At 46.7% G+C, this 71,208-nt stretch overlaps 2 protein-coding genes and 1 pseudogene across 3 annotated transcripts; 1 reads left to right on the forward strand and 2 right to left on the reverse strand.

The window, feature by feature from the left end:
- The first annotated feature begins 3,286 nt into the window (after positions 1-3,286).
- Positions 3,287-36,226, forward strand: TGM6 (transglutaminase 6). The gene is made up of 13 exons (XM_036244759.1): positions 3,287-3,293; positions 13,506-13,679; positions 14,224-14,466; positions 15,182-15,300; positions 16,812-16,940; positions 18,271-18,448; positions 19,012-19,150; positions 21,737-21,840; positions 21,917-22,159; positions 27,546-27,887; positions 34,201-34,355; positions 34,650-34,783; positions 35,990-36,226. Exons 1-13 carry the CDS (start codon positions 3,287-3,289, stop codon positions 36,141-36,143), a joined length of 2,121 nt encoding a protein of 706 aa, XP_036100652.1. The 3' UTR covers positions 36,144-36,226.
- Positions 36,227-40,311: 4,085 nt separating this feature from the next.
- Positions 40,312-42,357, reverse strand: LOC118618496 (annotated as a pseudogene).
- A 13,554-nt stretch (positions 42,358-55,911) lies between these two features.
- Positions 55,912-64,002, reverse strand: SNRPB (small nuclear ribonucleoprotein polypeptides B and B1). 2 transcript variants are annotated; one of them, XM_036245660.1, is made up of 7 exons: positions 63,871-64,002; positions 61,330-61,481; positions 59,460-59,571; positions 58,023-58,175; positions 57,348-57,486; positions 56,907-57,032; positions 55,912-56,210 (listed from the first exon to the last, which is right to left on the reverse strand). In XM_036245660.1, exons 1-7 carry the CDS (start codon positions 63,871-63,873, stop codon positions 56,200-56,202), a joined length of 696 nt encoding a protein of 231 aa, XP_036101553.1. In that variant the 5' UTR covers positions 63,874-64,002; the 3' UTR covers positions 55,912-56,199. The 2 variants fall into 2 exon arrangements, with proteins under 2 accessions (XP_036101553.1, XP_036101552.1); XM_036245659.1 differs by having other exon boundaries at positions 55,912-56,063; positions 63,871-63,987.
- Between the last annotated feature and the right edge of the window lie 7,206 nt (positions 64,003-71,208).

A 71,208-nucleotide genomic window follows, 5' to 3' on the forward strand; every position in this document is an offset into this window, starting at 1 on the left:
TTCAGCCAAGGAGCCTGAAATGGAAATACACAAAAATACCTGTAAAAATAGCATTACATTTCTTTCTTTCTTTTTTTTAGAGTGAGAGGAAAGGAGAGGGAGGGAAAGAAACATTGTCCACATTTGTGAGAGAAACATCAATCAGCTGCCTCCTGCACGCCCCCTACTGGGGATCAAGCCTGAAATCCTGGGCACAGGCCCTGACCCAGAATGGAACCAGCAACCTCTAGGTGCCCCGGAGGACACCCCACCAAGTGAGCCACACCTGCCAGGGCACGTTACCTTTCTTTCTAAGGACAAAAAGCTGGAAACAACCTAAAGTCCCATTGATTTGGGAAGGATGAGTAAATCATAAATTCACACAAAATGCCACCAGAGATGACAGTGCGTGTCTATGCCCTGTGATTTGAAATAGAGCACAATATAAGCACAGCATGTGGTTAAGAAAAAGGTCAAGTTATAAATCCTCTTCTCCATGCAACGGGATTTATTATGTAAGCTGATTTACATATGCATGTATGCTTTATCTGTTGTTGCCTAGATTTCCTCGAGTATGTATTATCTTTACAGTCAGAGAAACAATTAAACTATCTTTAAAGTATCTGCTTGTTTATTCCACAGGCATGCATTTTATTTATTTATTTTTATCCTCACTGGAGGACATTTTTGCATTTATCTTCAGATAGAGTGGGAGGGAGAGAGGTGTGAAGAAAGAGAGAGAAACATCAATGTGAGAGAGACACATTGACTGGTTGCCACCCACACGACCCCAACCAGGGCCAGGGACAAACTGCAACCGAGGTACATGCCCTTAGCGGAAACTGAACCCAGGCCTCTCTGGTCCGCAAGCCAACGCTCTAACGGCTGAACCAAACTGGCCAGGGCCACAGGCATGCATTTTAATCTGTGAAGCACCCACTGTATGCTGGGCTTTGGTACAGGTGACGTTGGGGTACACTGAGTTGCCCCAGTCTTTGGACCCTATCTACCATTCCTAGCCTGATCATTTTAGAATCAGAGAATGTTGAAACTGGTAAGACTCAACCCGCACCCGTATTTCACAGATGAGAGCTCCAAGGCCCAGAGAAGGCCACTGACTTTCGGAGGGTCACACAGCCAGTTTGGCCCGGAGATAACAAAGCCCACTCTCCTGGCCCTCAGTCCAGGCCTCACAGCCGGCTACACTGCTCTCCCCCAATGCTAAGTATTTGGGTTGTTGAAGTGGGGGGAGGTGCTTTTGAATAGCCCATGTTCTGGGAGCCCCAGTCCGGGCAAACCCAAAATGAAAGATAAAAGATCCTTGAATAAGCCGTCATTAGTGGGGAGGAGCCTGAGCCTGCACAAGCAGAAGAGCAGCTTTGGTGGAGCCCCGGTCTGCCCATTAAAGACGTCTGCCCTGCACACCACCAGCAAGCACGACTCAGCCTCTTCACCATTTTCCATAAGAAATCCAGCCGCATCAAACCCCTTGGGGTTTGTACACTCGTTCCCCAATGCTTGGGTACTCGCGCAGAGCAATAACGCCCAGCACACAGAGGGCAGCCCTCCCCTCCTGCCGTCTCAGGAGTTCACACCCCCACTTCCCCTTTCCTGTCTGGCCCAGCCCCACCCAGCTTCTGATGGCTCAAGTCATCCCCCTCTAGGCCCTTTCCAACAAAGAGAAACTTCCCTTCCAGCTTTCTTGAAAATGAAATTCTATTTCATTGCTCATAAGACTTTAGAAGCTTTGAAGTCCAGCGTCTTTGAACTCTGGAATCTTTGACATTGAGCTAGAATGGCCCTTAAGAATACTTTAGTTCAGTCTCCAGACTCCGAGTGAAGAAGCCAGGTTCTGAGACGGGAGAGGTCTTGCCCAAGGTCACAGGGGACCTGTGGCTGCTAAATTCCAAGCTGGAGCCCACTCACAAATCAGGGTAAATTAGCCTCATCCTTGAACCTGAGAACCACTCCCCTTTTTCTTACCCACCTCCTCCCGAGAGCTTAGGTTGACGTCACTGCTGCCAGCTGGGTGGTTGCAGGAAGGCCCTGCAGGAAATTCAAAAGAGAGAAGAGCCCTGTCCGGTTTGGCTCAGCGGTTAGAGCATCAGCCCACGGACCAAGGAGACCCGGGTTCGATTCCAGCCAAGGGCCTGTACCTCAATTATGGTTCATCCCCAGCCCTGGTTGGGGTTATGCCAGTGGCAACCAGTCGATGTGTCTCTCTCGCATTGATGCCCCCCCACCCCCCCCCGCCCTTCCACTCTGTCTCAAGATAAATGCAAAACTATCCTCGGTTGGGGATTTAAAAAAGAGAGAGAGAGAGAAGATACTGCAAAAACTCAGGCTGAGGATCTCCTCCCAATTTCCAGGATAGATCTGACCCAGGCAGAGGGACAAGCTCAGGAGTGGCCCAACACCCAAAGTACAGAGGGGAGGGACAGGCAAGCCAGGTACCCTAAGCGTCCTGGAGTTATCCCAATTACGCACTTTATGCTCCATAAAGAGAGGTACTGTTACCATTTCACTAAGGCCCAGGGACGACCACAGACTTAGCCGGAGTCACAGGGTGACCAGGAGCAGGAGCCGGTCTTCAAATCCAAGTCTGAATGGGTCTAAAGTGTGTTCCTCTGAAACTCGGGTCTCCCCCATGAAGGCTGAGCCTGCTGGTGGGTGTGCGCAGGTGCGTGGCAGGGTGTGACATTGAGGGAGCATGTCCCTGGGAGAGGAGCGTGGGCCTTTGCCCCTCATGCCCTGGGAGCCCACACAGAAGACAGGACAGTGGTAGTCTCCGAACCGGCTCATCCCTCCCAGCAGGGGAGAAGATGGCCCCAGGCTGAATGCCACGGGACGGGCCCTAATCCCAGCTCTGCGTCTTATGACCATGTACCTTCAGGGTCCCTTCCCTGAGCCTCCATTTTCTCGTCTGAGGGTTGCTGTGAGGGGCGGAAAAGGCTGACGGCAAACCTAGCTCCCTCCTGCTTCCCTCTCCTTCCTCCTCTGCTCCTTGCCAGGCCTCAGTTTCTCCCACAGAGAATTCGGAAGGCCTCTCGCCTGAAGCCACGCCCACACTGGACACCTTCGAGGTACAAACCTGGACAATTATAGGTTGACTAGGTGTCTCGTAGGTGTCGCTGCTGGGGTGGAAAGGACCACGCCTCCTCTTGTATTCTGCCCGTCCGCTCAGGAGGGTTCTTGTTAACAAGGCAGAGTGATCTGCCTCGTTAACCTGGGCCTGGCTGGCTGCTCCGACCCGCCGTCCTGACCGTCCACCCAGCGCTGTGCAGAGGACGCGGGAGCTGGCCCCGGCATGGCAGGTGAGTGGGCAGGGCCTGGGGCCTTGGGGCACAAGGGCCCCTGAGAGGAGCTTCAGGAAAGGGGGTGTCTGTGGAAAAAAACTTTGATCATTGATTCTTGGGATTTTTGATCTGCATGATCCCTGAGCTGTTCCCTCAAGTTCATGAGAACATGGAGGCCAGAGACAGAGTCGGCCCCAAGCTACCCAGCAGAGCCCTTCCTGGGCTGGGCCAGGCCTTCCTCACCCACCTTGCTGGGCCAGAGGCAGGGGGAGAAGAAAGGGGAGAGTAGAAGAAGCGAAATCTTCTCACACCCCGTGTGACATGGATCCAGAAACATTTCTGGGCAGAGTTGGGGACTGTGGGCTGTCTGCAGAGAAAAGAGGGGCCCCCTGAGCTCCATCCTCTTCCAATTCCCACCCGAGGACTCCAGCACGAGAGCAGTTCTGTGTGGCGTGGAAGAGAGCTGTGACCTTGAACTCTCAGGAGAATTTGCCCTTGGTGCCTCACTGTAAAATGGAGATTATAATACAAATCACCTCGCAAGCCTGCTGTAAGGAAGTGAGACCAAGTGTGGGCCCTCAATGTAGACAGTACACTTAGAAAATGTACCTCCCGCCCTGGCAGGTTTTGGCTTAGCAGTTAGCGTGTCAGCCCTCGGACCAGAGAGTCGAGGGTTCGATTCCAGTCAAGGGCACGTACCTCGGTTGCAGTTTGTCCCCGGCCCTGGCCTGGGTTGTTAGGCAGGCAGCCCGTTGATGTGTCTCTCTCACATAGATGTTCCTCTCTCTCTCTCTCTCTCGCTCTCTCTCTCTCTCCCCCTCCACTCTATCTGAAGATATTTGAAAAAAATATCCTCGGGTAAGGGTTTTAAAAAAAGAAGAAAGAAAATGTGCCCCGCCCTGTGCCCCCCCTCCCACCATGGGAACTTGTCTGTTAGTTAACAATTATTATTTTATACCAACTCTGTGGTAGCAGCTGGGTCCAGTGATGAGCAGGTGGCAGAAGCAGGGGTCCTACTCTCACAGGTTTTAAAGGATTTTCTAATTCTATGCCTCCTGTTTTCAAACGTTCAGCATCATGACAATTATATGAGTCAACTCTTGTTTATTTTTTGACTTTCAAAGGCAGGTGTTTTAATTTCCTTGCCGTATTTGAATTTCCTCTTCTAACTCTCCCCTGGCAGTTACAAACATCGCTGCATCCTGGGCCCTTCTGGCTCTTGGGACGGGTCTGCTGCCTGAGCACCAGGCCCCCCACCCCCGCCCACTCCCCGTGCTACAGTCTCCAGAGCTGGGGTGGGTTCTCGCTGTTAGCCCTGCTTTCCTGGGGACTACCTTTGCTTCTTTCAGGATTTGCTTTTCAGGGCTCACCTAGAAGTCCTTTTCCTGAGCAGCCTTAAATGTGACCAAGTTTAATAGCTGAAAAAGGATCCTTCTAGGAGAAAATTCAGCAATGAGGGTTCCAGGGTCAGGTCTGTTACTAATTTGCTGGGTGACCATTCTTCTCTCTGAACTTCGATTTCTCCATCTGTAAAGCATCAGGGTTAGCTCCTTCACATCCGATTACTCGTTAGGCTGAATCCAATCCCCCAGTCTTCTGGGACTTCCTGGCTTCTTGGGGACCCCCTCTCAGAGCAGTAGACCAAGTCTGCTCTGCAGTCTGTGCGTGGACGACAGACGGGATCCTGGATGGACAGTGTGTGGCCTGCATGCCGCTCCCCCCTCCCCTCCCTCCCGCTGTCCACGCAGACATCACCAGTTGACTCCAGAGCTCTTCCCTGTGGAGCCTGATGTGGCCCTGGCATTCTCCCCAACATAATGCAAGTCGTCCCTACCACTTATTCAGTGCTAGTCATTGAAATGAGACACTTTAGCCACTGTTGAATTATACCGATCTTTTGGCTCAGAAAGTCTGACTCAAGAATACTCTCTGCAGGGTTGGTTCTGACTGGAACATTGGGTTGGAGGGGATGTGCCACTGCTTACTGGCGAGAGAGGCCAGGAGCTTCCAACAAGACCAGGAAGAAAAGGGAGCTTGGGCAGTGGCCCCGGGTGACTCCCCAGTTAATCGTTTAGCTATGGAGATCAGGTGCCCATGATGCACATTAAGGATAGGATCATAATGGGACCCATTAAAAACCAATTACGTGGAGTCCAGAGTCTGGGAGGTGTTGCTGGCTTCAGCAAAGCCTCCTGGGCTCAGGCCCACTGGGTGAGCCCAGCCTGGGCTCGGGCTGGGACCGGGATCTGGGGAGAAGAGCATCATCAGCTCCTTGGTGTCACTCAAGGGCAGGAGGAAGACCAGAGCTAGGGCTGGGGGTGGGAGGTCACCTTCTGCACACAGACCCTTACTGCCAGCTAGGACTCTTTCTTAGGCTGATCTCTGGGGGACCTGTTGAGCAGGTGAGCTAGAGAGAGGATGAGGTTGGTAGGGATTGGGGCGTGGGAAGAAGCGGGAGGGAGGGTCAGACTGTGAGGGACCTTGAATGCCAGACTGATGGTTGTGGGTTTGCTGACTCTTGAGCAGGGAAAAGGACATGCCGAGTGCCGCACAGTGAGAAAAGTCTCTTCCCTTGGCTGAGTCTCACTCCGTGTCTCCATAGTAATGTGATAGGAAGGATTGAAATGGAGGAGCTGAAGATGTTCTGAGGCTACTGGGGCCAATCAGTAATTTAAGCAAGAGGTGGAGAGGGGAGAGTAAAAAGAAAAACAATGTGTGTAGGAATTGGGCGGGGAGAACCAAAGAGATGGGAGGAGATTAGGGGCGACGAGGAGGCGATAGTGGGAAAACCCCACTATGGACCTCATCACTGCAGACCAGCACTGTGCTAAGTATCTTGTAGGTAAGGAGCCCACTCACCCTGCTTGACGCTTGCCGTGCTAGGTTCATTCATGGCTTCTCCTTTTGCTCTCAGAATTTCCAGATTTAGGTGACACCTTTTCTTATTACCTTATTTACAGTCATTACCTCATCCTCCCCAAAACTCTATGAGGGAGGTATTATTATTTCCACTTTTCAGGGAAGGAAATCTGGACCTCAGAGAGGTCCATTAACTTATTCAGAGCCACACAGCCGGTAAGTGGGAGATTCAGGATGGCAGTGATTGGCAGAACACTGGGATGGCAGCCAGGAGTTCTTATGCAAATACTGATGATACTACGATTAATAACACGTTCATAATAGGTGCCAGTATTGTTCTAACTACTGTGTATTAAGTATTTCGTTTAATCTTCACAACTCAAGGAGGCAGCTACTATCATCCCCATTTTCACCAAAAGACTAAGGTTCAGAGAGGTTTGGTCACATGCCTCAGGTCACACAGCCCACAAGAGGCAAAGTCTGCATTTGAACGCAAATGTGCGCCTCTGAAACTGGCCTCCTAATTGCCGTGCAGAGGAAGGAAGGCCAAGAGAAGAAGGAGGGAGAGAGACAGGTCAGAGGGCAGCGAAGCTGGGGGGGCCGGGAGGCTTGGGGTGACAGGGTAGGTGGAGCGAATGCTCCACAGCATCCTTCTCTCTGTCTGGTGGGCACAGCCCCAGGCCTGGGGTCCTTGAGCTCAAGGCTGGGAGCTCACCCCGCATATCCCAGGGTGGCGGCCTGGGGACTGACAACATGTCATCTACCCTGTCCTCAGGGCCTCAGGTGCACTGTCAACCGGGGGGTCCCAGATGGATGCTGGGACCCCTCTCCTGGCCCACCGAGGTGCTGAGTGACGACAGAGTCAGCACAGTCTGCAGGCAAGGCAGGTGTGGAGAGGCGTCCTGGGGGTATCGCAGCCACTCCATTCGGCAAGTCACCGACTATCCAAACCCTAAGGCTCCTGGGTCACCTCATAGATTAGAAAACTGAGGATCAGAGAGAAGCCAGTCAGCCTGAGCCCCACAGGGAGCCCGTGGCAGGTTGGCCTGCCTGGACACACTGCCACCTGCTGGACCGTGATTGTGGGAGGGAGGAAGTCCAAAGGAAGGGCAGGTTGCGGAATGTGACAGTCTGAGTGTGAGGGATTATGGGTGGGTGGAGTGGCTGCAGCGTGAGTGCTGATCCTTGAGGACGTGCCCAGAAACTGGTAGGCATGAGCTCCCCTTTTCACGCCCTCATCCTGCCAAGGGACAGGGAGGGACGTTCACCCATTCATCCAATCAATGTTCTCTGAGCGTCTACTGTGCCCTGGGTCCTGAGCCTCCTGAGCCAGGCTCTAACAACCCAGAAAGAGCGAGACCCAGGCCTCGCCTTCAGGAGGCTGCCGGTCCAGTGGGGAAGAGAGACATGTAAGCAGTGAACTAGAACCTGGCTCCCTTGGTGTTGACTGGGGACAACCAGATAGCCTCAGAGAGCAGAGCCTGAGCTGAGCACATGGAGGGGGCGATATCGAGTTGATTATGGTAGGGGGTCTGGACCCTGGCCTTGAGCTGCCCTACATGTGGGCTCCCCTCCCCGGTGCCCATGAGTCCCCATGAGGCTGAGAGGACGCTGGCTAGGGCAGAGTTGGCTGTCATCACCAGAATAGTTGCTTTTCCCCTGCAGGATCCTGGTCTGAGTATCAGCCCACAAATGCCAGGTTCTAGGGGGTGTGATGCTGAGGAGCACCGATGACTTAGAACCAAAGGAACAGCTCTGGGGACAGGTCACATGGAGACCAGCGCAGCTGCCTCCTGGGATAAGACGGGGGTAGTGTTGGTGGGGTGGCTGGCCGGGGTTTCTCAGTAATAGCTCTGCAAAATTATTAAGGGGCAAAGAAACAGGTGCGTTTCTTCTGTGGCAATAACAGAAGGGCAGAGTGGGGACATATGGAGACAAATAGAACAAGAAAAAAAGACCTTGGTTTAGCAGAAAGAAGGACTTTTGAATATCTGGGTGGGAGGAGCTGCCTCTCAGAGCCATGCAAGCTAGAACCATGATCAAGTATCCACTGAGAACCTGACCCCAGGCAGGAAGTTACAAGGGAGGTGATCTTTGAGAAGCAGGGTTAATGATGATAATGGCGGTTCTGACTCATCCTGCCCCTCTTACCCCCTGTGACGAGGCTTCAGATGCCCAGAGCGCCGTGGGGGCTGGTTTGGACTGTGAGGGGGGAGGGGAAAGCCGAGGCAGAATTCTCGGGGCGTGAACCCATGGCACAGGGTCCAGGAACCCTCCTCACCTCCTAAACCCCTTGCCCCCTTGTAAGCCCCCTGGGGCATGCCAAGGTTGAGTTAATTACAACTTAATAACCTCACCCTGTGCTCCTGACTCATCCCCCAAAAAGAAAAGAAATTGCATCTTGTTCTGGCCTGCCCAACATAAGTTGTGGCCTGTCTTCGTAGGCTTCAGCTTCAATGTGCAATCAGACAAAAAGTCCCTTCCTTCCCATCTCTGGGTCTTAGTTTCTGCCAATAAAATGGAGACCTCGGCTTCTAATGGTCCTTCCAGCTCTGCGCTATTATTAGATTAGCCAATCCTACATACAAGGTAAGTGGGGTTCTTGCCTATGTTTTCAGACTAAACGGAGGCCACCTGAGATCAAAGTTCTGTGACTTGAAAGGTCTCTTCTCGCCCAAGAACTTGGTGAGAATTGGCAAGCCAATGGGAAAGTCCCCTGCCATTGTTGTTCCAGCTCTTGCCACACAGAGGCACTGTTGAACAGGGGTACGGCACAGTCCTTGCTCACCCACCACAGTGGTGCTTCTAGGAGTCCCCAAGCTTGGGACACATGGGTCAGCTGTGTAAATTTCTATTTGTGTGTTCAGTCATTATCCCCAAATCATGATGCCAGGCTAAGTCTTCCAGCCCAAGCTAAGCCAGAACTAGCCTTTTACGAGAATCTCAGGCCTGAGTAATGAGACTAGCACCTGCCCTGGCCAGTTTGGCTCAGCGGTTAGAGCGTCGGCCTGCAGTCCAGAGAGACCCGGGTTTGGTTCCCGCTAAGGGCATGTACCTCGGTTACAGTTTGCCCCCGGCCCTGGTTGGGTTGTGCGGGTGGCAGCCACTCGATGTGTCCCTTTCACGTCAATGTTTCTCTTCCTCTCTCTCCCTCCCACTCTATCTGCACAAAAAATGGAAAAATGTCCTCGGGTGAGGATAAAAAAAAAAAAAGAATCTAGCACCAGCCCACTCCTCAAGAGTAGAGACCAGTTAGAAGGCTTTCACAGTCTAGACAAGAGAGACGTCAGTAGCTTGGCCTAGGGTGGCAATGGAAACAGACAGGAGGATGGGTTCGAGCAGGTTTTGGAGGTGGTGTTATGTCAACTTGATGATGGACTGGAGGAATATGAGAGAAAAGGGGAATCAAAGAAGATCGCTTGGTTTGTCCCTGAGCCCCAGAACAGATGGGATGCCATCCACCAAGATGGGAGAGCAGAAGCTCAGGGGTGGGGCAGAGAAGAAATCAAGAGTTCAGCATGTTAGGCTGGATTTGCCTGGAAGACCACCAAATGGAGACTTCAGGTAGATGGCTGAATATATTGTTTGGATTTCAAAGAGAAAGTCAGAGTGGAGGTATCAACTTGGGTGGTAACAGCAGCACACCTCTATCAAGACAACTTTATTTTATCAAAAAATTTCCAGCAATAATGAAGCTCCAAAGGCAAGAGTTGAAGGGGCCCCATTCTTTTCTCCCTAAGATGCTTCTTATACCCACATCAGAGGATATTGCCTGACTTGTAGTAAGTATTACATGTGTTAGCTATTCATCTTATTATTCCTATTATCATGGTTGGGGGCAGGGTGGCTTTCACATTACATGGGACAGCCTTACCCAGCCTCCAAGGTTGAGTTAAATATTGGAAAGAAGAGCTGAATGTTATTATTGAGGAAGGGTCCTGAAGAATTATGTAGACACCAGAGTTTCATGTTGAAAAGTTCAATCTACATGAATCAACAACCCAAACTTGGATACAAAAGACATTTCACATTGACTGATACTACTTAAATCAAATTAAATCTAACTTTGAGTTCTGATTTGCAAATTTCATCCCAGTTATTATTAGGGCTCCCTCCATGTGTCAGTTATCTATTGCGGTGTAACAAACCACCCCAACACTTAGAGGCCTACAACAGCAATCATTCTCTCTCACATGAACCTGCCATTCGAGTGGAGCTCAGTGGAGACAGCTTGTCTCTGCTTCATTTGGTGTCCAGTGGGGCTGGAGGATTTGCTTGCAAGATGACTCATTCCTCTTGCTTCCAAGTTGGTGCCAGCTACTGCCGGGAGCTCAGCAGGCTGTGGGTTGGAGGCCTTGGTCCCTCTCCATGTGGACTTCTCCACAGGCCATTTGGCTTTTTCATGGCATGGCACTGGGTTCCAAGATCATGCAATTCCAGGGAACCAAACAGAAGCTATATTAGGTTTAATGACTTAGACTTGGAAGTCACAAAGTGTCATTCTGTTCTAGCCACAATTCCTCCCAGAGTCAGCAGGAAGAGAATGAACGTCATAGTGTAAGAAAAGTATGTGGATGCAGATATTACTGCAACCATCTTTAAAAAACACAATCTGTCACTCTCCTAACCAAAAATTTATACGGAGGTTCTAGAGTCTTTAAAAAGCCAAACACTTTGGCCAGCTCTCTCCAAACACTTGCCAGATAAGCCATTGCTCTGATATGCACGGACCAGGTCCGTGTTGTGTTTTTAGAGCCTTGGTTTTCTGGGGTTTTGACTCCTGCGGGGTCAAAGGTAATGGCAGCATAGCCTCGAGGTTCCAAACAAGCGCAGACTCAGGAGCCAGATTCCCAGCTGCATCATTTACAGGCTGTGTGACTCGGCGCCTCGGTTTCTCCATTTGTGAAGTTGGAATAAGAATAGTATTCCATTCCATGGTTTATGAAGATTAAATGAGCTGATATTTATAAAATATTTAGGAAAATGGTTGGTTCGTAGGCAGTTTCATTAAATAGTCCAGTCAAGAATCACTGGGCACTTACTGTATACTGGGCACCAAATATAACAGAGCCAAGAGCCCCAGGGCAGGTACCCTTGGGCAGGGAATACTTGGTATCAGTGGTTCTCAAGCAGATTGTATTTCACATCAAAATATATCTCACCCTGGCCAGTTTGGCTTGGCAGTTAGAGCACTGGCCCACGAACCAAAGAGTCTTGCGTTTGCTTCTGGCTAAGGGCACATATCTCGGTTGCGGTTCATCCCCGGCCGCCGTCCCAGTTGGGGTTGTGCAGGAGGCCACCAACTGATGTGTCTCTCTCACATCAATGTTTCTCTCTCTCTCTTTCTTCCTCCCATTCTATCTGAAGATAAATGGAAAAAATATCCTCAGGTGAGGATTAAAAAATATATATATAAATATATATATAAGTATACATATATATACACATATATAAATATATATATGTATTTTTTTACATATATATAATCTAACCCAGCCAGTGTGACTCAGTGGCTAAGCATCGACCCATGCACCAAGAGGTCGTCAGTTTGATTCCAGGTCAGGGCACATGCCCAGGTTGTGGATCAAATCCCCAGTGGGGGGAGCATACAGGAGGCGGCCAATCGATGTTCTCTCTCATTGATGTTTCTATCTCTCCTTCCCTCTCCCCTCCTCTCTCTAAAATCAATAAAAAAAATTTTTTTTTAAATATATCTCATCTCACATGTTCTTCTTACACTGTGACACTGACCCATTGTCATCGGGGTCGGGGGGTGGGAGTTGCTTCTCCTTAAAAGTGCCAGAACTCTAACTCCCTGACCGACAGCATGCAGCAGAAGTGACGGAGTGTACACCTGCGGTAGGTCATGAAAGGGACTGCAGCTTTCGCCTTGGTCTCTTGATCACTTGATCGGGGGAACCAGGTGCCATGCTGGGAGGATACTTTCCAAGGCTTGCCCTTGATGTCTTAGATCTACCTGCTCTTTTGCTGGCCTGGCAACCTCCTGGCGGGGGGGCTAATGTATACGTCACAGCAGCTGAGCCTGCAGCACCCTGCACAAGGCCTGACACCTGAATGAATGAACACTGAAGTAGATGGAAGAGGATGCTTGGGTTGAGGCTGGATATGCCACCCACCTCTCCCCTGGAGACACCCCATCCAGTTCAAGACAGTCAAAACGCCACCTCCTCAAGCAAGCCTTGCTTGTCACCCTGCAGACCAGGCCAGGCCCCTCTTTCACATCTTCTTTCAGCTCCTGTGCTTTGCCTTGACAGTGTGTATCAGAAGACTAGTTAATATTTGTGGACTCGCCTATTTAGGCGTCACCCTGGCTCGTCTGGAATATAAAACTCTTGTTCTCGGGGCTCCAGATGACAAGGAATCATCCCCCACATTCCCTCCAGGAGGTGTTATTATTCCCACTCTACAGCAGGGTAAATGGAGCACAGAGAGATTGAGCAGAAGGTAGTTTAACCAGTAGATGACAAAGTCAGGACGTGAACGATCCCAAAGGCTGTGCTCACAAGCACTGAGCCCCACCGTGTGTCCCTCCAGAGCAAACCCACATCTGTCGTGTTCACCAGTATCTCCAGGGCCCGTCTGGCACAGACAATGCACAGCCAGGCCCCATACTTGCAGACTCCGCATTTGCAAGGTGGCCGCCTCGCTGAAATTTATTTCAGCTCCGTGTCAGTACTCCTGTGGCTTTCCTGTCCCTCACAGCCACGTGCAGCCGGCTGGAACACGGCGTCGCCTGTTCGCCTGTCCCCCACTGAAGTGGGGAAAGGTGACGCTCCATCATCTTACTTCTGCTCTCGCACTAAAAGCCAGTGTTCCTTTGCAGTCTATTTAATGCCATGTTTTATGATTTCTGCATTTTTGTCTTTTTTGTTTGTTTGTTTTTTTGTTGTTTGACTGTTTAAAATGGCCCCAGCGTGGTGCTGAAGTGCCACCTAGTGCTCCTGCGCACAGGAGGCCGCGACGTGCCTTACGGAGAAAACGTGTCAGACGCGCTTCGTTCAGGCGTGAGATAGAATGCTGTCGTCCATGAGTTTAATGTTAATGAATCAGCAGTATGTTAAATCAGGAACACACAAAACAAGGGGATGTATTGATCCGTTGATGAAAAAATTGTGATCAGAGGCTCACAGGAACCTAGCCCTGGACTTTCCCTAGAAGCCATGGTCCAGACTCAGCAATGCGGTGTTTGCAGAGCCTTTCTGAACGTAACTACCACCAATAACCAGGATCCACTGTATGGGATAAATAGCGGCTGCATGAGCACGTGACTGACAGGTTGCAGCAGACGGAGGGCATGGATGAGAGACGTGCCGGGGCTTGGCCTCACCTCCCTGTCCTCTCCTTGCTCAGGGGTCAGAGTCACCGAGGTGGACTGGCAGTGGCCAAGGAATGGTGCGGCCCACCACACCCAGGAGTACCCCTGCCCAGAGCTGGTGGTTCGCAGGGGCCAGATGTTCACCTTCACACTAGAGCTGAACTGTCCGCTGGACAGCAAGGACACCCTCGTCTTCACGGTGGAGACAGGTACCTGGCTCACCAGCAACCTCCATGGGGCCGCCATCGGAAACGCTTATCTTGTGACCAGTGACCTGAGACCCTGTAAGCCCAGATTTGGAGGGAATCCAATCCCTGTAGCTGGGCCGAATCCTGGAAGTTTTTGGTGACAGCTTTGAGGGGGTGGCTGCCAGAGGCGGTGGGACAGACAGGACTACCACGCAGGAATCCTGGGGCTACCAAGGAATCCGGGGCTCTGGAGGGTACGGGAGATCAGCAGGTGCTTTTCAGTCCACGCTTTTCAAGTCTGGCCAGACAAACGGCAGATTTGGTCTCAAAGGCTCCTGTCACTTTCTCTCCGATCCAGGAGGTGGGTGGGGGCGGGACAGCTGAGTTCCCACCCGCCGCTGGCCCACTCGTGTCTTGGGCAGGTCCTTCCCCGCGGCAGGTCCTTCCCCGCGGCATGTCCGGGCAGCTGGGAGCGAAGACCCACTTGCGGGCCAGCAGCTTCTCTGCTTCCCTGGAACGGGGTGTCCCGGGGAAGACTAGGTCTCCCGACCCCGCTCTCCTCCAGGCCCCCAGGCTTCCGAGGCTCTCCGCACCAAAGCTGTGTTCCAGACGTCGACGCCGGAGGTGCGAGACGCCTGGACAGCAGTGAAGGAGGCTCAGAAGGAGAACACGGTGACCATCAGTGTTGTCAGCCCTCCTGATGCCGTCATTGGCCGCTACCGGCTGAGCACCAGGCTGGCCTCTCGCCGCAAACACAGTGACCGGAAGCTGGGCGAGTTTGTTCTCCTTTTCAATCCATGGTGCCCAGGTAGGAGCTGCCAAGTCCAAGGCAGAGGTTTCCCTGGAAGCTGTCCTAGAGGAGGGCCTGCCCTCGGGGGAGGGCTGGGAGGCAGGTTAGTGGACAGGGAGGTGAATGCCAAGAGCTTGGTGAGAGCCAGGCCTGGCAGAGGGGCACCAGGCAGAGGCACCTGGTAGCAGGTGCTCCATGGGAGCCTGTGCGGCGGGGCCAGAATGGTGGCTTCTGGTGTGCAGAGGCCAGTGGGCAGGGCTGGGCCTGATGGCGGGAGAGGCCCAGGTCTGGGTCAGAGCTGGGCCTTAGCCATCAGATAGCCTTGGTTCAATGCCAGCTCTGCTGTTGCTTCCTTCTAGGAGTCTGTTTTCTCATCCGTAAAATGGGAATAACAGTGCCTACCTCTTAGGGCCACGGTGAGAATTCATAGCACTAATGCTTGCAATGTACAAAGCACATCATAGTGGGTACTGGGGTCGGTATTCTTATTATTATTTAAGAAATACAAGGCTGCTGTTGGCACCAGCAGGGTCAGCCAAAGGCATCAGGACTCAAAATCCCTCAGTCGTGGGCTGTGATGGGGTTGGTCACTGCCTGGGGACAGACCAGCCAGGGGGAACGGAGCTTGGCCTACAGGCAGCCTGGGAGCCCGTGGCCTCCCCTGCCACGGTCAGTCCCCCAGCACCGTCCTGCAGCTGATCCCTGAGGTGGCCCCTTGACTACTGCTTTTCAGAGGACGACGTGTTTCTGGCCTCAGAGGAGGAGAGACAGGAATACGTGCTCAATGACAGCGGGATCATCTTCCGAGGCGTGGAGAAGCGCATCCGAGCCCAAGGCTGGAACTTCGGGCAGGTCTCCAGGGGCACAGGCCAGAAGGGGGACGAGGGCTGGGCATGCGGAAACTCAGCCCAGGAGCCCTTTTGTCTGCTCACAAGCTGTCTGCTCTGGAGCAAATTCATTCATTCAGTCATCTGCTATTAGTTGGATCCGGGCCTGCTCTGGGTCCTTGGGAAGGCAAAATGCTTTGGCTATGATTTGGGTCAGTTCTGCTACAGAAAGGTAAATAGCTTAGATCAACAGTTCTCAGTCTCAAGACTGCATCAGCACCACAGGGAGGGCTCCTGAAAACACGCAGGTGGCTGGGCGCCACCCCCAGACTGGCTGATTCATAGGGTGGGGGCTGAGAATCTGCTTTTTTTTTTAAATCCTCACCCGAGGATATTTTTTTATTTATCTTCAGATAGAGTGGGAAGGAGAGCGAGAGAGAGAGAGAGAGAGAGAGAGAGAGAGAGAGAGAGAGAGAAATATCGATGTGAGAGAGACACATAGATTAGTTGCCTCCTGCATGACCCTGACCAGGGCCAGGGACCAAACCACAACCAAGGTACATGCCCTTGACCGGAATCGAACCCACGACTCTTTGGTCCACGGGCTGACGCTCCAACGGCTGAGCCAAACCAGCCAGGGCGAGAATTTGCATTTCTAGCAAGTTCCCCCACGGTAACTTTGCTGCTGATCTGGGGCCACACTTGCGAGCCGCAGGCTCAGATAGAGACAATACAAGGGGCGACGGGCAGAGGAAAGTCAGGGTAGCAGAGATGGGAGCAGAGGAGGTTCAGAAGAGCATGAAAGAAAATGGCACCTCAGGGACTGTGGAAGGCTTCATGGTGTTGGGCCGGGTATCCAAAGTTGGGCGGGATCCGGACAGCCAGAGAGGAGCAGCGAGCAGCAGGGAGGGAGTCTGAGGGTAGCCGAGGTTCTGCTAGAGCTCTGGCTCGGGCGCCCAACCAGAAGAAGGTTGGCCTTGACTGTGCGGCTGAGAAGGGGGTGGGAGGCACTGGGGCAGGGCTGGGTGGGGACGATGCACTGGGGAGCTCAGGACCCGCCGGAAGGGTGACCACTCCTCAGCATCCACCTCTCAGAGTCATGTGAGGAAGTGAGGGTCCCCAGACCTCCCAAATTTTCAGAAACTAGAAATTTTCATTTGTATCTAAAAATCTCCCGCTTTCTAAATGAATCCCCCAGTTTGTCAATCAATTCGAATGTAGTTGAAAAAACCATGGAAGCCAAACGCGTCTGCCAGCGGGACCAACGCTAGGACAGGTCCGAGTTCACCCTGTCGGCTGTGGGTGCTGGGGAGCCATGGGGCTGCTGGACAGGAGGGGACACGATGACGGCTGAGCTTCTGGTTCCAGGATGACTCTTGGAGGAGGGTTTCTGAGACAGGGATGCTCTGTGGTGTCTCTGGGAGTTAGGGGGAGGTAAACGTCCCTGCACACAAATGACTGACTGGGTGAAGGTGGTGGGAGGGTCTGGGATATGGCTGAGGCTCTGGCCTCTAAGTGCAGCCTCTCTGGGGACAGTTTGAGGAGGACATCCTCCACATTTGCCTCTCCATCCTGGACCGAAGCCCCAGTCACCAAAACGACCCGGCCACCGATGTGTCCTGCCGCCACGACCCCATCTACGTCACCAGAGTCATCAGCGCCATGGTAAGGAGCCCCGCCATCCCTGCATACACGCTCCCTCGTGGATCCCAGCCAACCCCAGGGCCACACCTGTCACCTCTTAATTTAATTCTCTACTGCTTCCCAGCAAACCATCCAAAACTCAGTGGTCTACAACAACCATTTAAACCTACAATTTTGCAGATCAGGGACTCGGGTAGGGCACCGTGAGGATGGCTTGTCTCTGCTCCAAGACACGTCGGCTGGGGTGTCTGCATGGCTGCAGATGTCTGGGATGGTTAGACGGGACCATAGATCTGGGGCCTGGTTCAGACAGCCTGTGTGTCCTTGGTTCTCTTCCTGCCATGTCTGCTGGAGCTGGGACGTGAGCGTGGGGCTGGCCAGCCGTTGCTCTGTCTCTCCATGCAGCCTCTCCACACGGCGAAGTTGGGCTTCCTCAGAGCATGGCCGTTGCAGGGTAATCAGGCATGGCACCTGGCTTTTCCCCAAGTCATTGTTCCAGAAAGAGGAAGTAGGAGCTGCCAGTTGCATAAGAGCCGAGCCTGGAACCTGGCACAGCATCACTTCCACCATCGTCACTGGCAAAGCAGTCACAGGCCAGCCCAGATTCGGGGGAGGGTACACAGACCCACCTTCCTGGGGAGGGCTGTCATTCTATGACACGCCACAGTCCTTCCTCCTCAGAAGGTAGCCAGGGGCCCTTTTAGCCCTCTCTAAGAAAGCAAGTGTTAAGGGCAGTGGGCGGGGATCGTGATTCCAAAAATGGACAAAGCTGTTTTTCTCTTATTTGATACTCCCAATGCCCCAAGCCCTCAGCGAGAAGCTGGGGCACAAAGACTCAAAAGCAGTGACCAGTTCTGAGAGTAGAGCGCTACGGCCCTGGGGGACAACTTGCTGTGTGGTCTGGGACAGTCCCTTAACCTCTCTGAATCTCTCTCTCTTTCTTCATCTGAAAACAAAAGGAAATTAATAGAACCTACTTTAAGCATTTTAATATAGTGTGCCCACATTCCTAGAGCAGTGCCTGGCGCACGCTGAGCATTTAGTGAGTGTTAGCTGTCTCTCTAATTATTACAGAACCAACAGTCCCCCAAAACACGCCATTTAAAACAGGAAATGCTCTAAAACTGAAGATGATTTTCAACAACAAAAATAGAATATCCCAATGAAAGTAATAGATGGTGGCAAAAAGTAGATATTTTAAGACAGTAGATGACCCGAATTTTCAGACAATTTAAAAGCAAGGAGTGACCGCAAATGACTGGGTGGTCCAAAGTCGGAGGTAATTTTATGAAGGCGAGGTTGAGGGGAGGCGAGCCCTGCCTGGTGGTGGACCCAACCCTCCTCTGCCCAGGTGAACAGCAACAATGACCGGGGTGTGGTTCAAGGCCAGTGGCAGGGCAAGTACGGCGGCGGCACCAGCCCACTGCACTGGCGTGGCAGTGTGGCCATTCTGCACAAGTGGTTCAAGAGCAGGTTCAAGCCCGTCAAATACGGCCAGTGTTGGGTCTTCGCTGGAGTCATGTGCACAGGTACCCAGGGAAAGAGGGTCCCCAACCCTAGCCAGTTCTCTCATTTGCATAATTTGCATAGATCCTCTTCTCCCTCCCCCTCCAAAAAAACCCCAGCCTTTCTTTATTGGTGAGGGGGGAATAAAAGTCTGGTTAGTGAAGAAAAAAACCAAATAGTTCATTTATGTGACTGTTGATCTTTTATTTTGCAGAAGGAGTCCCACCTCCCTCTGCCTGGAACTCCCTGGGTGCCCTTGGGCAAATCCTGTTGTCCCAAGGCCTCCCATGCCCTTGGGCTTTTACATGACTGGTACATGGCTTCCAAGGTCCTCCCAGCCTTGGAGCCTGTCTATTCAAAAGGGGTGGGGACAGCAGTGTCTTCAAAAGCCCTCTGAAAGCATGTACCAGAGATGGTGGTGTTTCTGAGAGTGGAGACAGATGTCTCAGCTCTGACGAAGCAGACAAAGACTAGGAGGAGCCCGTGGCCAGAAACAAGGGGGGGCGGCCTGCTGGGGGAGTCATACCCCTCCCCAATCCAGGATCCTCGCCTGCTCCTGGAGCCTCACCAGCCTCCTACTCTTCAGTCCTTAGGTGCTTGGGGATCGCAACCCGGGTTGTGTCCAACTTTAACTCAGCTCATGACACAGACAGGAACCTGAGTGTGGACAAATACGTGGACTCCTTCGGGCGGACCCTGGAGGACCTGACAGAAGACAGCATGTGGTGGGTCCTAGGCCCACTGGGTCCCAGGGGCTCCCTGAGGCAGACCCCAATCTGGAAGCCAGCTCTCTTGGGGGGGGGGCAGTTTCGGATGGAGTGAGAGGCACCTGTTCCGAGGAGGGGTGGTGCCAGGCAGAGTAACTGCTGAGATGCAGGGGTCTTTGGACATATGACTCAGAGGTCAAGAGGGGGACTCAAGGTCTGACTGCCCTGAACCCCCAGTCCTCCCATCTGTGGGACGAAGCCCTCCCCAGAGTCCTGTAACAGAGGGGCCGAGATTCCCTCCACAGTTACCTCCATATCATGTTCCTGCGTGGCTCAGCTGCCTGGGCACACGCTGTGTGTCTCAGGTGGAAAACAACCTCTTTTCTCAGCTTAAACAAAACTCTTCACACAAAGCTCTGAAAAATTAATTGTAAGTGAATTTTTTAAAATAGGAAACACACTCATGTGCTTTGATATTCCAACAGCACAAACTGGATCACAGCGGTAAGCCTTCCTCCCGCCCAGGTCCAGCCTCCGCGTCCTCCTCCCCCAGAAGAACTGTGGTTAGTTCTTCCATCTCTTTCCAGGGAGAGGCTCTGAGACACAAGAACACACACATACACAGTCCCCTTGCACACCTGCTTCCTAATATTGGCAGCACGTGGTCATAAGGCAGACCTCGTTTTGTTGCGCTTCGCTTTATTGGGCTTCACAGATGTTGCATTCTTGACAGATTGAAGACCAGACCCTCCATCAGCAAAAAGACCACAAGTTGCTTTATTGTGGTACTTTGCTTTATTACGATAATCTGGAACCAAACCCACAACATCTTAAAGATATGACTGCACTGTTCATCTTGCTCGTACATTTAACAGTATCGCATCAGTACATTCAAGGTTTCTTTGTTTTTTGTAGTGTGTAAAATAATAATTTCACACGAGTGTATGTCAGGCCTAGTTCTAAGTGCTAGACATATATTAACTCATGTATTCCTCCATACAACATTGTGAGCAAACTAATGTCATTATCTCTATTTTGCAGATGAGGACACTGAGCACAGAGAGGTTAAGTAACTTGTCTAAGGCCACACAGCTAGTGAGTGGATGAGCAGGGGTTTGAACCTGGTCTGCCTTTCAATTGTATGGGAAAATCATCGTTTATCTGACCTTCTCTCGTGGATGGACCAAAAGATTGCCTTTATAAACAAGGCTTCAGTGAATAACCTTGTTTGAATGTCTGTTCAAACATGTGCGAGTTGTCGCACAAGTCATCGTCCTAAAGAACAGGGGAAACCATGTAGGGCGTACAGTACAGAACACAGACAGCCTTGGCAACCCTGGTCTTAGAATGTCCCCGCCATCCCCGGGGAGTGTGCCCAGGAGCCCTTCCCCCAGCCCGTCTCCAGCCTCACTGCACCTCCTGCCTCTCTTCTCCCCTACCCTCTCTTTTTGCTTCTCCTCACTCCCTCTCCCTGAAGGAGCACCACAAAAAGTACACTCTTCTTTCCTCATGCAGAAGGGACACTCTTCTTTTGGGTGTTGGGCCTCTGTCCTCCCTTTTACCCCCAGATGCTTATCAAGATATTTCCCCAAAGACCATTACCTGCCTAACAAGAGTTCAGAGCCAGCTGTGAAGATGCCCAGTCGGGCCAACCAGGGTTTCTCTCTGCTCCTTCCTCGCTATGGGACCCCGTGTCACCTTTCCCAGTCTCCTACTCTCATCTTTAACATGGGAAACTTAAGGCCTGAACTCCTTACCAAGGCCTACAGAACTGCACAGTCGGAATCCTCCTTACACCCCATGCTTGCTGTTGCCCAGAGACACTTACAAGCTTTCTGTTCCTCAAACACACTGAGCATTTCCTTTTTTTTTTAATCCTCACCTGAGGACATTTTTTCATTTTTTTGTTCAGATAGAGTGGGAGGGAGAGAGAGAGAGAAACATCGACGTAAAAGGGACACATCAAGTGGCTGCCACCCACATGACCCAACCAGGGCCTGGACAAACTGCAACCGAGGCACATGCCCCTAGCGGGAACCGAACCTGGGTCTCTCTGGACCGCAGGCCAATGCTCTAACCACTTAGCCAACCCGGCCAGGGCTTGAGCGTTTTCTTGGCTCGAGAGCCTTTGCACATGCTATTCCTTCTGCCTGGGACACCATTCCCTTCACTCTTCCTATGGCTACTTCCTTCTCCTTTAAGTCTCATCTTAGATGTCATTCACCTACAGTAGGTCTCCCGAAGTTATTCTCTCTCTCGTGCCCCTCTTTTCACAGCATTTATTGTTACCTGCATTTGTTTGATTTACCTGCTTACTTAAGTTTGCCTATCTCCCATCTGGCTCCTTTGTTAGAATGTAAGTTGCATGAGGGCAAGGATCTTCTGTCTTATTTGCAGTTGCATTTCTGGTACCTTGAACAAGAGGTTGTTCACACACACACACACACTTTCTCACCAATACAGCTGACTGAATGGTTCATAAGATTCGGCCACAGCGCTCTTTCAGAGTACTGGCCCAGGGCCCGGCTGGCACTAGGACCCTCCCCTCCTGTGGGCCTCTGTGCTCACCACGCGCCACCCTGCCTCATCTTCTCTCTGTGGCAGGAATTTCCATGTTTGGAATGAGAGCTGGTTCGCCCGGCAGGACCTGGGCCCCTCTTACAATGGCTGGCAGGTTCTGGATGCCACCCCGCAGGAGGAGAGCGAAGGTAGGAGCTCGGCCGGGTGGGTCCCAGACACCCACCTTTCCTCACCCACGCTGCTCACGCCCACCCTCCTGCCCAGGCGTGTTCCGGTGCGGCCCAGCCTCAGTCACCGCCATCCGTGAGGGCGACGTGCACCTGGCCCACGATGGCCCCTTCGTGTTTGCGGAGGTCAATGCAGACTACATCACCTGGCTCTGGACCGAGGATGAGAGCAGGGAGCGTGTGTATTCAGACACAAAGAAGATCGGGAGGTGCATCAGCACCAAGGCGGTGGGCAGCGACTCCCGCGTGGACATCACAGGCCTCTACAAGTATCCAGAAGGTAAGGGCAGCACAGTGGCCTCCATCAGCCTCCCCAGATGACCCGTCTGCTGCAGAGGGACAACCGTGGGTGGCCGGGGCCAGGCCTTTTCCCATACGTCCAGGTGATGATCGCTTCCTTCAGCACTGTCTGTGATTTGAGCCAAGTGCCATTAGCTTCTCTTAATAGCTTCCTCTGTTTTCTAAGACGATTTCCCACATCTAATAATAACAATAGCTGCATTTCCTTGAACACTTACCATGTGCCAAGTACTGTATGAGCTATGTTCACATATGATAATAATAATTACTATAAACATAGTGATGATAGTAGTAGGATATATATATATATATATATATATATATATATATATATATATATTATTTTTTTTATCCTCACCCAAGGACATTTTTGCATTCATCCCCAGAATGAGCATGAGGGAGAGAGGGAGGAAGAGAGAGAGAAACAACCATGTAAGAGAGACACATGGACTGGTTGCCACCTGCACTACCCCAACCAGGGCCAGGGACAGACTGCAATCGAGGTACATGCCCTTAGTGGGAACCGAACCTGGGTCTCTCTGGTCTGCGGGTCAATGCTCTAACACTGAGCCAAATGGGTCAGGGCGGTCTTTTTTTTTTTTTTTTTAACTGAATATCTAAGATACTTAGCACTAGGACCCAGTTCAAAATAAAAACAATAATAATAATAATAGCAGCGCCTGTTTATCATCTGCCAAGGCCTCTGCCATGGTCACTAATTTGTGGTCACTGGTTTATTGAAGAGCCTGTACTTGCCGGGATACAAAAGCAAGGCAGGTGTGATTTTTTTATTAACCGCCTCCAGCTATATACTTTTAAGAGTTAGTTACCCTTTCCCACTGAATAACAGGTCTCTTAGCCATGCCGTGATCTGATCCATATATTTTTGGCCATTTCTGCTTGCTAAAACAATGTCATTTGAGTAACTAAGACTCGGGTTCGAACTCGAAGCAGAGCTTGTCTGAGCACTAGCCAGAGCAGAGGCGGGAAGGCTGCTGTCAGGAGGGACGCAGCCTCCGCCCCTCCAGCAGAGAGGTTTGCGGCTCTGGTCGCACAGTGGAATCGCTGGGGCACTTGTTTCGTGATACAGATAAAACAACAAGTATTTTTTTGCTCAGGACTCTGTGGGGCAGCAGTGTGGGCTGTGCTCAGCTGGGACAGTTCATCTGCCCCACACGCTGTCACTGGTCTCGCGTCTGTCTGGGGCTCGGATGGACCTGCGACCTTGCGGGGCCTCTCTCCCCATGTGGCCTGTCCTGCCGGGGAGGCCGGCGCTGGCTTGTTCACGTGGCAGCAGCAGCGCCAGAGGGTGAGAATTGACGCGGCCAGGTCTCTCCGGGCCTCGCTCAGAATTTGCTCCATGTCATTTCTGCCACATTTGATTGGTCACAGCCCTAAATGAGGCCACCCCAGATTCAAGAGGCGGGAAGTACACACCACGTCTTGATGGGAGGAGTTGCAAAGAAAGTCTGATGGCCATTTTTAATCTACCACATTAGCCCGGACTGTACCCCTGACTGACTGAATCACAGATTCTGTAGGATGTGACCCAGGCATCAGGACTTTTAAAAGCTCTCAGGCAATTCCAATGTGCAGCCAGTATAGAGTGTCAGGCCAAGAAGGAGGAGGAGGAGGAGGAAGAGAGAAAGAAAAAGCCTTTGACTTCACCAGGTGAGGATTCTGTGCCCCTAGGTGGCCAGTGCCCCTAGTTAACGCTATGAAGACAGATGGTGGCTCCATTATGACCTGTGCCATCAGGACTCACTCCTGCGCTGTCCCCCAGGCACTGCTGATTTCTTGAGACATTTGGCCCCTCTTTCAACAGATCCCTTTCAACTCCACTAGCAGTCACACAGTTTTCCCTCTGATTCATGGTAATTGTCCCCCCAGGTCCTGCAGAGGTTTTACAAGGCTGTGGCTCCCACGCTCACCTAGACTCTGTGCCCCACGCAAAGGCTGGGTGGGGAGCGAGGTCCCAATGCGCCGTCCTCCACCTGCCGTCTCCCATCCGTTCTCCTCTCCCTGCTCAGGTAACACACAGCTCAGACAGCACGACAGGACAAGTAGTCCCCCCACGGCAATGACATGTCAACTTCCTTTCCAGTATGTAAGAACTAAAATCATAAACGTTTAAAAGAAAACATAGGAGTTAATCTTTGTAAACTTGGGGTAAACAAAGCTGTTTTCGATATGATATCAAGAGTACACATGACAGAAGAAAAAATTGAACTTCATCAAAATTAATAAATTATGCTACAAATTATACTATCAAGAAAGTGGAAAGCCCACAGAATAGGAGAAATATTTGCAAATCGTGTCTCTGATAAGGGGCTTGTATGCACAATACAATTTTTTAAATGGGAGACTGATTTGAATAGATAGCTCTCCAAGGGTGATATACATCTTGGCCAATAAACATGAAGCCACTAGGGAAATGCAAATCAAGACCACAAAGACGTATCACTTCACACCCATTAGGACTGTTGTAACCAAAAATACATCCAATAGGTGTTGGTGAGGATGTGGAGAAATTGGAACACTCATACATTACTGGCAGGAATGTACAATGGTGCAACTGCTTTGGAAAACAGTTTGAAAGTTTCTCATTTAACAAAAAAACAAAAACAAAACAAAACAGAGTTACCATGCGACTCAGAAGAGGCACACCTAGGTATATGCCCAAGAGAAATGAAACCAAATATCCACACAAAACCACGTACATGAACATTCATAGCAACATTATTCACAAAACTAGAGTGGAAACAACCCAAATGTCTATCGGGGATACATAAAATGTAGTATATTCAAACGATGGAAGAGCAGTCAGCAATACAAAAGAATCAAGTATTGATAGCAGGCTACAACCTGGGTGACCCTTGAAAACATGTTAAGTGAAAAAACTAGTCACAAAAGACCACACATTGTATGACTCCTTTTACATGAAATGTCCAGAACAGACACATTAGAGCTTAGATTAGCAGTTGCCTATGACTGGGGTCCCAGTAAAGAGAAATGGGAAGTGACTGCTAATGGTTATGGAGTTCTTTACAGGGGGTGTGAAATGTTCTAAAATTATTCTAACATCAGCTTGTGATGATGGGTGCACAACTCTGCGAATATACTAAAAACATCGAATGGTATTCCTTAAGTAGGTGAGTTGTACGTTGAGGAATTAGCATATCTGAACAGAGCTGTTTTTAAAAATCAGGTGGTCAGAAAAGGCCTCCCTGAGAAAGTGACAGTAGGTTCTTTGGCAGGGAAATGAAACATCGTCATAGTAACAGATATTTTGAATACCTTATGGAGTAGAATACAAAATTAACATGCATTTTAATAATAAAGCATGAGACGTTAAAGAACCTTTAGGTCCACATGGTGGCTTCAAGCCAAGGTCACAAGGTATTGAGGAACTTTGGGGGAAACGTTAGGAAAGGAGCCGAGTGGAAGACTGCCTACCGCAGGTTTCAAGAAGGTAAGTGGAACCTTCAGATTTGGATTTTGGGAAAATCAGGATGGGAAAAGGACTAGAGTAGGGGTAGAGCCTACATTCCCAAGGAAGGGAGGGAACATTTTTGACCACTATGCCTTGCCTGTGGGTCTCTTGTTCCCACTTCACAAGTGGAAAAGCTGAGGCTCAAAGGTGCTAAGTAATAAAATTGTAATAAAAATCTACACTATCCAGTGGCAATCTGACCTGATGGTGGGGCTATTTATATGGTGGTCTGCTGGAAGATAAGAGATGGGAGCAGAGGGCAGATTCTAGAGATCAGTGAGGAACCCGGCAGGCCTTGGTGACTGATCAGTGTGGATGCTAAGGGTGAGGGAAGAGTCGAGGGCACGCCCAGTTTCTGCCTTGTATGTTGGGTGAATGGTGGAGCCATTTGCTGAGCTAAGGAATGCTGTTGGGCAGAAGATGGCATGTTTGGTTGGATTTGAGGCACCTGTGGGATTTCCTGTAGGGCAGAGGTTGGAGGGGAGGCTGTCCAGTTAAGTGTATCGGTCTCGGGGTTCAAAAACAGGTCTGTGCTAGCCCTGGCTGGGTGGCTAAGTCTGTTGGAACATCGTCCCATACACCAAAAGTTTGCAGATTCGATTCCCGGTCAGGGCACATACCTAGGCTGTGTATTCGATCCCCGGTTGGGGAGCATATGGGAAGCAATCAACTGATATTTCTCTCTCACATCGATGTTTCTCACTCTCTCTCTCTCCCTTCCTCTCTCTAAAAATCAATAAGAACATATCCACATAGCCTCAGTGATTAAAAAACAAAACAAAACAAGTCTGTGCTAGCAATAGAAAAAGTGGGAGATTAGGGGCCCTAAACTCACATGTCTTCAGGAGCCTTGAAGATGGCACACCAGAAGAGCAGCGGGCCAGTGGGTAGAAACCACGGGGAATGAGAGAGCATTCCTGTCCAGAGAGCACCCATCACTCAGCTCTAGACCACTACTGCCATGTAGCGTGGGAAGGGAGCATGATTAAGAACATGAAATTGGAGCCAGACTGCCTGGTTTCAAATCCTGACTCTCTTACAAGCCGTTTTACTTCTCTGTGCCTGGGGCTCTTTATCTGTAAAATGGGGATGATACCAGTACCTACTTCCCAGGGGGGGATGCAACACCTAGAGCGCCTGGCACAGAGTCAGTCTACAGTAGTGTCAGCATCATTATCACATGAGACTTCAGACCTAGTTGTCAGAGAAGCTGCAAATCTGTATTGGTATGGGAAATGTCCTCATCCGAAGTCGTTGGCAACTGATTAAAACATTATTTACCTGTTGGGATAGCTCAGTTGGTTAGAGCGTCCTCCTAATACACCAAGGCTGCGGGCTCCATCCCTGTACACAGGAATCAACCAATGAATGCATAAATAAGTGGAACAACAAATCCATGTCTCTGTCTCGCTCTCTTCTTCTTCTCCTCCTCTCTAAAAAAAAAAAAAAAAAATCAATAAACAAAAAATTTTTTTACGTTATTTAAATAGGCCCTGGCAGAGTAGCTCAGTTGGTTGGAGCGTCATCCCAATACACCAAGGTGTGGGGTTCAATCACCGGTCAGGGCACATAACAGGGAGCAACTGATGAATGGGTAGATGGGTGAAACAACAACTTGACGTTTCTCTCTCTCTTTCTTCCTTTTTCTCTTAAAATCAATCAATCAATAAAAATTATGTTTAAGCTATTTAAATAGTCCAGAACCAAGCACAATGCACATGGCTGAGTTCTGCATGTGGCCTCTGGGCTGCCGATTTGAGACCTGCGGCAGCCAGTAAATTACAGGGGTGAGGGACAGCGGGTGCTCTGCCTAGAGAAGAGGGGGAATGCGAAGAGGCGGCCCTGGGTCTCAGGGATGTGCGATGCCCTGCAGGGTCCCGGAAGGAGAGGCAGGTGTACAGCAAGGCGGTGAGGAAGCTGTTCGGCGTGGACGCCTCTGGGAGGAGGACCCGGGTCCGCAGGGGCAGCAGCCGGGGCCTCTGGCGGGACGACCTCCTAGAGCCCGCCACCAAGCCCAGCATCACCGGCAAGTTCAAGGTGCTGGAGCCGCCGATGCTGGGCCACGACCTGAAGCTGGCCCTGTGCCTGACCAACCTCACCTCCCGGGCCCAGCGTGTCCGAGTCAACCTGAGCGGCGCCACCATCCTGTACACGCGCAAGCCGGTGGCCGAGATCCTGCGCGAATCCCACAGCGTGCGGCTGGGGCCCGAAGAAGGTGAGAACCCCTTTCCCAGCCGGGCAGGGGACCCGGCTTCACTCCCGTAATCCTACATTCATTCCCAGAAGGAAGTGGGTATTCCTAGCTGTTGTTCAGCGCCTTGCCTCTTGTCCGCACTTTCCCAGATGAGAAAACCGAGGCACAGGGGGGTCAATAATGAGAATATGCAGTAATAAAAGTCCACCTTCGTCTTGTGGTAAACTGACTTAATGGAGATGAATTAGGTATGACGGAATTAGTATGAATATTTACATACCGAATAAACACCTGCTGGGAGCATTTCATAATACATTGAATATGCCTTGTGTTACCTTTCCAAAATCCAGGTGCTCTGCAGGAGGGGTAGGTCAGTAAGCGATGTGTGTTCAGTGCTAACCTGTGCCAGGCCCCCTCCTGAGAATTCCACAGGAATTGAAGTACTACCGTTGGCTCAGCTTCTCAGAGGAGAAAACTCAGACCCAGAAAGGCGAACTCACAAGTCCAAAGTCACACAACCAGTAAGTGTAGTGGCAGGACTCAAACCAGCCTGGCCTTAGAGAGACACTCCTGACTGAACCAACAGCAAGAAAAGCCAGGGCACGTTTACTTGGCTAATTTTGTTGCGGGACCGCAGGCCTTGGAGTGCTGGGTCAGGTCAGTCCACACCAATTATGCTTAATGTGCCTAATGGTACATTTGCCTAAAATGCATCCCTGGTATTTTGAACCAAAATAGAATGACTTCAGTCCTTTTGAAGGTTTTTTGCATAATTTTAAGTGACTTTATTCCAACTGCTTTATTTATTGATATTTTTTAGAGAGAGAGAGAGAAACATCATGTGAGAAACATCAATTGGCTGCCTCCTGTACGCCCCCTACTGGGGATAGAGCCCGAAACCTGGGCATGTGCCCTGACTGGGAATCCAAAGGGGACCTCTCAGTCCATGGGATGATGCTCAATCCACTGAGCCACACCGGCTGGGCCCAACTGCTTCTAATATATATATATATATATGTATTTCAAGGATTTTTTCATAATATTTAAACACATAGCACTTTATATATGATTTACTAAATATATCTCATTTGATTATTCTTTCTCTTTTTCCTACTCTCTCTCCCACCCTCCCTCTCTGTCTTTCTGTCTGTCTATGTGTCTCTGTCTCCCTTCCCCGCTGGCTCCTCGCTCTCTCTTTATCTATGTATCTCTTCACATACCTTCTGAACTCTAAGGATTCAATTACACAAAGAAATTGCTCCTCTGGGCCAGTTTCTGGTGAATGGAACTTGTGTTATTGACAAGGTGTGAAAACATGTGAAGAGGGTGTCATTTAATTTTCACAAAATATAAATCACACTTTATAATGAAATCTTAATTAACGTATACTTTCTCCTGGCTTTTAGCAATGTTTTTCATATTGAAAGTAATACATATTCATTACCACAAGAGAAAGATCAACTGTGATCCTGCCACCCACCTACATTTAACATAGTTTCCTTCCAAAATGTTAATGCCTGTTTGCTTTTTTAAAAACATGATTTTAATTATATTGCAAATACTCATTGGTGGCCTGCTCTTTTTACTTTACATTGTAATTTAAAATATTTATAAGCCTTTCATTAACATCATTTTAATAGATGTGTAATCTGTAAAATACATGGTGACTTCACCCTGGCCTGTTTGGCTCAGCAGTTAGAGTGTCAGCCCTCGGACTAAAGGGTCTTGGTTTCAATTCCTGGTCAAGGGCACATACCTGGGCTGCAGGTTCAATCCATGGCCCTGGTTGGGGAGGCAACAAATCCATGTGTCTCTCTCACATCGATGTCTCTCTCTCTCTCTCTCTCTCTCTCTCTTCCCCACTCCACTCCCTCCCTCACTTCCACTCTAAAAATCAATGGAAATCCTCAGGTGAGGATTTAAAAAAAAAAAAACACATATATATACATATATATACATATATACACACACACATACATACATACACACAAACACACAAATATATATGTATATATATATATGAAAAAAAATCCCCTTTTTCTCACCTGAATTTTGGATTGTTTTTGTTAGATTAGATTCACAAATGTAGAATTACTGAGCCAAATGGTATGACTATTAAAGTATATAATTTATTAAAATTTATTATTTTTAAATTAGTAGACATCTTTAGCAGTTTTAGTTTACAGGAAATTTGAGTGGTAAGTACAGAGAGATCCCATATCGCCCCTCACCACCTCCTATCTTTCCTTATTATTAACATCTTGCAGTAGTGTGGTACATTTGTTACAACTGATGAGCTAATAGTGATACATTATTTATAACTAAGTTCATAGTTTACATTAGGGTTCACTATATCATACATTCTATGGGTTTGGGCAAATGTATAATTACAAGCTTCTACCATTGGAATATCATACAGAATAATTATTTCACTGGCCTAAAATTCCAGAGGTTTTTTTTTTTTTTTATTGTTTGTTTGTTTGTTTGTTTGTTTTTACCAATTTATTTCTCCCTCTCTCTCCCCAAACCTGGCAACCACTAATCTTTTTACGGTCTCCATAGTTTTGCCTTTTTGACAACATCCTATAGTTGGACTCATACAGCCTTTTCAAATTGGCTTCTTTCACTTAGAAATATGTACTTAAGATTCCACCATTTTGGTTTGTTTGTTTGTTTTGGTGGCTTGGTAGCTTTATTTATTTATTTTAGTGCTGAATAATATTCCATTATCTGGATGTACCACAGTTTATTTATCCATTCAGCTACTGAAGGACATCATGGTTGCTTCCAAGTTTTAGCAATTATGAATAAAGCTGCTATAAACATTCATGTGCAGGTCTTTGTGTAGAGAGTTTTCAACTCATTTGGGTAAATACCAAGGAGTGTGATTGCTGGATGGTGTAAGACTATGTGTAGTTTTCTGAGAAACTGGCAAACTATCTTTCAAAGTGGCCATACCATTTTGCATTCCCACCAGCAGTAACAAGATTTCCTGTTACTCTACATGCTCTCCAACATTTGGTGTTGCCAATATTTTGGACTTTTGCCATTCTAATAGGTGTGCAGTAGTATCTCATTGTTGTTTTCATTTGCAATTCCTTAATGATGTAGGATGTTAGGCATCTTTTTATATGCATCTGTGTAGCTTCTTTGAGGTGAGGTGCCTGTTCATATCTTTTGCCCATTTTTAATTGTATTGTTTATTTGCTTATTGTTGACTTTGTTGACTTTAAGGATTCTTTGTATATTTTGGATAGCAGTCCTTTATCAGATGTGTGTTTTACAAATACTTTCTCCCAGTCTGTGACTTGTCTTCTCACTCTCTTGACAAAGTCTTTCACAGAACAGAAGTTTTTAATTTTAATGAAGTCCAACTTGTCAATTTTTTCTTTCATGGATTGTACTTTTGGTGTTGTATCTAAAAAGTAACCACTGTAGCTCAACCGATGTGGCTCAGTGGTTGAGCATCAACCCATGCACCAGGAGGTCGCTGGTTCAATTCCTGGTCAGGGCACATGCACAGGGTGTGGGTCTGATCCCCAGTGAGGGGCATGCAGGGGGCGGCCAGGTGATGGTCTGTCTAATAGATGTCTCTATCTCTCTCCCTCTCCCTTCCTCTCTCTCTAACATCAATAAAGAAAAAACAAGATCTCTAGGTTTTCTCCTAGGAGTTTTATAGTTTTCAATTTTACTTATAGGCTTATGATCCATTTTGAGCTCATTTTTATAGAGGTTATAATTCTGTGTCTACATTTATTTATTTATTTGTATTTGTATGTCCAGTTATTCTAGCATTATTTATTTTTTTAAAACTATCATTTCTTTATTTATTTCCTTTGCTCCTTTTTAAAAAGTCAGTTGACTATATTTGTGTGGCTCTATTTCTGGGCTATCTATTCTGTTTCATTAATGTATCTGTCTATTCTTTCACCTATACCACACTGTTTTGATTACTGTAGCTTTTAGTAAGTCTTGAAGTCAGGTAGTGTCAGTCCTTTGATCTTCTTCTCCTTCAATATTATGTTGGCTGTTCTGGGTCTTTTGCCTTTCCACATAAACTTTAGAATCAGTTTTCTGATGCCCACGAAATAACTTACTGGGATTTTGATAAGGTTGCCTTAAATATAAATCAATTTGGGAAGAACTGACATCTGAGTAATATTGAGTCTTCCTATCCATGAACATGGAGTATCTCTCAGTTTATTTATTCCTTTGATTTGTTTCATCAGAGTTTTCTTGTTTTCCTCATATAGGTCTTATACATGTTTTGTTAAATTAATGCCTAAGTATTTCATTTGGGGGGATGCTAATGTAAATGGTATTGTGTTTTTAATTTCAAATCTCATTTTATTGCTGGTATATAGGAAAATGATTGACTTTTTTTTTTTTTTTTTTTTTAATCCTCATCTGAGGACATTTTTCCATTTTTTGTACAGACAGAGTGGGAGGGAGAGAGAGGAAGAGAGAGAGAGGGAAACATCGATGTGAAAGGGACACATCGAGTGGCTGCCACCCGCACGACCAACCAGGGCCGGGGACAAACTGCAACCGAGGTACATGCCCTTAGCGGGAACCGAACCCGGGTCTCTCCGGACCACAGGCGGACGCTCTAACCGCTGAGCCAAACCGACCAGGGCGACTTTTGTATATTAATTGTATATCCTGTGATCTTGCTGTAATCAGTTATTAGTGTCAGGATTTGTTTTTAAATCCTCACCCAAGGATACTTTTCTATTTATCTTCAGATAGAGTGGGAGGCAGAGAGAGAGAGAGAGAGAGAAACATAGACATGAGAGAGACACATTGATTGGTAGCCTCCACACAACCTTGACCAGGGCTGGGGACCTAACCACAACTGAGGTCTGTGACCTTGACCAAAATCAAACCCACAACTTTTTGGTCTGCAGGCCAATGCTCTAACCACTGAGCAAAACCTGCCAGGGCAGTTTCAGAATTTTCTGTTGTTCTTTCAGATCTTGTACATAGATGGTTGTGTCATCTGTGAACAATTAGTTTTATTTCTTCCTTTCTTTTTTTTTTGTATATGTCCCTAGTGGGAACCAAACCCGGCACTCTCTGGTCCACAGGCCAATGCTCCAACCACTGAGCCAAACCGCCAGGGCATATTTCTTCCTTTCTAATCTGTATAGTTTTTATTTCTTTTTCTTGTCTCAGTGCCTTAGCTAGAACATTCAGTACAATGTTTAAAAGGAGTGATGAGAGGGGACATCCTTGCCTTGTTCCTGATCTTAATGGGAAAGCTTTGAGTTTCTCACCATAAAGTATGTTGTTAGCTGTAGGTTTTTTTCAAATGCTCCTTATCAGAGTTCTCGGGGAACAGAGAGTGGGAGCCAAGTTCGAGCCCTTTAAGGACCTTTTCCACAGGTTTAAAACTCAGATGCTTCAGGAGCAGGAAGGAAACAGAAATAAAGAAAGCAGCGGCAATAGAGTAGTAGATGATGGTAGGCCCTGGAACAAACTAGCTCACCTAAATAAAAAAAATATGTATAGTGATAAAAAATAAATAAATAACTCAGATAGCCCTGGCCAGCTTGGCTCAGCGGTTGGAGCATAAGCCTGCGGACCAGAGAGTCCCGGGTTCAGTTCCCGCTAAGGGCACGTACCAAAAAAAATAAATAACCCAGATATGACTGACAGTCAGATATGACCTGTGGTGATCCATACTCACAAGAAGAGAATACATGGGCCGAGTGTTTGTGGCTGATGAGAGAGACACAGATGGCCAGGACCATCTCTGGCAGAGGGCACAAGATCACTGGGTGGAGTTATCAGTGAAGGTTTTTCATAATTGGTGGGGCTGATTAGGACTGGGCCTTAATGGGAGGGAGGATTTGGAGAGCCGTGAGGATATTGGCCTACTCCCTGAATTGGAAGTTTGAGACAGGTCTTTAACCTCTCTCTTTTCTGCACCTAGCATATAATAGGTGTTCAATAAACAATGAGTGAGTTCCTAATGGGATGAATGATTGATGAAATAAGAGATTTCCATCTGGAATGCCTAGGGAAAGTTTAAACACATCTCTAGGACCTCTTAGGGAGACAATCAGGAGTCATGGTAGCTGACTGGCCTAAATTTGAATCCCACCTCATCTTAGCTCCTTGATTTACTTGCCAGGTGACAATGGACAAGAAATTGCCCCTCTCTGAACCTTAGGTTTCTTCCTCTGCAAACTGATAATGATAATGTCTGCGTCAGCTTGGTTGCAAGGACCAGAAAGAGTGTAACTCTGAATTGAAATGTCCTTTCCTCTTTCTGGATTCTATTGAAAAAGATCATTGGATCCCCAACTCTCACCTCTGCTTTCCCTTCCAGAGAAAAATATCCCAATCGTAATATCTTACTCTCAATATAAGGAAGACCTGACAGAAGACAAGAAGATCATGTTTGCTGCCATGTGCCTTGTCACCAAAGGAGAGAAGCTCTTGATAGAAAAGGACATTACTCTGGAGGACTTCATCACCATTAAGGTGACTCCTGTCTGCATCCACCACCCTGTTCCTTGCAGAGCTGAGGGAGGGAATCAGAGGCTGGTGGGGGTGGGGGTGGGGAGGGTTGTGCTTTAGCTACAGCTTCAACTCTCAAGGGTGGGAGAAGCGGCATGGATGCAGGGGGATGGATATGATGATGGAGCTCGGTAACCGAGTATGTGAAAGTAAGGGGTAGACCGTGATATCGCTCCATCCTCTGACCAAGCCAGGACCATGGGTTTTCCCGGGGAAATGGGAATGAGGAAGGATGATTTGTGGGTATTGCCTCTCCAGGTGCTGGGCCCAGCCGTGGTGGGGGTGGCAGTTCTAGTGGAAGTGATGGTGGTCAACCCCCTCTTGGAGAGAGTGGAGGACTGTATGCTGATGGTGGAGGGCAGTGGCCTTCTCCAGGGACAGCTCAGCATCAAGTGAGTGCCAGCCTGGGGGTGATGGAAGTGCGGTGGGGGCTGCCTTTCTTATAAGATGGGCCATAGAGAAGCTGGTAGTAGGGCAGTACAGGAGAGACGCCCAGGAATTAGCCCACTGCCTAGACACATCCACCTTCATTCATTTATTCATTTCTTCCTTCATTTAATCATTAAATTAAATTATGTATCTCATCCACTCACTATTCACTCATTCATTGAGATTTTTGTTCATTTATCCATTTACTTATTTATTCACTCACTCTTATTCATTTGCTCCCTTTTTCACTCATACATTCACTCACTTTTTTATTCCTGTTTTTACTCATTCATTCACTTATTTATCTACTCAACTGAGTTTTTGACTGGTTCATTTATCCACTCATTCTTTCTTTAATTTGCTCATTCATTTACACATTCACTCTCTCATTCACATATGTTTCATTCATTCATGTACTAATTTAGTTACTTATTTATCCCCAATGATTCACTCACTTGTTCATTCTTTCGTTCATTCACTCACCCACTCATATGGTCCTTGACCATATTGACCTGAGCTCTGGGCAACATGTCAACTGTTGAGAACACCAAGATGAAAAAATGAGGTTCATCCTAGAGAAGGGCTCTCAGATACAGATGGCACTTCAAATGAGGACAATATGATTTACGCAGAGGGATGGCTCCCCAAAGTCTGGGGAATCTGAGGCAGCCCTTGAGTGGGGGTGAGGTGGGACCATGGAGAAGCTCCGGTGGAGCTTATATTTAAGCTGGCCTTAAATGACGAATTGAGGAGCTTTTCAAGTATCAAGAAGGATGGATGGCTTCCCAGTCAGTAGTCACCATGGCTGGTGTAGTCAGGGAAGGTCTCCGGAAGAAGAGAAACTTGATCTTGGCCTTGGGTCTGATTGAAATGGGAATGGCATCCAAGGTGGAAGAACAGTGCAGAAAAAAGGTCCTGAGAGAAGAAGCATAAGATATGTTCAGGGCACAGGAAGGAGAATAGCCTGTCTGGTTGGGAAGAGTGAGAAGTGGTGGGAAGGAAGATTAAGTCGGAAGCATATTAATGGAGCATATTAAGTTGGAGGCTTGAATGTCAAACCACAAGGTATGACCATGATTTTGTGCGTTCTGAAGAGCCATGGACTTGCAGGCCAGGTTCAGAAATGAGAGAGGGCTGATAGTCTCTTTTCTCCTTTCCCTTTTCCCCAGTGTGCCCAGCCTAGAACCCCAGGAAAGGGCCTTGGTCCAGTTCAACATCACCCCCTCCAAGAGTGGCCCAAGGCAGCTGCAGGTGGACTTTGTCAGCCCCAACTTCTCGGACATCAAGGGCTTTGTAATGATCCATGTGGCTACGGCCAAGTGATGGGCCACAAGAGGATGAGAGCACAGGAGACGGCTCTCATTCCTCTCCTGTTCACCTCTTTGCCCCTGCCATATGGAAGCCAGATCCCTGGGTTCCAGTCCTGCTTCAGCGTCTGCCTCACTCTGTGAACTTGGGCAAGTCCCTTCCCCACTTGCACCTTGCTTTCCCTGTCTATAAAATGTGGTATTAGACTCAGTAATCCTTAAACTTTTGGACAATGATGGATTACATAGGGAGCCTTTACCACCTTCATCTCATCGACCTTATTGCTGGGAGGCTGACAGATCAAGCATCAGAGTCACCCCAACGCACCTGGCACTGCCGCGTCCTGTCAGCCAGATCACCATCACCCTGGCTGACTCCTGGGCTCCCATTGCTTCCCTCTCTGCTCCGTAATGCTCTGACCGCATCCAGACCCAAGACTCTCCTCCTAGCTCTTACAGAGAAACCTAAATATTCCTTAACACTCCCATCTTACATAGAGTGAAGAGCCTTGACCATGGACTTGTGCTTGCCATTTACACCATCTAAGTTTTACCCCAAAGTCATGTTTCTGAAGAGCATTAGATTTGAAAGGTTGGGAGATTTTCCCTCAATGTAGACACAGACCCAGCATCTGAGGGCCTAATTCTGGAAGAAGCTGAAGACAGAGAAAGAGCTAGCAAGACTGGATTGCATTTGGGTATGCAACCCCAAATCTGATCTAGTTGTGGTCATAAATAGTCTAATACAACCAGCCCAGTGTTGATTTACTTTTTGGAACCAGCATAGTGTTGACTCTGCAGAACATCCACAGCAGCTTACGGTAGACACAATCATACTCTTAGCATCAGACAGGACCGAGACCCCTAGGATGAGGACCAGAGCAGAGACCCCCAAATTCTGAAGATCACACCAGACATGAAAATTAGTTCCAAAATGTCCTGGACAGTCAAAGTAATTATAATTAATCATATAATTGAAGAATAGAGTGAAGGAATACAATGGAGTCACAATGATCAAGCTACTAAATTATTAAAATTAAGTAGACTGAAGCACAAGGAAACAATTCTATTCTTGTTTTAATTGATTCTGGGAACTTAAACTTTTGAACTGTCCAGTCCTGCCTGCATCAATACCTGGTAATTGTACATCAATGCCTGGACATCCATCAAACCCTCAGATGACCATCTGAATGACCTCAGGAAGAAATTATTTCATTGTCCAGATCACCGGACATCTGAAGATTACCATCTCAGACCAACCCAGAGGCTAATGATACAGGACAGATTCTTCTCAAGAATATACTTTTTACTATAAAAACCCTCAGCCTTTTTTTCTCCTTCAGAACACTCTGAATGTTCTGAGTTGTTTCCAGTTTACAAACCCTAAGACCCTTGAATAAATCTTTGTTATTTTATTTCTAGTCAAAGCTTCCAGACTCCTTTGAGTATGTTTGGTATAATTTTTTTTTAATGTTTTTGTTGATTTTGTAGAGAGAGAGATAAAAATATCTACGTGAGATACATCTGTTGGCTGTCTCCTGCACGCCCCCTACTGGGGATCGAGCCTGCAACCCGGGCATGTGCCCTGACAGGGAATCGAACCAGGACCTACTCAATTCATGGGATGATGCTCAATCTACTGAGCCACACCAGCCGGGAGACATAATTTAAGTAATCTGAACAACACCAATGAGGAAGGCGCAGCTGCAGTGAGACACCTGCTGAGTGCAAACTCAATTGGGAACTTACATAGTGGGTCTTTTCAAAAAGGGAGTCAGGCCCTGGCCAGTTTGGCTCAGCGGTTAGAGCGTCGGCCTGCGGTCCGGAGAGACCCGGGTTCGGTTTCCGCTAAGGGCACGTACTTCGGTTGCAGTTTGTCCCCGGCCCTGGTTGGTCGTGCGGGTGGCAGCCACTCGATGCGTCCCTTCACGTCGATGTTTCTCTCTCTCTCTCCCTTCCTCTGTACAAAAAATGGAAAAATATCCTCGGGTGAGGATAAAAAAAAAAAAGGGAGTCAGTGTTTGATGGATGATCCTTGTGACCAAGGCCTCAGCGAAGGCATTTCTCTGATGATTCTACACAGCATGGAGACAGCTTAGAGAACCCAATGAGTAAATGCACTTAATAAGTCAGAGCCTTGGGCTGCCTCAGGTCCAGGACCCCCTTTCCAAACCTAAGTTTTAGATGCTGATCTTCTATCAGAGGGGCAGCTGGAGGTTCAGAGTAGGCAGCCACTTCCTCAGGGCTGAGGAGCAGGAAGGGTCACTGGGGGCTGAAGACAACAGTAGGTGATCTCCCACACTGAGTACAAAACACAATCAGCAGGGAGATTGAGATGGTCTCCCCCTGTGGTGGCCACAGTCATCTGTCTTCCAGCAAATGCCAATTGCCCATCTTCTTCAAGTTCAGCTGTCACAGGTTGACTTCCCAGAAAGCTGACTCTGAGATGGAGTTTAGGGTGCAGGATGTTGATTGAGCAGTGGCCTGGGGATCAACCCCAACTTCAGACTAAGTTCTTACCCCAGACTAAGCCCTCACCCCAACCTCAAACTAAGTCCTGACTGCAGACTGAGCCCTCATCCTGGCTTCAGGCTAAGTCCTGAACCAAGACTGAGCTCCAATCCTGATCTCTGATTGAGCCCTGAACCCAGGCTGAGCCCTGATCCCAAAGAGAACCTGATCCTGATCTGAGCTCTGACCCCACACTGAGCCCTGATCCAGCCTTATTCTGATTGGACCTCAACCAGACCCCAGCCAGATCGGGCTCTAGGCCTTGGCTTGCAGTTCTCAGCCACGTCTGAGCTTCTCAAATGGGAACCCACACACTCTTCTGGTGGACTTGATGTCACTGGGTAAACACGACTTGTCGTACTGGACCAGGGGTCTGAGCTCACCTTCCTTTCCCTTTGAGATAGTTGGGCAGCAACATTTGAGAAGTGTGGTCAAGCCCTGGGTTCTTCAGCTGTGTCATGCTGTGGGAACCGGCATTCACAGCCCAGCTCTTCAGGAATAAATGTAAAAGCTGGGTCTGACCAGGGCCTCTCCACCACTCATGTGCATTCAGATTGGCCAAGAGCAAAAAGAACTCATCAGTGCATCTGCTACTAGGACAAGAGGCAATCCCCCACACTTAGTAAAGGAAGCTCCTTTTAGCAGGGAGACTTCATGTCATCAGAGATGGTCTCCCCTTACGGTGGCCCAGACTCCTCTTCCTTGCAGCGAAGCCCAACTATCCATCTTCCTCAAGCTCAGCTGTTGCAGGTTGAGTTTCTCAGGAAGCTTATTCTGAGATGGAGTTCAGGGTGCAGGACATTTACTAAGGAATAGCCTGGGGATCAACAGGGAGAAAGTGGGGGAGGGGCAGAGGGAGGAATCAAACCATAATGCAGACCCAGTGACAGCCGAGGCCCACCTCACAGGCAGCTCTGGAGCTAGAACGACCCATCGGAGTGATCCCAGATTGAGCTGATGTGGCTGGACCTTTCTATACCTGCGTCCGTCAGAGTGGGCATGACTGGGCGAGATAGCTCTCTCAGCTGAGGCCACCCCTGAGCTGCTGGCAGCTGAGTCGTCTGCGGGCAGCGCCCCTAGCAGTTGGAGCAACAAGCCCTCATGGCAGGAAGGTCTGGACAGCGCATCTCCACGTCCACCGACCTGCATTCTGTTCAGCCCAAGGCCAGAACAACGACACTACAAATTCCCTGCGCTCGCGGGGATTACCTTCCAGCTGGTGGGGACAGGTATTTAGTCACAGTATTTTAAAAGATACAGAAAGTAAAATGAAAAATAAAAGTAAACAAATTCATGAAGGAAGAAGCAAATCAAATGTAGTGATACGTGCCAAAAAAGAAAAGAAAACTGAACTCCACCTCAGCGTTCTATAGATCTATTAGGCCAACATATTGATAATAGCTGCTTTGAAGTCTTCGCTAAGTCTAACATCTAGGCCCCCTCAGAGATTGTGTGTATTGAGTGCTTTAAAAAAAAAAAAAAAAAAAAAGATAATTTTTAATTACTTTATTAAATATTATATTCATGTTAAAGTCTCTAACTATCTGTAATCATCATCATACAATATATGTGTGTATATAAAAATACCCATTGGTTTGCATTAAGAGGTGTAATGGTGCTTTGGAATATGCAACCTGAAATATGATTTGATGTAAAAAAAATAAATAAATAAACTAATCAGAGGCCCAGAAAACCAGTCTGTTTTCATGAGAACCCGCTGCAGATTCTGGGATGACTGTTGCATGCATGCCCCTCCCCACGTCGGACTTCTCCCTCAGTCTTGATTGGAATAATGTCTGTTCCTCAACACCAATGCTCGTGTCCATCCGAACGGTTTCTTGCTCCAGTGTTGTGAAGCTCTGTTTAATCTTCACCAAAGGAACACCATCAGTCATACTGCTACCTTTTTCTTCCGTTTCTCGCTTTACCTCTCCCAGTTCTTCGGTAACCTCAGACAGCAGTCTGGTCCTTGCGGTCACGCAGCCGTTTGGCCTCGCTCCCCTGCCTCCCTCCGCTGCGCGTGAGCCGCACGATACTCTTCAACCAAGCGCTCAAGCTGATTGTTGTACTTCTCTCGGCTGCTGATCTTTTCCAGAGTCCTACTAATTTCATTTTGGAATTTGTCCCAAAATCCTTTGGTCAGCTTTAGAGCAGATGCGGTTCCATTCGGTCAACGTGGATTCCCCAATCCTTGTTGTCAGTCCTAACTGTGACTCAGTTGTGGTAGTACACAATCCACTTCTAGACTCCATTCTGCAGCATCTGTTACAGATTCTAAAATAACTTCTTGTTTAGCAGACTCATACCTATCCAAGCGATAGGTCTGGACTTTTATTATTATTATATTTAAGCCTCACCTGAGGATCTTTTTTCATTTATTTCCAGACAGAGTGGGAGGGAGAGAGACAGAGAGAGAAACATTGATGCGAGAGAGACACATGGATTGGTTGCCTCCTGCATGGCCCTGGGCAACCAAGGTATGTGCCCATGACCGGAATTGAACCCAAGACTCTCTGTTCTTTGGGCCGATGTTCTGTCCACCGAGCCAAACCAACCAGGGCTAGGTCTGGACTTTTAAAACATTGAAATCAATCAAGTTTTCTTCATCGTCTCTTGTTCCACAAATTCTTCATCCCCTTTAACATTAATTCTGCATCTTCTGGAACAGTTTCTTCTTCTAATCTTCCTCTGAGTATATTGGTCTTTTCCAGGTGAAATCAATATATCATTTTTTAAAAAACTCTTTTAAAAAAAATTGATTTTAGAGAGGAAGGGAGAGATAGAAACATCGATGAGAGAGAACATCGATTGGCCACCTCCTGCGTGCCCCCCACTAGGGATTTGTCCCACAACCTGGGCATGTGCCTGGACCGAGAATCAAACCAGTGACCTTTTGGTTCATGGGTCAACACTCAACCACTGAGCCACACCAGCTGGGCAATACCAATATATCTTAATACTTCTCAGCTAATCAGTCAAGAACATAGCACACGCCTTGGTTGGGTGGCTCAGATGGTTGGAGCGCCATTCCATACAACCAAAGGTTGTGGGTTTGATTCTGGTCAGGGCACATACCTAGGTGGCAGGTTCAATCCCTGGTCGGAGCACATTCGGGAGGCAACTGATCGATGTTTAGATGTTTCTCTCTCCCTTCTTCTCTCTCTAAAATCAATAAAGCATATCCTCTGGTGAGGATTAAAAAAAAAAAAATCTAGGACATAGCACCTGCTCTTCATAGCCCGACTTTAATTTTGAAGGAGGAAAATCTGCAGTTCTCCCGAATGATCAAAGCTCAGATAATATGTTCGATATTGTTGCATTAGGGTGTCGTCATCTTCCTGAAGCTGCTCAGAGGGGCATCCTGCTTTGTTAATCAGCCAAGTAGCAAAAGTGCAAAACCTGTAAAACTGTTCACTAGCTTGGTAGGCCGTGCAGAACCGTGTCTGCTTCCAGTTGTTCAGCTTCTCCACCAGGTCCTCCATCATCAAGAGCATGTGGTAGGTCATGCCTGGTCCCCGCTCCACGACCACCTCCCCAGCCTCTTTGCCAGGGGTCTGAGACACCCCATCCTCCAAACCCAAAGGCGTGACCACTGCCATGGCGGCCACTGTCGCAGAACAGACAGAAGAGCCCAGTGGGGGCTCCAGCACACCGAGTTCAGCAGCCTGCGCTGCAGCCAGGACTGCCGGGATGGGCGACCAGAGTGCCAGGCAACCCATCACCAGGGAAACTGACTGCTTTATCTCTGTGAGTCATGCTGTGTTTTTCTGGGTGTGTGAGTGTGTGTGTGTGTGTGTGTGTGTTCCATTTTATGTTGAAGACTGAATATTTGATATCATATGTCCTTGCAACTCTGAATTCTAATCCCCCCAGGAGGAGTGGTTGTTGTTGCTTTGTGTTACTTTGTGTCCTGAATTTGCCTGGATTAATTCTATGGAGTCTATTTCTCTGGCATTGTGTGGTAGCTGCTTAGGGGATTTTGTTTGTTTTGTTGTTTTTTTATTCTTGTTTCTAATTTTAAGCCTGATTTCCTAGAGGCCACCCTTGGGCTAGCGTGTGATTAGTCAGAGGTAGTGCTGAAGCACCTGAGACAGTAAGGCTTCCATCCTTTGCTGATGAATCTGTGGGTCGTTTCAGGAATGCATTCAAGTTTAGGCAGTTTACAAGTGGGACCCATCTTCTACATTCTGTGTTTACAGGACCTCAAGTTCACTCAGAGAAGATTAGCTGCCTGGTGTCCTCTCTGGTCTCTCCTTAGGTGCTCACAGCCTTGGGCATGAGCACAGTCTTCCAGACCACCAGAGATAGGTAGGATTTTATCAAGACCCACTTCCCAGATCAGCCTTGTTAAATTTCCAGCTGGTCTACCTCTGTATTGCTTGCCTCGATCAGTATGGAGACCTTAGGCTAGCCATGATGGTGGCCTTCTCTGATTGTTTGCCACTGATGTTGCTGTTGTTTTTTGTTTTGTTTTTTATCCTCACCTGAGGACATTTTTCCATTCTTTGTTCAGATAGAGTGGAGAGGGAGAGAGAGAGAGAAACATCGACGTGAAAGGGACACATCGAGTGGTTGCCACCCGCACAACCCAACCAGGGCCGGGGACAAACCGCAATCGAGGTACATGCCCTTAGCGGGAACTGAACCCAGGTCTCTCTGGACCACAGGCCGACGCTCTACCGCTGAGCCAAACTGGCCAGGGCGATGTTGCTGTTGTTTTGACATCACCCCTGTGTTACCCAACTCAAGGAGTTCGTGCTTGGGGTGCTCTATTCAAGAATGAGATGTGATTGTCACAAGGTAGTTTATTTACCTGCAGCAAATAAAGGAGATGGCATTTACAACCAAAGCTCTCTTTTCCCAAAGGGAGGCTTAGCCATTGCTTATAGACACTATTTGGTTAATTACATATTGATTTCTTCTTTGCAGTGGCACATGCATCCCAGTTGAGTTCCTATCAAGCTCATCCTGTTTACAGCTGGTCTGCAAAATACTGTGCTACTTTTTAACATTTAGCAAGAATAACATTTAGTAATAATATTTAGAGCCTCCCAGACCTTGAGACCTTGTCCTATCTAATACCTAGGCATGTAATCTTCGCCACTCTTCTCCAATAAAGTCGGTCCCCCTCATCAGCAGAGCCGCAGTCCTCATGGCCGGCCTTGCCCGGGTGACTACAGAGGTGGCGGGGGGGGAGCTCTAGGCTAACGTGCCGTGGATTCCCATGTTCTTACTGACGTTTGGTAGATTTTCTTAAATACATGCTTCTCAGTTTGGTGCGTCTAACTGAATACAGTACAACCCAGAATGTATCCTTTATTCCTACCCCTTCCACTGTAAATAGAAACTCCCCGCTTCCAGTCCTTCAAGTCAAAAACCTTGAAATTATTCTTTCTGCCAGTTTTTCTCTCTCACCTCGTTAAATCCAACTGCAAATCCTGACAGTTCTACCTTCAAAAGATCCCCAGAATCCATCTGCCTCGCACCACCACTGACCCCCTCCCTGATCCACCTCTGTCTTTTGCTTGGACTATTCTCACTGGTTTCCCTCCTTCTTCTTCCTCCCCTTTGCCCCTTCTCCTCTAGGCAACCAGAAGAAATCTTTGAAAATCTAAGTTATATCATATCATTCCTTTGCTCAAATCCCCTCCACGGGCACCCCATATCTCAAAAAAAAAAAGCAAGCGTCCTTCAGGGCACCCTAGCTGATCTCTGACTTCATCTCCTTATACTTATTCGCTCTTTAGAGCCAGAGTGACTCTCAGTCTGGTCTACTTGTGAGACAGACACCACAAGGTAGTCTGTATGGAGAAAGTTTAATGTAGAGAATTATTGACTATAACAGGGGGATGGAGTAATGGGGTGTTAGCTAGCAAGACATAAAGAAAACGTCAAAGGATGTAGGAGTTTCATATTTAAGGATCTGCTACTCCTCCTGGGGCTGAGATAGATAGCCCAAGGAAAAGCCCACGGCCCAGCAAGGTTGACCAGATGGCCTTGTTGTGAGCCTCAGTGAGTGGTGGGGTAGTTACTATGGTGTTTTACCAGTGAAGGTTGCTGGAGATCTGCTCTCTAGATTACGAGGGAAAGCCATTCATGGCGAGGCATCTCCCAGAGGAATTCTTTTACAAAACTGCCAAGATGGGTGTGGGGATGGAAGGGTGGGTAGCTGTTGGTCACTGGGTGCTGATGGCCCCTGTGCATTGCAGGACCCGGTGCTAAAGAGGTCGTCTCCCTGCCGAAGCCCCCAGGGCTGCAGAGACCACCCAGCAGTGCAGGCTGCAGAAGCCTGCTGAGAGCACACCGGAACCAGAACAGAAAGCCCTCTCTTCCTGCGGTGTCTCTCCAGCACCCTCTACAGACAAACCTTAACATTGTGCCAAGGGACAAAAACTATTTTGAGTGTGGTAGCTACAGAGCAGGCACTCAAGGGTGGATTTGGAGCTAAGATGTAATAAATTGATAACTAGCACTGTGACCTAGATTTTCTCTGAAAAATAAAGTATGCTCCCACCTCAGTGCCTTTGCCGGTGTGGCTCAGTTAGTTGAGCGTTGTCCCGTGCACCGAAAAGTCACTGGTTTGATTCCTGGTCAGGGCACATGCCCAGGTGGCAGGTTCGATCCCCGGTTAGGGTGCATACAGAAGGCAACAGATCAATGTTTCTCTGTCTCTAAAAAAATCAATAAAAACCTTTTTTAAAAAAAGAAAGAAAGAGACGGGAAACTCTACCCAGAGTCTCATCACCTAGACACTTGCCACAGTTAACAAGATGGGAAATTTCCTTCCAGATTTTCCCCAATGAGGACTTTTAAAATTTTTTATAGGGGCTTAACATACATACAGAAATGTATTAACATCAAAAGAGAGCAACTTGCTGAATTTTTACAAACTGAACCCACCAGGTAACCAGCACCTGGATCAAGAAATAGAACATTACCAGTAACCTAAAAACTCCTTTTGTGCCCATTCCCAAGGAAGTCATTATCCCAAATTATAAAAGCAAAGGTTCGTTTTTGTGCTTGATGTGAATGGAATTACACAGCATGTATTTTGTGTCTGGCCTTTGGCTCTGCCTCTTGACACCCTGTTTAGACGATTCGTCCACTTCGCTGTGTTCCCTAGACTGTCATGTTCCCCCCGATGTGCGGTGCTCCGGTGGGTGGTATACATTTATCCATTTTACCGCTCATGGACAGTGGGGTATTTCCAGTTTGGAGCTATTCTGAGTCAAGTTGCTTTTTTTTTTTTTAATCCTCACTCAAGGATATTTTTCCGTTTATCTTCAGATAGAGTGGGGGGAAGGGAGAGGGAAGGAGAGAGAGAGACAGACAGACAGACATTGACGTGAGAGGGACACATCAACCAGCTGCCTCCTGCATGACCCTGACCAGGGCCTGGGACAAACTGCAACCGAGGCATGTGCCCTTGACCAGAATTGAACCCGTGACTCTTTGATCCGTGGGCCGACGCTCTAACCGCTGAGCAAAACCAGTCAGGGCCTGAGTCAAGTTGCTATATACATGTCTGTCTGTGAACATAGGTCAGCATATCTGTTAGGCATCCATCTAGCAGTGGAACTGCTGGATCATAGGATATGCATGTGTTCAGCTTTACCAACCAACCTCCCACCGCACATCCCAGGATATTGTCTTTGATCCGTGTCAGCTAACATTCCCTGACATATATATGGGGGGGGGGGGCTCAGTAGGAGGCATTCTGGAAACGGGCATGTTCTTTCTTTGACTCCATACAAAACACTGAACCTGGTACACTGGGAAGAAACAGAGACAAGCCAGATTATTTGTAAGAGTAGCCCAAACCCATAACTATAGATTTCACTCCTGAAAAAAAATATATTTTAAAGTTACATTCAAAGGAAAAAAATCTTTTTACAAAGTCAGAATCGAAAGACTCAAGAACAACAATAATAATGGCAAATATTTATTGACAACGTCCTCTGTGCTAACCTTATGTATAGTACCTCAACGGATCTTCAAGGAGATGAGGTTCTATCATCCTGTAATAAAAGTCTGACTTCGGTTTTTCTGTTTAACTGTTGAGATTTCAAGCCCATGAGGAAAGCTTGTGGGTTCCCCCGCTTGGCACCTATGGGAAGTTTAAGGCATATAAGCCCGGCCCTCTTGTGGGACCCTCACCACAGCCCTGTGCCCCGAGCACAGTCGAGTGTGCCAGTCGCCTCTCCTTGCTCCCCCAAGCCACTGTAGGACCTGCGTGGGAGCTGTCCTGCTCTCCAGGGAAAGCCACATCATGTGGGTAATGTATGCATCTTTTTCTGCCCCCTGATGCATGTGCAGGATCATCAGTCTCAACCAAATTTGGTGGAGCAGTCAAACTGCCTCCCACGAGGCAACGAGACACACCGTCATTTTATAGAAGAGGAAACTGGAGCACAGAAAAGTGATTTCTCATCCACTCATTCAAGGTGGTGCGTGCACAGAGCAAAGGGAACCGTGGACAAATTCCCTGCCCTCGTTAGAGTGGGGGAAATAGTCCACAGAACAATACATATAAATTGCTTTTAAATATATGAAAACATAACTAGCCTCCATTAAAACTAAATACATGCACATAAAAACAAGGAGATATTTTTTAATTTATGAGATCAAACAAGACCTAGTAATGTCACAGTACACTGTTGGGAAGGAGGTGACAAGCAGGCACGTGTGTGTGTGCTGTTTATGGCGGAGAATAATACAATTGAAGGGCTCTTTGGTAATATCCATTAACATTTTAGATGTAACCTCCTTCTTCCTCAGTAACTCTACTTTTGTGAATTTATACGCAAACACATAAGTATGGCCCTATAGTTAAAGAGGGGTAGGGCTCAACATTTCCTTAAATAACATGTATTTTATTTCTGCATAAGTCTCTATAGACAATGAGAACAATACAGAAAGTAAGGAAGAAAAAAACAAACCCACAAACCCCAGCACCTGTGATAAGAGCCTATTGGTTTGCTGATCCCTTCTTCCTGACAGAGCAATGCTGCCTCCTGGTGGATTTATCTTTAATACATTCATTATTTCAACATTTTTTTTAAATACATTTTTATTTATTTATTTATTTATTTATTTATTTATTTATTTATTTATTTTTTTAGAGAGAGAGAGAGAGAGAGGACGGGAGAGAGAGAAACATTGATGTTCCAAGAGAGAAACATTGATTGGTTGCCTCCCGTATGCACCCCAACTGGGGACCAAAAACTGAACCCACAACCTGGCCGTGTGCCCTGATCTGGAATCAAACCAGTGACCCTTGAGTGTACAGAATGACACTCAACCACTGAGCCACACTGGCCAGGGCTATTTCACCATTTTTTACTTTTAGAAAGTATTTAATTTTTCAAAGTAAGTACTGCACTCATATGGCTCAGTATTTTTTTTTTTTTTATCCTCACCCGAGGACATTCTTTTTGATATTTTGTTTAGATAGAGTGGGAGGGAGAGAGAGAGAGAAACATCGAGGTGAAAGGGATACATCGAGTGGTCGCTACCCACATGACCCAACCGGGGCCAGGGACAAACTGCAACTGAGGTATGTGCCCTTAACGGGAACCGAACCCGGGTCTCTCCAGACCGCAGGCTGACGCTCTAACCGCTGAGCCAAACCGGCCAGGGATGGCTCAGTATTTTTAAAGTTCTAAATAGTATACAATGGGAATTCTTCCTTTCATTCCTATTTCCTGCAAACTAGCTTCCTCTCCTCACAAGCAACCAAACTGGCCAGTCCTTGTATGTATTTTGTGCATGCACCAGGGTTCAGTAAACAAGCATTTCCTTCTTTCTAATGCCTGCCTTTGAATCATAACTAGGGCTCCTAAAAACTTAGAAAACCCAAAGAAAAAAATATTTCTACACAAAGTATTACTGCCTGATTTGTAGTCGTGAAAAATCAGATTATATGAATTCCCAAAATCAGAATGACTGAGTTAGGTCACACTCACACATATACACTAGTAATCATTATGACAACATGCAATAACATAAACATATATCTATCCCCAAATTTTTTAGCACAATACACACACAAAATAGATTTAAAATTTTTAAATCCCTCCTTTGAAATAAAAAGAACACAATAATATACAGTGTGTTCCACAAAAATGTATAAAAGGTGACTGTAGAGTCTATTCCATTTTGAAAACGAAATGTATTTTAATATAACACTGGCTTTACAATTATTCAAAGTTGTGTATGCATTTTGGGGGCACATCCTATATATCATTTTCAGCTGTCAAACTAGAAAAGTGTCTTTCTTGTTAATGACAATTGTCAATTCTGAGGAACATGTTGTAAAAAGTCTAGATGTGTCTGTTTTGTTACAGGGCAAATCAACTCAAATTTTAAGGAAGTTAATTAAAACGTTTACATCCTTCCACTCAGAAATTCCTTTCTTAATGATCTAAATATAGAATAATCTTTATGCAAAAATATGGTTATTACCTTTTTTTGTGAGTGAAGAAAACTAAACTAAATGTCCAACTATGGAGAATTGGTTAAGTAAATAATGGTATGTTCACTTAATGAGATACTGAAGTCATTATAATGTTTGCAAAGATCTGGGATATGTTTTTGGCGTTAAAAGAAAGTTGACTACATAGTAAGATACAAAACCCAACAAGTAGACAAAGGCTAATGTTAAATGTTTGGAGGATTGGTACTTTTGGCTATTTTCTTTCCATAGTCATTATTTAGTGAATGTTTATATAGTACAATATTTTTTAATTTATTTATTTTTATCCTCACCCGAAAACATTTTTGCATATATCGTCAGATAGAGCAAGAGGGAGAGAGGGAGGAAGAGAGAGAGAGAGAAACATCGATGTGTGAGAGACACATCGAGTGGTTGCCACCCACACAACCCCAACCAGGGCCGGGGACAAACTGCAACCGACGTACGTGCCCTTAACGGGAACTGAACCCTGGACACTCTGGTCCACGGGCCGATGCTCTAACTGCTGAGCCAAACCGGCCAGGGCTAATAAAATATTTTTTTTAAAGAAACAGCAGAATTGAAAATGTAGGCAACAAAACTTCAGACATCATACGCAGCAGAATTTTCACTGATACATCCCCTAAGGCAACAGAAACAAAGGAGAAAATGAACGCATGGGACTACATCAAACACAAAAGCTTCTGCACAGTGAAAGAAACAATCACCAAAATGGAAAGGAAACCCACTATATGGGAGAGCATAATTGCCAATGATATATCAGATAAGGGGTTAATTCCAAAATATATAGAGTGCTCATACAGTTCAACAAAAGGAAGACAACCCAATTTAAAAATGGGCAGAGGAACTAAATAGACACTTCTCCAAACAGGACATACAAATGGCTAAGAGACATATGAAGAAATGCTCAGCATCACTAATCATCAGAGAGATGTAAATTAAAACAACTCTGAGGTATCACTCTCTCTCTCTCTCTCTTCCTCTCTCTCCCTCCCACTCTATCTGAACAAAAAAATGGGAAAAAATGTCCTTGGGTGAGGATAAAAAATACAAAAAAAAAAAAAAAATTTAAAATTTAACTTCCAGCCCTGGCCGGTTTGGCTCAGCGGTTAGAGCATCCGCCTGCGGTCTGGAGAGACCCGGGTTCGGTTCCCGCTAAGGGCATGTACCTCGGTTGCAGTTTGTCCCCGGCCCTGGTTGGTCATGCTGGTGGCAGCCACTCGATGTGTCCCTTTCACATAGATGTTTCCCTCTCTCTCTCTTCCTCTCTCTCCCTCCCACTCTGTCTGTACAAAGAATGGAAAAATGTCCTCGGGTGAGGATTAAAAAAAAAAAAATTGAACTTCCATTTGACCCAGTGATCCCACTTCTAGGAATATACCCTAAGAAGCCTAAAACACCAATCAGAAAGAATATATGCACCCCCATGTTTGTAGCAGCGCTATTTACAATAGCTAAGATCTGGAAACAGCCCAAATGTCCATCAGTAGACAAATGGATAAAAAAGCTGTGGTACATATACATAATGGAGTACTATGCAGCTGTAAGAAAGAAAGATCTCTTATCCTTTGAGACGATATGGAGGGACCTGGAGAGTATTATCCTAAGCAAAACAAGCCAAGCAGAGAAAGACAAATATCACATGATCTCTCTTATCTGTGGAATATAATGAACATAACAGTCTGAGGAACAGGGTAGTCCCAGTGACGTGGAGGTGGGGTACAGACTGACAATCCCCAGAAGAGGGGGTGGGGGGAGAGATAAACCACAGAACTTACATGCATGTATGCATGAACAATGGACATGGACAACAAAGCTGGGGACAGGGAGGGGAGGGAGGGAGGGGGGTGTCAGTGGGGGGGGGAGAAACATCTGTAACAAAAATAAATTAATTAAAAAAAAAAAAAGAGTTTTGGCCGGTTTGGCTCAGCGGTTAGAGCGTTGGCCTGTGGTCCAGAGAGACCCAGGTTTGGTTCCCACTAAGGGCATGTACCTCGGTTGCAGTTTGTCCCCGGCCCTGGTTGGGTTGTGTGGGTGGCAGCCACTCGATGTGTCCCTTTCACGTCGATGTTTCTCTCTCTCTCCCTCCCACTCTATCTGAGCAAAAAATGGAAAAATGTCCTTGGGTGAGGATTAAAAAAAGAAAAAAGAAACAGCAGAATAAACTATGAAATAGTATGCATGTGGGTCTGACCAAGCAGTATTCAGACTTAAGTCTAGCAGCAAACCTAATGCCTTTACTCTGTTATCTTATTTACTCATCACAGCCCCAGACCAATTTACTAACTGAATTAATATGATAGAAGCTTATATGACAACTGGACTGAAGTAAAGTCTATAAGCAAGTCAAAGCACATTAGAATTCTCCACCTGAACCCTTTGTTTTAATCCTCACCGGAGGACATTTTTCCATTTATCTTCAGATAGAGTGAGAGGGAGGGAGAGAGAGAGAGACACTGACATCAGAGGGACACATTGACTGGTTGCCTCCCACACAACCCGGACCAGGGCAGGGGACCGAACCGCAATGAAGGTACATGCCCTAGACCAGAATCAAACCTGACTCTTTGGTCTGCAGGCTGACACTCTAACCACTGAGCCAAACCAGCCAGGGCTCCACCTGAACCTCTTAAAGATACAATGATTGAATGCCCAGATTGTCTGATTGCAGACTTTTCCTTTTGTTCTCTTTAGTCGATGGTTCTCAAAAGCAAGTGTGCCTAAGATTTTCCTGTATAGGACTGTATACACAGAACCATATAGACCATATTTCAAAGAGAGTGTTCATTAATTTTCAGGAACAGTTTTGAGCCTGGCCAGTGTGGCTCAGTGGACTGAGTGTCGTCCCATGGACTGAGAGGTCCAGATTCAATCCCTGGTCAGAGCACATGCCAGGGTTGCAGGCTCGATCCCCAGTAGGGGGCATGCAGGAGGCAGCTGATCGATGTTTCTCTCTCACATTGATGTTTCTATCTCTCCCTTCCTCTCTCTCTGAAAAAGCAATAATAAATAAATAAGAAGTTTTGAGCATCATGGATTTTTACTCTGCCAACCACTAGGGTGACTCTATGTTTTCTCTTTGTTTTTAATGTTGGTTGTTTTTTTTTAATTGATTTTAGAGAGAGAGAAAGGGAGATGGACAGAGACAGAAACATCAATGAGAGATCAATATCAATCATATCAAACCCACAACCTGGGCATGTGCCCTGACCCGGGATCTCTCAGTCCCTGGGACGACACTCAATCCACAGAGCCAGACCGGCCGGGCCCAGCTGATTCTCTCTGTTGACTTATGCTTGTTGTTTGTGTGGAGTCCTTGCCTTTCCCCCAAGGCTAGGGATACAAAAGCTTCTTGGGTCACACACAGCAGGTAGATGGGAGGCTAGCCAGCGGTCACCGCAGCCCTGCTTTGCAGTTTGTGCTGCTCAGGGTACAGGTTCCTGTGACAGTCTGAGCCAACCATTGACACATGTGCCCGAAGCTGCTGCTGCCAAACTCAGCTGCCCGATGTCCTACCCCTCAGCCATTTCCTCTGCTGAGAATATCCTCTCCACCACAAAAAGCTTTGGGAAACCTTCCGCGAAGAAACTTTTTCCTTCTTTTTGCTAATTGAGGTCAAATTCACATTACATACAATTAACCACTTTATTAACTTTACCATTAGAATGGTACTTAGTGTATTTACAATGTTGTACAATTACCAGCTATCTCTAGTTTCAAAACTTTTTCATTACCACATAAAAATACCCATATTCACTAAGTAATTACTCACCACTTCCTCCATCCCCTGGTAATTTCTAATCAGCTTTCTGGCTCTGGTTTTACCTATTCTAGATATTGCCCATAAAATGAATCAATTATGTGACCTTTGGTGTCTGACTTCTTTCACTTTGCACAATGTTTTTGAGGTTCATCCAAATAGTATCATGTATCAATACTTCATCCATTTTACAGCGTAATAATATTCCATTGAATGTATATCCCACAATTTGTATATCCATTCATGCACTGATGGACTGTTGGATTGTTTCCACCTTTTGGTTATCATGAATAACGCTATACACCTAGGAGTGGAATTGCTGGATCATATGGTTATTCTGTTTAACTTTTTAAGAAACCACCCAACTGTTTCCGTAGTGGCGGCACCATTTTACATTCTCACCAGTACTGCACGAGTGTTCCTATTTCTCCATTTATTCCCCCTCTCCCTCCCTCCCTTTTTATAAAAGCCATCCTAGTGGGTGTGAAGTGGTTATCTCATCGTGGTTTTGATTTGCATCTCTCTCTTTTTTTTTTTTAATCCTCACCCGAGGACATTTTTCCATTTTTTGTTCAGGTAGAGTGGGAGGGAGAGAGAGAAACATCGACGTGAAAGGAACACATCGAGTGGCTGCCACCCGCACGACTGACCAGGGCCAGGGACAAACTGCAACCGAGGAACGTGCCCTTAGCGGGAACTGAACCCGGGTCTCTCTGGACCACAGGCCGACGCTCTAACCGCTGAGCCAAACCGGCCAGGGCTTGATTTGCATCTCTTTAACAACCAATGTTGAACACCTCATGTGCTTGTTCTCCATTTGTATATATTCTTTGAAAAATAATGTCTGTTTAATTCCTTTGCTGACTTTCTACATTTTTTTTTTTTAATCCTCACCCGAGGACACTTTTCCATTTTTTGCTCAGAGAGAGTAGGAGGGAGACAGGAAGAGAGAGAAACATCAACGTGAAAGAGACACATCAAGTGGCTGCCACCCTCATGACCAACCAGGGACAAACTGCAACCGAGGTATGTGCCCTTAGCGGGAACCGAACCCGGGTCTCTCTGGACCACAGGCCGATGCTCTAACTGCTGAGCCAAACTGACCAGGGCTCTAAAGTCATGTTTTTAAGTTATAAAAGTTCTTTATATAGTCTGGATATTAAACTCAAATCAGATATAAAATTTGTGAATCTTTTCTCCCCTTCTGTAGGTTGCCTTTTCATTCTCGATACCCTTTGACGCAAGTTTGTAATTTTGATGACGTCCATTTTTTTCCCTTTTGTTGCTGTGCTTTTGGTGTCAAATCCAAGAATCCATCACCAAATCCAAGCTCGGGAAGACTTACCTGTTTTTTTCTAGTTTTATTAGTTTGGGTTCTTACAGTTCCAACTGTTGATCCGTTTTTGAGTTAGTGATATATGGAGTAATGCGGAGATTCAACTTCATCTTTTGGGTGGATTACCCAGAATCCAGCACCATTTGTTGAAGAGACTACTCTTTTCCCAATAAAAGATTTGGCACTGTCAAAAATCAATTGGCTGTATTTGCAAGGGTTTATTTCTGGACTCTCAATTCTATTCCATTGGCCACATGTATCCTTATGCCAGTACCAAACTGTTCTGATTACTGAAGCTTTGTAGTAAAATTTTGAAATCAGGAAGTGTGAGACCTCCAATTTTGTTTTTTCAATGTTTTTACTTTTCCATTTATGCAAAAGCCATTGGAATTTTGATAGGGATTACACTGAACACACAGATCTCTTCAGAGAATGTTGCCATTGAATGTGAGATCTTTCCATTTAGGTTTTCTTTCAGGATGTTAGTTTTCAGTGTACAAATCTTTTACTTCCTTGGTTAAACTGTCTCAGGTTTATTCTTTTGAATGGTATTCTAAATGTTACTTTTTAAATTTCCTTTTCGGATTGTTTATTGCTGGTATGTAAAAATACAAGTGATTTTTGTGTGATCTTGTACCCTGCAATTTGGTAAATTCATTTATGAGCTTTAGTAGCTCTTATGAATTTGAGGGGATTATCTATATATAGCATCGTATTTGTGCAGTTTTGCTTTTTCCTTTCTAATCTGGATCATTTCTTTTTCTTGTCTAATTGCTCTAGCTAGAACTTCTAGTAAATACAATGTTGAACAACAGCACCCAATCTTGCTTTTCTCCTGGTTTTCAGCCTTTCACTGTTAGATGTTTTTCATAAATCCCTTTATGGTGTTTAGAAAGTTCCCTTCTACTCTTAATTTGCTGAGTGTTTATAATGAAAGGGTGTTGAAAATTTTGCAAAATACTTTTTCTGTTTCTATTGAGATGACCTCATAATGTGGCCTTTTTTCTTCTATGGAGTTATGCTGAACTGCCCTTTCGTTCCTGGAGAATCACCCCTCTACTACACATCTTTTTTTTCATTAGGTTTCCTTTGCACTGAGAACTGCATTCCCCATGAATAGTAATTTAAGGACAGTGGCAGTCTCCTATACCTGTACTCTTTAAGCTTGCTGTATACAAGTTAACAGAGTACTGCTCAGTGACCATGTTATCAACTGAACAGACTTTGGGTAGAAGAAATCATGGAGGCCCTACAACTCAAAATAAGGTTGCATGTATATGTGTAACACTGGGGGAAAGTTATACCAAAACTGTTCTTATCAACAGGATTTTCTTTTTAGTATTTACTTCATACTTTATTGTACAAAAATAAATATAAAGTACTGCTCAAGAAGCTATCTAGATGAGTTCCTTCCAAAGATACACGAAGTCCCAACCCTCACACCAACAATGTATGACTCTTACTTCAATGTTTAAACTGATCTTTGCCAGTTTAATAGGTTAAAATGTCTCATTGTAGTTCATTTCTGTAATTCTCGTGGTATGAGGTTGTGCATTTCTGAAAATGTGTAGAAAAATATTTTACAAAGGAAGCAGCTAAGATTAGGGCAAATTTTTCCTAGGTACCCCTTTCTTGATTCAATTAAACACCCAATATTAACAAAATATTTTCTAAAAATGAACAGAAACAACAGGTACATTTTATAATATCCTATTAAGAGTTTATTATAAATTTGTTTCACAGGCCACAAAGAAATAAAAGGACTATGTACAGGCTTTCAGGAAACAGGCAAGGAGCTGAGGAGGGCCAAGATGAGTCTAGGGCCTTGGTGGGTGCATTCCTGGGGGAGGGGGCCCTGTAAGGGAAACCAGACAATCTGGTGAGACTCCATGTAAAACAGCATAACAAACAAACCGGTCTGTGGCAGTGTGGCCCTGGTGAACCGGGACCACGCCTCTGTGGAGCTACTTCCGTAACTCTGTGGCCAAGGATCAAAGAAGGCCTGAAGTAAGAGTAAGGAGTTTAGTCAGTGCCTGATCTGCAACTCAAATCCCCATCCCTGCCCCAGCCTCCCACACCCTGCAGTTATCAGTCAATTGGAGGGATACATGTGCTGACTGGTGGCTTCTCTGGGGGCTGATTAGGTTCCAATGTTTATAAAACACAAAAGCAGAAAACCCAAACTAGAGACATAGGAGTCACCTAATGTGGCCATGGGTTAGCTAAGAAACCACTATAGCTTGATGAAAAGAACACTGGTCTGGGAGTCTGGACACTGAACTCTCTCTGGGCCTGTTTCTTTACCTATAAAATGAGGGCTGATCTATGTCAGCATTTCTCAAACTGAAATTAAGAAATGTATACACACTGAACAGTATATAGCAAAAGTCCAGAGCCCTCTCTTAATTACGAAACACTATCAAACCAGAGTGTAAGACAATTAATTCCGTGATCTTTATTGTGGACCCTCAGACTACATTATTTCACAGTACCCGAAGAACACTGCCTTGGACATTGAGAAGTACTCTAAGTGCAGAGGGAGTTAGGTCAATGTAAGAAATGTTCCCTCACTCCTTTCCGGACTAAGTTGTCGAAAGCCCAAAAGCCCGGAGGTATGGTCAAAATATAGTCTTCCCTCCACCTCCCATGTCAATATGGCTCTAGGAAAGACGTTGAAGTCACTGTTGTGGGCACTTACCTCGCATTCCTGGGGGAGGGGGCCGCATTCCTGGAGGGGGCATGCCCATTGGAGATCCTCGTCCAGGGGGGATCCCCATTGGGGGACCCATGGGAGGCCTCATACCAGGAGGTGGGCCCATCATGCCTACAAAAGAAACGCCCCCAAAAGATAACTCACGTGTCTGTCAAAAGGCATCAGAAAACATGCAAAGCTGTCCACCAAGTTCTGAGACAGATGGACCATTCCACCCTCCCAGCATCTCCTAGCAAACTGGGACTTGAGCCAGAGGTGGGACTCCCAATGGCTCTTGTTCCAAGGTCAGTCAGCCAGACTGGATCTCAGAGTAATCCTGCTTAATTATAAAAACTCATCATCAGTTTCAGTCAAGGTATGTCTCATCATAAATCCAGCTCAGGCATTTTTTATCAATTAACAGTGCTCTCCTTAAGGGCTTCTCACCTGGAGGGGGTGCCCCTCGGCCCATTGGTGGGGGAGGACCCCCACGTCCAGGCGGGTACTGGGTTGGGGCCCCTGCAATACTGGCTGTGGCAGCAGCTGCAGCAGCTGCAACAGTGCCTCTTGCTTGCGGGGTCATCACCTAAGAGGACACAGAAAGAGAATTAGGCAGAATAGTCCAGTGCCATGAGGCATCCTACTCTCCTCCCCAACTTGGAAAGGAAACAGCAGACACCAAATCCCCTAAATTACAAGTCATGGCATCAGATTTCCTATTCAAAACCATCTTCCGGAGAAGATCAAGCTTCAATGCCCATTCCCCATCTTCTAGGCCTGAGTTAAGGATGCTCAACACAAATTAGAGAAGGCACCTACATTTTCAAATGACTAATAACAGTCATAAGAGAGTATATTTCAAATGTTGTCATGGACTCATTTTGCTCCAGTACAGTTGGCTAACATACCCTTTAGGAATCTCTTTACTAATACCATCAGTATAACTTACAATGACAAGTTTTCCTTTTCGCCTGCTTCTAGGAACACATACACATAGCACCATGAAACACTGCTAGCCTGACAGTCATAGGTTGGTCATTCTGGACTCTTTACAAACGGTGGATCCCCCCACTATTCTTTATTTTAACCACCAGATACTGGTGCCATTCCCCAACTCCTCACCTGTTGGGATGGTCCACCAACCCCACGAACTGGCCCAGCAAGACCTGCAGGGGCCTGGGGCATGGGAACACCAGCTGGGATTCCTCTGCCAGCAGCCCTGCCAATCCCTGGGCCCCCAGCAGCTCCAGCAAGTGGCACTCGGGCAATGCCAGTCTGAAAAATAAAGAAACAGGGTAAAATGCTTGTGGCGTAGAGAATCTGACACGTACATTGGAATGCCATTTCCAAGAGAGCTCCTCAGACTTATCCAGCATCTAAACAACTTAGACGCTGTCCACCTGTACGTGTTAACACCATGACTCCTCCACCTAAGATTATATGCCTAGCTGTCACTCCTGCAGCAGGCTAGGAGAACTTAAGAGCTTAGAGAAACGGGCAACACGACTATCTATATGCATTCCCATGAAAATTAAATCAACAAAGGGCCAGGGCTCCATTCAGAAGGGTGCAACAGACAAGAGCACTTGACCTGGCATCAAAGAAACATGAGGTTCAGTCCCAGCTGATTCTCACCTGGTGGGTGACAGCGGAGAAGTAATCCCACGATTTGGGGACTGTTTCCTCAACTGCAAATGATGGGGTTATGACAAAACTGGTTGTGGTCATGAAGGTTTACAATGGGCTACATTAGAATAGTAAATTCTACTGGAAATAGATACTCAGAGTTATGAATACATATGCTTTGAACCAAAAAATGTGGTAACATCCGTTGTAGACATTTATATTGGAAAAAGCTTCAACTAAAGTCCAAAAATAAGGCTATGACTAAGATAAACTATGCTGTATTCACTTGAGAGAATATCTTTATTTCATTAACGTGACTTGTATACAGCAAGTAGAAAAATACGTTGAGTGAAAAAGCAAAACAAAATATTACTTGCATATTATATGTTAAATGCTAAAAAAATATACATGTGGCCCAGCCAGTGTGGCTCAGTGGACTGAATGTCGTCTCATAGGCTAAGAGGTCCTGGTTCCATTCCGGGTCAGGGCACATGTCCAAGTTGTGGGCTCGATCCCCAGTAAGGGGCACAAAGGAGGCAGTCGATCGATGTTTATCACATTGATGTTTCTCTCTCTCTCTCTCTCTCCCTCCCTCTTTCTAAAAAAAACATGCATACAACAAAACATAAGAAAAATATTCCTTTGATGAAAAATAAAATGAAAAAGGGAAAACAAATTTGGTTAGACTCCCTAAAGCCTGCTCCATTTCTAAATGCAGGCTGGTGTTTATAGAACCAAGAATGCTGGTATCAATGCCAATGTCGCCACTTACTAGCTGTGACACCTTGGACAAATTACTAAAACCCGATTTTTATCTATAAAGTGGGAGTCATTTATCTCAGAGATGGTTACAAGAATTAAATGAAATACTGAAGCGCTTGACACAGCAGATGCTCAATAATGGCTTTGCACTGGCACTCTGCTCTTACTTACATCTTTGGGAGGAGGTCCCTCTACTGTCATTGAGACCAGGTTCTCCCCTCGAAGCAGCACCAGACCGAGGACTCGCTTCTCTTCTCTTTCTGCTTGTTTTGAGTTCTTTGGCCTAAAGACCGGTTTAGGAAAAGAAACAAAAAAGCAAGCATTAAAAAGAGGGTAAAGTTATGTTCACCTACCTAGGGGCCTCCAAGATTTGTTTTATACTTGATCTCCTGACAAATGATACATAAACTTTCTCTAAGACAGTTCCTCTAGATAGTCTTCACAGGCTGAATCTGTAACCCCTAAAGTGGTTGTTTCCCATACCAAGAGGATGCAGAACAAGAGATAGGACAGCAGTCAAGAAAGCCCAGCCCTGGCTCAATGTTATTCCACAGCAACCATCAAGTCTTCTCTCCTCAGTCAATCTTCTCTGCTATCACTCTGCTCCCTCCCTTCAGCTTAAGTTCTTGCCAGTGTCAGAAGCAACCAAAACAATTCAAGTGAACTGATTCCCACTTATCCCACTTACAAGTGGGATCCTTCTAGTTACAATTCAACCCCACGGGCTTATCATTCCGTCTCTTGCCTCACATCAGAAATAGAAACCATAAAGGAACAGTAAGAGTTAACTACACAGGAACTACACCTCTGTCCTCAAAGCACAAAAACAGAAATCTCCAAGCAGCCACAGCCAGAAAAGGATGAACAAAATATAAATGCAATCTGGGAAAAATAACCACAAGATAGGGAAAGAGAAGAAAAATCCAAAGCCAGTATGCTAAAAAAATAAAATAAAGGAAAGAAAAAAAACCTGATCAACCTAAAAATCAATTTAGAGGTTTCATTTTAATGTTATTTTATATAACAGTGGTTTTCTGTGAGTGGACATTTTTAGCTTATCTGTATTTTCATATTTTTTAATAAAAGCATATACTGCCATTTCACAATCTTAAAGAAAAACCTTCTGGGTATTTTAATATTTTCTCATAAACATTTAAAAATTTTTTCAGAATTAAGGTAGTTTCATTTGAAAAACAGAAGAGAACCATTTGAAATGGTTCTACACTGATCTGCTGGCCCTTCTCTAATGTGTACACCTGGCATTCAGCCACCTACCATTTTTGTCCTTTACTTCTTAACCTCATGCCACAAAGAAAACAACAGCCCCAAAGGGAATTCACAGCTGCTGACAACATAACATGGACACTGCACGCCATCTGGCAAAAGAGAGCTGGATGACCATGGAAATCACATAATCTCTTGGGCCTCAAGATGCCTTGAATGTAAAAATAGACAAAAACCTAGACCACATATTTTAGTAGGCTAGAAACTTAAAAACTGTGAGTTTTAGTGTAAGAGAGTTATCTAATAACTTATGGAACTATAGGAAAGCAGAAAACATCTCAAATTGTTTCTATAAATGCCAACAAAAATCACTGGCCCCAAACCCACAGGGGATCTGAGCACTTACCCTGAAGAGGGTCAGAGGCTTCTTAAAGCAGTATCAGACCAGGCTGCATTGGGGAGCCCTTTAGGCTACAGCTTTACAAATAGGCAATGAGGCCAGAAAATCAAGTTCTCCCCCCTCATACACCTGTGGGGAGAACATGAGAGCCCTTTACCCCAATACTCAGGGGCACAAGAAAGGAAGAGAAACAAAAAGCCTAGTAGCCCTCCTTACAACCTGTAATGTGCTAGAACTACAGAACAAGAACTGCTGGGCTCAAGATTTCTTAGTGTCCAATGTCTCCATTTAAATCTGCCCTCTAAAACAGGAGAGCAAACCAACAGGAACCAGCTAGCTACATCACCACCTATCTCCTGGTCCACCTACCCAATCTATGCCTCATCTAAATCCCTCCCCACACAGCCCATTCCTCACTTGATCTTCCTGAATTCATCACAGTCGCATAGGATCAAATTCATATGCTTGTCGAAAGCCTTGAAGGTGCCAATGAAGATACGACCATCTTGCAGGATGCACCTCATCCTGTAGTCGATGTGCTGCAGCATCTTGCTGCTCTTGCCCACAGTCTGCAAGGAGAAATCAGTAGAATTGAGACTTAGTTCTTTTGAAACCATGTATCATTTTTACTTGATTTTAGAGAGAGAGAGGGTGGGAGGAAGAGAAACATGGATATGTTGTTTCTTTTTTTTATGCATTCACTGGTTGCTTCTTATATGTAACCTGACTGGAGATGGAACCCAAAACCTTGATCTATCAGGAAGACATTCTGACCAGCTGAGCTACCCAGCCAGGGTGGAACCACACATCCCATGGCCCTTCCTAAAGGTCGCTGTGGCCTTCTTTTCCGTGTGTCTGTCTTTCTCAGTATAGCCACAGTCCTTTCCCAGGAATTCTCCCATGTTAGCCTGTATTCAGCCCTGACCTCTGCCCCTACTGTTTTTCCCCTTTCCCTTCAAATCATCTCATATTACAATTGCCTTTGTTTAGGCTGGGTAAGTTTCAGGGGTGAGCATGTAGGATGTCTCCAAACTAAAGCAATCCATCCATACCTGCGATTAGCCACCTACCACTGTAAAGATTATAGTTGTGTGACTCCAGTGCTATAGAATACCATATTCCATTAAAAAGAGCTGGAATGGGACTGGCACTAAAAATCCAATCAACCGGAAGCTTATTGGCTTGGAGGTGAGAGTGGATGCCCCAACTAAGAATTTGTTAGTGTGCCTTCAAGACTACCTTTGTGAGGGAAATTTTCTGGTAGCCAGAGTACTGATCAGTTTGAACACATAATGGCTTTTAAGAACATATATTTGCTATACTTCTTAATGAATCCAACAACCTTTTCTGCTTTATAGCCTAGCCTGCGATGTATCTTTGCTAAAACAGACTACTGAGACATCACAATGTGAACTGTCGGGTGCCCTTAGCAGTTGATCTGTGTACCAGCCTCCCATCAATCTGACTGGCCAGTCCTAACTCATCCAAGTGCCTTCTATGTACCAGGCCTGTGCATGCTGTTCATCTCTGTGAGCTTGGACAAGAACAGGCTTCTGAACCTACAAATGTGTGAATCAGAACCTTGAATTCCACCCTGCAGACCCAGGTTATGTGGTTCAGTCTCCCTTAGACGATCCTTTTAACTGCCTGGTAATCAATCACACAGCTTCTAGCCACACAGACTTCAACCTTTACAGCAACATTTTTGGTCCACGCAGTAAATAGCCAACCCTCACTGGCTTTTCACTGCAGACCAGGCATTGAGATAAGCACTATGTTTCTCACTTAATTATAAAAATAAGCTCCATAGTCTTGCTATTTTACAGATAAGGCCACTGAAGCTGGGAGAGGTGAAGTAGCTTGCCCTGTCTCAGAGCCAGGAATCTGTGTTGGAACCTAATCAGTCTGAACCCCGTGCCTCACCCCCCAAACAATATCCTACCAGGTTCCCCTGCTTTCACTTCATCCAACACACAACACCTACAGAACAAAGTGCTTTGTCTAAACACAAAGTTCATGCCATTTTGCTGGTTACAATCCTGCAGTGGTCTGCCTCGCCACCACCGGCCCGATTAAGTAGCACGAAGGCCTTTAGTAACCAGGCTCCCGCCAATTCCTCCCACCTCATCTCCCACCTCTCCCTCCCTTTCCCCCTCCAGGAACTTTCAATGCTTTGCACTCACACCCTTCGGATCTGTAATGAGCCCTCCCGTTTTCGCTGGAACAATCTAGACTCGCTCAGCAATCCTCCACGCCTGAAAGCATTCTTACCCGCCTCCCTCCACGCCGTTACGTTTACTCACTGCTGAATTACCACTCTGAATTACATCCCCCGCGTCCCTAGCTAGAAAGCGACCTCTGCGAAGAAAGGTGACATCTCATTGTGTAGCCCCAGCGCCTGAAGTCAGACATATTCAAACAAATATGCTAGAGAAAGGAGTTCCACTCTCCTCCAAACATTCTCCTTCCCCCTCGCGTTCCCTCCTCCCCATCCACTCGAGTCTAGCGGCTAGACCCAAGAGCACCCCAGTTTCGGCCAGGCCTTCCACCCACGTCCTTCTCAGGCACGCACCCCTTCCAGTCTCACCGGGTCTCCCCAGTCCTGCGGCTCTAGCGCCTGCCCTCGAAACCCAGACACACATTTCTTCCGCAAAAGTTTACTTTGTGCCGACACACAGGATCCCAGGACCGGCTATAGCGGCGCGGGGAGCCGCGGGAGCCGCGCTTCTAGCGTCGCCCCCACCGGGCGACCCGGGCCTCCCTCCCGCAGGGCCAGCTTTCCCCTCCCCCAACCCGCCGAACGTCCAAGGTCCGGGTCTTTCGTGCCGGGACCGAGCGGCCGCGGCCCGGGCCTCCATCGCCACGAGAGGCCAACCATCGCCTCCTCCCCCAAGAGTCACGCCATCCTTTCCACAACAGACTCGGAAGCGCCCGCGCCGCCGGCCTGCGCCTCCTCACCATGGTGGCGGTTCTGATGGCTCCGATTCCCGCCGGATTCGCCTGCTCAGAGGCCTAGCCGCCCTCCAGCAGCCCGCTTCCCGCCGCCACTACCGGAAGTGCGAACGCGGGCAAAATGGAGTCGGGTAGAAAGCTACTTCCGGTCCCAGAGCCAGGCCCTTGAGTCCTGTCCGGGCCGTGAAGCCGTGAGCTCAAAGCGGGGCGGGGCTTGGGGCGGGGCTTGGGGCGGGGCTTGGGGCGGGGCTTGGGGCGGGGCTAACATCTGACTGAGGTACCAGGGCCTCTCCTCTTCATCCGCGTTACCCCTGCCCCTTAGCTCGCGGTCCTGAACTCCCTCCACCGCTCCGGCTCTCTCCTGTACCGCCCTGTCCCGTTTTCCGTGAGCTTGCTCCGCGCGCTCCTGCCTGAGCCCATTCGCCGTCGCCTCCCCGGAATAGGAGTCGTCCGGCCGGGTGCACCTCCAGGACTCCTGACCTGTACCCACTGAGGACTCCCCTAGCCTCCTGTCGAAGCCCCTCCCCCCCCCTTTCTCTCCGGCGGTACCAGCTAACATGCTGTTGCCCCGGCCGGTTTGGTTCAGCGGCCAGAGCGGCGGCCTGCGGCCCGAGGGCCCGGGTCCCATTCTCCGCCAAGGGCACAGGCCTGGGCGGCAGGTTTGAGCCCCGCCCCGGTGTCTCTCTCTCACATCCATGTCCGTCTGTCTGTCTCCCTCCCTCCCTTCCTTCCATTCTATCTGGAAATCAATGGGAAAGTATCCTCAGGTGGGGACTGAATAAAAAAAAAAAATTTAAGTAGCTAACATACTATATATTTTGGTTATTTTGTTGTCCCCCTCGTTTGGATGTAAATTCCACAAGTATGGATGCTTATGTATCATTTATTGCTGTAGTGCCTAGAACACTGCTAAGCACGAAGCAAGGGCTTGAATATTTTAGTGAATCAATCGATCAGTCCCATCCAGTCCCATGACTTTTTAATGCTCTTACATACTGAAGTTTTTCAAATTTATTCCTTTAACCTTGGGTTCTTCATTTAACTCTTGGCTTTACTAAGCAGCCACCTGCTTGACATGAATGCCTCATAGGTATACTAAATTTAATACTGAACACAAAGCTCTTGATTCTAGTCACTCTTCTTCCCAAAGCCACTTCTTACCAGTGTTCCCCATCTCAGAAGTTTGTTGAGTTAAAAACCAAAACGATAAGCTTGGTAGAATCCTTGACCCCTCCCTTTCTCTCCCATCTCATAATCAGTCAGCAAATCCTATGGACCTCACCTTCAAAATGTCTTGAATCTGACTGTTGTCACCTGCCCCACTACTACCGTGCTAGTCCTAGCCAGCATCATCTCCGTCTCGGATCGCTGAAGGAGCCCCTATCTAGTCTCTGCGTCCTCTTGCTCTCACAGTAGCCAGAGGGATCGTTCTGTAATGTAGTGGGATTATATCAGGTGATGCCATTGCCCTGCTCGCCACTTCCCAACACGCATGGAATAAAATCCAGCCCTGCATCCCTCTCCAATCTCGTCTCCTTCCACATTCCCCTCATTCATCCTCCTCCAGCCATACTAGTCTCCTTGCTGTTCCTCAAACCCAGCAAGGAAAGTTTCCACCTCAGGGCTTTGTAATTTAATTCTTACACCATCCTAAAATGTACGTCCTGTCCTCCCATTTCTGTCAACCTGTAGATGAAGAGATGGAGGCTCAGAGAAATAAATTATCGTGCTCAAGGTGACAAGAACAGGAATATAGTACCATCTGGTTCCTCAGCCGCTCCCAAGTTACCCTGCCTCCTATCATCACTCATGCATGCATTTTTAATTTTTTATTTAGTACCTGCTAAGGCCATGCACTGTTACTGAGATACAAAGTCCCTTCCCTGAAGGAGTTTATGTTCTAGTGAGAAAGACAGACAATTAAACAAATGAGTAGGTATAGAAAATAATATTAGAGTAATATAAAAAAAAATAAAGTAGGGAAGGGGGGCTGAGAGTGATGGGTTGTAACTTTGTCTGGATGCTCAGGGAAAGCCTCTCTAAGGAGTGCAGGTGAACAGAGACCTCAATGACGGACATTTTGGACGTTTCTTACAAAGCAATGCATATAATATGTAGTCTCTGGTGATGGCCTTCTTTCACTTAGCATGTTTTCAAAGTTAATCCATGTTGTGCCACATATCAGCACTTCATTTCTTTTCTTTTTTTTTAAATTTATTTTTCTTGATTGATTTTAGAGAGAGAAGAAAGGGAAGAGAGAGAGAGAGCTAGAAACATCAATGAGAGAGAACATCAATTGGCTGCCTCCTGCATGCCCCCCACTGGGATCTAGGCCCACAAGGTGGGCATGTGCCCTGACTGGTAATCAAACTGGCAACCTCTTGGTGCATACTTAACCACTGAGCCACACTGGCCGGGCAGTACCATTGCTTTATAGTAAGTTTTGAAATCAGAAAACGTGAGTCCTCCTCATTTGTTTTTCTTTTACAAGATTGTTTTGGCATTCCAGATCCCTTGCAATTTCATATAAATTTTAGAATCAGCTTGTCAATTTCTACAAATAAGAAAAAAAGAGGTAATGCATTCCAGAGCGTGGGGTTAAGTAGGCTATTCATTTGGCCTTTGGTAAAGTGTTTTCAAGGTTCAGTCTAGGTCAGCAATTTTCAACTTTTTACATCTCATGGCACACATAAACTAATTCCTAAAATTCTGGATGGGGCAAACCAAAAAATATATTTTTTGCGGATCAGACCAAGAAATTAGATATAATTTTGATTCATGCACACTGGATGGCTATTGTTGTGTTGGCTATTGTCATTTTCTTATTTGAATATCTATGGGGAAAAAAGTCAGGTATTGCATGGGTTTTTTTGTTTTTTTTTTAAATGTATTTATTTTTATTAATTTATTTTTGTTACAGATGTTTCTCCTTTTTCCTCCAGGTATTGCATGTTTTAAAAATTCTTGCAGCACATCGGTTGAAAATTACTGATCTAGATCAAAGATTTAGATCTAGATCAAAGGCAAACTTTTTCTGTTAAGGGTCAGATAATATTTTAGGGTTTATGAACCATGTAGTCTCTGATGCAATTACTCAACCATTGTAACATGAAAGCAGCTATAGACAATACATACAAATATGTGGCTGTTTTACAATCAAACTTTATTTATGGACGCGGATATGTGTCACAAAATATCCTTTTTCTTTTGATTATTTTCAACCATTTAACATGTAAAAATCATTCTTAGCTCTCAAGCCTTACAAAAAAAAAAAAAAAAAAAAACAAACAGGTGACAGGCCAGATTGGGCCTTCAGGCTATAATTTGCCATCCCCAGGTCTAGACCATTAGATTTTTGTGTTTGAGTTCAAAGCCACAGTCCCAGCTAGTATTAACAACTTTGACTAGCATTGTTTCTTTGGCTTATGGGTTCACTGAATAAATGCCTGCCATAAAAAGTTCATGTCTTTGCCCTCATGTAAAAACTACACACAGAATTCACATCTGTGTCAGTCTGGGTCCAATGAGGAGACAGAAACCATGCAGTAATTTAAATGGGAAATTTAACAGAATTGTTATACAATGATAGGAAATTAACTATAAATTTTGAAAGAAAACTCTCAGCTGAAGGAGAGTTGCTAAAGAAGGATCGACATGGAAGGAGGGTTCCCTTCCTACCGTGGGATCAGCCTTCACTGGAGGTGTGGTTTCCAGCCCACTGAGGGTGGAGAAGTTGGGGTAGGGATGGAGGGTTGCACAGGCCAGAGCTGGCAACCGGGAATAACCCTCTAGAATGCAGGCCACCCAAAGGAGGCAGGCAGGTACACAGAGGGAGTTGGATGTGGACAGAGAACTAAGATGTTGATGTTACAAAACCTGGACCATGCAGTGTCTGCGTCTGAAAGTCTGCATTAGCCTTTAAGGCACAAGCGAACTGAGGCTGATGGGCAGATGAGCAGAGACAGCCAGAGCACTGCTGTCCGCGATCCCAGAAATGGAGACTGGAAAGTGGCAAGAACCTAGCGTACTTCTGTGCACAGCTTGGGCTGGGACAGCTGAGGGTAGCTGCTGGGACCCTGGTGTGCATGCATGTGGAGCAAGACTTGGATGCAGGATTTGGATGGGGAGTGAGCTCAATCCACCCTCTAGAGAAGGAACTATTCTTATGATAAACACAAATAAAATGTTGTTGGCTTTCTGCTTGGATTCTTGGAGTGATGAGGACTTTTGATCTTTTGCAAATGTTTCCACTGTTGGATAGCTGTGTTTGTGGGAATCCTTTTAAATTCTCCCCTATCTTCTACATCCAGCCAAACACCAAGTGCTTTGAAAACAAACTGCAACGTCTGTCTTCTCTTTCAGTCCACATTACCATCACCATAGTCGTCCTGTAGATTTTGTCTGAGCAACGGCAACACATCCGACTTCCCCAATGTATCCTCGTCTCGGTGCTGTCCACCACGCCTCTTTCTCTTCATTGTTCTCTGTTTCCCTGCATCATCTCTTCTAGGTCTTCAACCCCCAGGTAATTCCTGTGCTAATATGTTCAGCAGAAAATCTGATCTGAAGTGTTTTCATAGTTTTATTAATCAGACACACCTCCAATATTGCAAAATTTATTTACACTAAGATTTTTACATCATGGGCCCCTCTCTCAAAAGACAAGTATGCCTCTGTTAATGGCAGTGTTTAGTAGCCACGGGGCAAGGTAGAGGCCTTGCCTTTACTCTCGGTCATTTCCTTATTTTTTTTTTTTTACATTTTTTTCCCTTTATTGATTTTAGAGAGAGAGGAAGTGAGAGGGAGAGAGAGATAGAAACATGGATGAAAGAGAACATCAACTGGCCACCTCCTGCATGCACTGGGGATTTGGCCCACAACCTAGGCATGTGTCCTGACCAGGAATCGAACCGACAATCTCTTAGTGCATGGGTCGATGCTCAACCATTGAGCCTCACCAGCCGGACACTCTCAGTTATTTAAATACACACTGCAAAGAGGCAGCTCAGACAAAACCTATAATAGCATAAAAATTCACAAAATTAAGCTCTCTTCCTCCCACCAAAAAAAAATAAATAAATAACCTAGTTCCCAGAAGAAGTGAGAGGTGAGGAAAAGGGGAGCTGATGGCCAGCAGCAGTGAGGGTCCTGCACAGCCAACTCCACCTTAGAGCCCAGCGCGCAGGGTAAGTGGGGACCCGCCTTGTGGTCTACATCAGCAGCAGACGTCAGGTGGAGTCTGTCCCTGGTGCATCCTGGCTTTGTGAGATTTTCCGATCCTCAGCTGTTACACCAATACCCAGAGAAGGATGCTTTACCCTCTTCAGAACACTGATGGATGGAAGTCTAGGAATCTTGTTTTTTTTTTAGGATCCTAGAATGTCATGTTTCAACCTATCCCAAGTAATTCACTTTAAATATTTTTATTTATTTATTTATTTTTAGAGAGGAAGGGAGAGATAGAAACATGGATGTGAGAGAGAAACAACAATGAGCTGCTTCCTGCACGCCCCCTACTGGGGATGGAGCCTGAAACCTGGGCATGTGCCCTGACCAGAAATCGAACCCGGACCTCTCAGTCCATGGGATGATGCCCAATCCACTGAACCACGTGGGCTGGGCCCAAGTAATTAACTTTAAATAAAGGGCAGTTGAGTGTTTGGCTATTCTCCAAAATGACGTCTAGATTAAAATTAGTGAATAGGGTATATCATCCCTTTTTTTTTAAGGAAGGTGCTGGTTTACTTGTTTATATTTTTCTCTCACAATAGCAGGACATGGGGAAGGGCCTTGGGCTCAACTGGAGGGCAAAGGGCCCAGCACATCGCTCTTCATACCCTAGAGATCACATCCCCATATCCAAGTTTCCCTCTATGGCTTCCAGTTCTGACCAGAAGCAAAGTGTTGATGTCACGGGGTAGTTTGGGGGAAGGAACACAAGAGAAACTGTGTCCAGTGCTGGCACCTTTTGCTCACCTGAGCTGACCCAGGACCCACTGGAGAGCTGACTGCATGGTCGAGGGAGGAGCCCGTGACTCCTTCAGACTCTCTTTTACGGACCCCTCCTTTGATAGGGTGTTGACACCACTCTGTGCTCTTTCTGATTTTCAAAGCCTGCTGTCCCATTTGTGAACCTGGCAAACCCCAGCTGAGCAAACAAATCTGCTGAGTCTAGGCAGACCCTCTCCAGTGAATAGTTATTGGCCCAGGACATAGAAATCAGAGCCAGGGACTGTGGAGTTGTCAAATTGGGGGATTAGGAAAGGGTGGTTAGGTTGTCTTGGACCAATTAGTAGAAGGATGATGTGGGATGATGCAGGGCACCTGGAGGGCTGAGGGGACATGGCCTTGAAGCTGTATTTAGGGGTCTTTAGACCTATGCGTAGCTAAGAGGCCCAAAGCACTGATTCATGACTGGAGAACAGGACATGGTTAAAGGACCTGAGCTTAGCACATGGAAGGCTGCTCAGGGAATATGCTTAAAGTGTCCCTGAAAATGCAGGATGTAATAGACCATTAAAGAACAGTAATGGTTTCGTGGGGATGAGAAGGATTCAGCAGAGACCTGAGTAGAGATTAGAAGGAAGAAAACCCGGGGAAGGAAGCCTTCACCAAAGCCAAAGGGAGTAATCAGTTAGGAGAAGAGGCAATCCAGGCCTCGGAGACCTGGGAAGTTCCCTCCCCTCGGCTGGCTTGGCTCTGGAACCTGGATCCTCCCATGCAAAGGCTCGGATTCCCCAACAAATCTATTAGATTTATTTGGGACTTATTTTTTCTCAAGGGTTGGATTCATGCAGGAAATCTGGGCTGTGAATGTGAATTCCTTTCCAGATGGATGAGAGACTAAGGTGCACAGCTTGAGCTTATTAAAGATTTTACAAGAACAAAGGGATAAGAAAATATGGGCCCTGGCCGGTTTGGCTCAGCGGTTAGAGCGTCGGCCTGCAGTCCGGAGAGACCCGGGTTCGGTTCCCGCTAAGGGCATGTACTTCGGTTGCAGTTTGTCCCCGGCCCTGGTAGGTCGTGCGGGTGGCAGCCACTCGATGTGTCCCTTCACGTCGATGTTTCTGTCTCTCTCTCCCTTCCTCTCTCTCCCTCCCACTCTATCTGTACAAAAAAAATGGAAAAATATCCTCGGGTGAGGATAAAAAAAAAAAAAAGAAAGAAAAGAAAACATGGGAAAGAAGTGGTGTATGAAAATAAAACAAGTTGGTCATTCTTGCGTTACTTAAATAACACCTTTCACTCTTTTATTCCATGTGATTACAAAAAGTGGGGGGAAAACATGTCTATTTAGTTGCTAGTGCCTTCTTCACTCTCATGCAGAGGAGTGGGGTGAAGACT

The sequence above is a fragment of the Molossus molossus genome, unplaced genomic scaffold, assembly GCF_014108415.1.
Source record: "Molossus molossus isolate mMolMol1 unplaced genomic scaffold, mMolMol1.p scaffold_m16_p_6, whole genome shotgun sequence".
Lineage (NCBI taxonomy): Eukaryota > Metazoa > Chordata > Mammalia > Chiroptera > Molossidae > Molossus > Molossus molossus.

Bases quoted from the DNA above. Each gene is read 5' to 3' on its own strand.
- SNRPB (XM_036245659.1), bottom strand. The intron at 59,572-61,329 runs GTGAGGAATGGG...ACCGGTCTTTAG, and splicing joins GATGAATTCAGGAAGATCAA to GCCAAAGAACTCAAAACAAG. The intron at 56,064-56,906 runs GTAAGTGCCCAC...TTTCCCTTACAG, and splicing joins CCCTCCCCCAGGAATGCGAG to GGCCCCCTCCCCCAGGAATG.
- TGM6 (XM_036244759.1), top strand. The intron at 13,680-14,223 runs GTACCTGGCTCA...GCTCTCCTCCAG, and splicing joins CGTCTTCACGGTGGAGACAG to GCCCCCAGGCTTCCGAGGCT. The intron at 15,301-16,811 runs GTCTCCAGGGGC...CTCTGGGGACAG, and splicing joins AAGGCTGGAACTTCGGGCAG to TTTGAGGAGGACATCCTCCA.